General features: G+C 43.3%; 1 protein-coding gene across 1 annotated transcript; it reads left to right on the top strand.

The window, feature by feature from the left end:
• Positions 1-20,531: 20,531 nt before the first annotated feature.
• LOC148509203 (acyl-CoA dehydrogenase family member 11-like) lies at positions 20,532-54,589 on the top strand. Its single transcript, XM_088443541.1, has 15 exons — positions 20,532-20,776; positions 28,689-28,965; positions 34,509-34,741; positions 39,599-39,698; positions 40,405-40,522; positions 40,608-40,750; positions 41,013-41,162; positions 41,868-41,962; positions 44,879-44,978; positions 46,610-46,750; positions 46,834-46,926; positions 47,011-47,118; positions 47,407-47,578; positions 51,207-51,276; positions 51,375-54,589. The coding sequence occupies exons 1-15, from the start codon at positions 20,760-20,762 to the stop codon at positions 51,499-51,501; spliced, it is 1,944 nt and encodes a 647-aa protein (XP_088299667.1). The 5' UTR covers positions 20,532-20,759; the 3' UTR covers positions 51,502-54,589.
• The last annotated feature ends 17,500 nt before the right edge of the window (positions 54,590-72,089 follow it).

Raw genomic sequence — 72,089 nt, 5'->3', positions numbered from 1 at the left:
GCCAGCGCTGGTGGCGATGTGTGTGTTAGCGCAGCCTGAGCCCGCCCGCCTGCCACCCTCCTCCTAGCGCTATTGGACAAGTGCTCAGGGGGAGAGAAGGGGCTCAGCGGTGCAGCACAGGACCGGCGCTGGGAAGCCTAGCGCCGGTCCTGTGTAAATGTGTAGTGTTGATCGCACTCACTGTGGTCGGCACTACACTGGCTAACTAGGGCGGGCCGGTACTTTGGCCGGCGGCGCCCCACAACTCCAAAACCAAACCCCCCACCCCCGCGCGCTGCCGGTCCCACGGCGCCCAGGGCAAGACAACAAGCCACTAAAGCCAGGAGTCAGAAGACTGATCTTCAAATGAAGAGATTTGTTCTGACAATGAAGATGTCAGCATTGGAAGTTTAAATAGAGAGCACACAGCGCCTATTGGTCATACAGGTCATGTAAGCGTAACTCCCGGAATTTGGTGGGCTGATGTAGTCACATGAATGAATTCAAGATGGTGGTGCCATGCTCTACCGCCCGGGTACTACCAGATGGCATTTGCCAGGCCCACAAGGAGATGTAAGATACTATTATGCAGAAGGCAAAGACACCAAAAAAAACTTTTTGGGGCGCTCTTAAGTAAGTATAGAATTAAATTTAAAACAAAGCTTTTAATCATATACCCTTTTAAAAATAAAACAACCTATTAGGTGTACTGATAAGTTTTTATAAACATAGTATTAAATAAGTGTGATAGTCACATAATTAAATGCAAATTTCATGTTTCTGCTAAGGCGAGAATATACAAATCACTTATATTAATAATGAGAGTATAAATAGCCAAAGGGATATGTGCAGACACATGAGTTCCTAGCTCCAACAAATTCATGTGACTAGAATGGTCGGATCCAAAATGAAATAATCTCAATATTGTTACCATATGATCATTCAGCAGTTAGATTAGACCACACAAAATACTGCATAAATTGAGAACTGAATTGTTCAACAATTGGTTATACGAAACACAATAATGAGGAGCTTAAACAGATTTGTCCAGAAAAAATCATCTATGCAGGATAATGAGGTAAGTTATACCCCTTTTACACCGGAGCTAAAACCCGGGTTATTGCAGGGTTAACCCGGGCAGCTCCTTGGTGTAAAAGGGGTGAGGGTTGGATCGCCGGGTCGAGTGACCCAGCAATCCAACCCAGGTAAATAGCAGGGTTTAACATGGGAGTAACCCGTGAAACCCTGCTGTGTGTACGGCACACTCCGGGTCTTGATGACCTGCAGTGCGCCGCAAGCTGGCCGATTGGTCCGGCTTCAGTGGCGCTTGGAGATGACGTCATCTCCAAGCGTCCACTTTCACGCCAGAAAAGCCGGGTCTATGCAGACCGCAGTGTGAGCGGCGCCGACTCAGGAATATCCCGAGTCGGCGCCGGCTAAATTCCGAGTCTGATCCGGATAGGAACCCTGTTCCAACTCCGGGTCAGACCCGGAATTTTGGTGGAAAAGGGGTATTAGTATCCTTCATTATCCCCTACTGATGATTTTTTTTGTGTCACACTATTGGCTGAATGCCCTGATCCACTGATTGGTTGTCAGTCCTACTTATACTAAAAATAGAGGGGCTTCAGGTTAAGGCAACCATGTGATCAAGCCCCAATAGGTTATGTGATTATGATTACATTTCATTATATACTTACTTAAAAGAGTGCCCCAAAAAGTTTTTTTTTGCCTTCTGCATAATAGTATCTGAGTACACATTAAGCAGTATTTTGGACGATATGTTGTGTGAGGCAAATTGGAACAACATATCACATCACATAGTGTGTACGCTCAATCGTGCATTCACATTATTCATCGCATCTTCACATCTGATGGGCTGCATTTCAGATGGGAAGATGTTATGAATGATGTGGTGCGCATTGTGCAGTGTGTATGCTCAACCGGAAGACCACAAGATATATTGGTCCGTTCTTTCCTGACCTCACCTGCACTGCTGTTAATCACAATGATTGCATAGTGTGTATAGGAGAAAAGATTAATGCAATACAATGATATAGCATATCGTCGTTCAGAAGATTGCATAGTGTGTACTCTCTGTCTCATATGTTCTGGGATGAAGGGCTATTGGAACAACCATTGTGTCTTTTGTATGTCGTTCTGATGTGTACCTTAGCTTACTGCAATAATAAAACGTTGGGAGCACCACTAACCAAGTGCCAATTTAAATTACATTTTTGATAGGCCTTTATGTTGGTTTAACATAGGTTTAATATAATTATTCTCTTTACACTACCTTACTAGTCAAACTCAAAAACTTTTATTATAAGCCACTTGGAGATATGCCAGCCAGAGTCTCAAAGAATGCCAGGCGCGACCAGAAGTGACATGGATGGCAATGACATGACACCAGGGGCTGGCTGGCAACTATTAGCCGGGGGGGCAAATGCATGCAGGCGGCCCTGGCAGAGGAGTAGCGTGTAGCCAGGGTGCCCGAAGAACGTGCGTGCGCGAGAGGACCCCCTTACGCAGGCCTCCAGTAGTGCCCCCAGTAGTGATCCCCCCTGTGCAGTGCCTCTTATACAGTGCCCCCAGTAGTGGTCCCCCCTGTGCAATGCCCCTTGTGCCCCCAGTAGTAAGCCCCTTATATAGTGCCCCCAGTAGTGGTACCCCTATGCAGTGCCCCTTATATAGTGCCCCCAGTAGCAGTCCACCCCCCATGCAGTGCCCCCAAAAGTGGTAACCCTTGTGCAGTGCCCCTTAAATAGTGGCACCAGTTGTAGTCTCCCCTATGCAGTACCCCCAGTATTGCCCTTTTTATAGAGCCCCCAGCAGTGGTCCCTCGATGCAGTGCCCCCAGTGGTAGTCCCCACCCCCCTATGTAGTGCCCTTAGTAGTAGTCCCCTCCCCCTTATGTAGTGCCCCTGGTAGTAGTCCCCTCCCCCCTATGCAGTGCCCCTAGTAGTTGTCCCCTCCCCTTGTAGTGCCCCTAGTAGTAGTAGTCCCCCTTGTAATGGCCCAAGTAGTAGTAGTCCCCCCCCTTGTAGTAGTAGTCCCCCCCTTGTAGTGCCCCCAGTAGTAGTTCCCCAGTTGTAGACCCCCCTTGAAGTGCCCCCAGTAACAATCCCCAGTAATGGTCTCCACCTTACAGTGCCGCCAGTAGTGGTCCCCCCTTGTAGTGCCCCCCCCACCCTGTATTCACCCCCAGTAGTGATATCCCCCTTGTAGGGCCCCCAGTAGTGATCTCCCTCTTGTATTGCCCCCAGTAGTAGTCCCTCCCTCTTGTAGTGCCCCCAGTACTGGTTCCCCCTTTGTAGGGCCCCCAGTAGTAGTAGTCCCCCCTGTAGTGCCTCCAGTAGTAGTAGTCCCCCCCTTGCAGTGCCCCCAGTAGTAGTAGTCCCCCACTTGTATTGCCCCCAGTAGTAGTAGTCCCCCACTTGTATTGCCCCCAGTAGTAGTAGTCCCCCACTTGTATTGCCCCCAGTAGTAGTAGTCCCCCACTTGTATTGCCCCCAGTAGTAGTAGTCCCCCACTTGTATTGCCCCCAGTAGTAGTAGTCCCCCCCTTGTAGTGCCCCCAGTATTAGTAGTCCCCCCCTTGTAGTGCCCGCCCCTCCCCCAGTAGACACACGTAATAAAAACAAAAAAAACACTTACCTCAATCCCCGCTCCTGCCGTCGCCATCCGCTCCTCCGTCTGTCCTTCCCGGGCCGGGCTGCTCTGCATTATGGGAGCGACGTCATGATGCCTCTCCCATTGCCCACTGCGGGAGCCGGAAGATGGAGCGGCTCCTGCAGTGGGTGCAGCAGCAGCTAATGAGAGTCTGACAGACTCTCATTGGCTGCTGATCAAAACAAACACACAGCTGTCGGAGCCGGCGGCTGTGTGTTTGTCACTTGTGTAGCGCTGACCGAACTCCGTCTGGTCAGCGCTACACACGCGGTGCAGTCTGTGTCACAGTGACACAGACTGCCCGCGGCCCGAATGACGCTGCGGCCCGGGGGGCACATGGCACCCTGCCCCCCGGCTCAGCCCACCACTGCATGACACTGTGACAATCATTTTACATACATCTCAAAACATATCCAGAATATGCCCATTTCTTGCAAAAAACACTGCAAAAAGAGGGGTCTATTTACTAAGCCTTGGATAGAGATAAAGTAGACGTAAATAAAGTACCAACCAATCAGCTCCTAACTGCCATGTCACAGGCTATGTTTGAAAAATGCCACTTAGGAGCTGGTTGGCTGGGACTTTATCTCCGTTGACTTTATCTCCATCCAATGCTTAGTAAATAGACCCCTGAGAGAGAGAAGAGGAGGAGCAAATGGAAAGTATAGAGCAAGGGTACGGGCGATTGCTTCATGATTGGTATGTCTTGCTTTCAAACAACAAGTGAGTGGCACTTCAGCGTCAGAGCTGACACAGACAGCCTGAGCACGGTCCCGGACATAGCTGGCAGACGCTGCGGGGAGTGAGGAGACAGTGCGCAGCACTACCAGTGCACACTGTCTCAGTCACTGACAGAGGGCCTGATTCAGAGCCGGACGCTATTTGCGGACAGTCGTTCCAAAAAAGGGTCCGGCTATTTAAATTGAGCGCTCGCTCTTTTCGGTTTGTTGACGCCTGTATGTCTGAGCGAGCAAACGAAAAATGTGCTCCCTATTTTGTAAAGACGCCCTTTTGCCGTTCGCATCACACGTCATCTCCGGTATTTATTAGATTAATCGGGAACATCGAAAGGCATCTGAACTGCTCGCAGTGCTTGTGGTAGGATTTACTTCCCGCTATCACCGCGAGCAGTTCAGGCTAAAAGACAACCAAGTGACGTGGTCGATGACGCTCCTTTACTAAATATGCACTCCCATTAAACGCCCTTTTGACCGTTTGGCACGCCTGCGTTCGGCTCTCCACTCCCCCGTTTTCAAGCACCTTCCCCTGTTACCACCCACAAACGGTACATTCTGTCAATCAAATTAGCAGCCCCTCGCTGTTTTGCGAGCGCACGATTTCCGACCGCAATTACTGGTTTGCGCATGCGCCTTACGACCCATACGCATGCGCAGTTGTGCGAACATCGCTCAGAGCGAACGAGCGGCCGCTTACAAGCGGCTCTGAATCAGGCCCAGAGTACACTGTCGGACTTCACCGCTTGTACTTCACACAGGCAGCCATGATCCATATAGGTAAAAAGCACAACGCCATTTATAGGCGGCGTGTGACGCCCTCCAGTGGCCGGCACCCCTAAGTAGTAAGAAGTAATAAGATTTCACTTTTTGGAAAAATAATTTTATGTTATAACATTCAGATATTTTTTGGGAGTATTCCCAGATGCATTTCATATTACATCTTAAATTTATATTTTTATATTTGAATGCCTTTTGGATCTTTCTGTTATGACTTTCATCAGACACATTCTCTTTGTATATGTTGAATTGCCAAGTTTGGTGCCCTGGTATGTGTTATTCTTAAAATGAATGTCCTCCTAAATTCCCATGTTCAGCCTTCCATACACAAAATTTAAGTGGGTGTATTTTGTATTCAAAATTAAATTCCTAAAAAAAGTTTGCAATCTAGGGGCAGGTTTACTAAAACGTATAAAAAAAGGGAAAAGTGGAGGAGTTGCCCAGGAAGGCTGAGAGGGGGAGGGGAGTAGGTTCTACTTATCGGCTAGAGGTGCCTAGCAGGAGCCCGGGTCAGCTACCACGCCCACTGCTCTGCCCACTACCACTGGCCGTGTCTGTATACCAGCACAGCCGCAGTGACACATCAGGCAGTAAGAGAGTGGAGACTGTTGCTACAGCAGTCTCCTCCCACTGCCCACTGCTCTGCCCACTACCACTGGCCGTGTCTGTATACCAGCACAGCCGCAGTAACACAACGGGCAGTAAGAGAGTGGATACTGTTGCTACAGCTGTCTCCTCCCACTGTCCGGTGTGTCACTGAGGCTATGCTGATAAACAGGCGCGGCCTGCGGTAGTGGGCAGAGAGAAGATTTACAGTTGGTGCAATCACACTGATCACAAACCTGGAGCCTGCGCCCTGTAGTTTCTTATATTTTTTGGAGGAGGGGGTGTGGCCAGACCTCTGGGATTTGGCCATGCCCCCCAGTACCTGGGCCCATCAGAACTCTTAATGGCCCTGGAGTTGCCCATAGCGCCCCACAATATTCTGTCATTTTTCTAGTACATTCAACAAATTGTAGCTACAATGCTGTTGCTATAGGCAACACCTCCACCTTCCTTTTCAGAAATGTAAGTAAATCTACCCCTAGTGTGGATTAACAGCAGGTACTCATTTTTCATGACGTGTGCATGTTTATTTGTAAGCCTTTATATAAAAATACTAAAGTAAAAGCAGTTTTAAATAAATGAATATATTTTTCAGATTTTGTAAAGGAGAATGTTTGTGTTTAGGGTGGGTAATGCGGATTGCATTATGTAAATTCCCATTTATCTATTATACAGAGCAGCAGTTTACAGTGTGGGATTGATGACTTATTTGGCTAGATATGCAGATCATTTCATAAGTAATTTTCAATGAAAAGAAACAGTGAGGAAATGGAAAAGTTATCTCAGTACAATGCACAGACATTTAGTGATGGATGACTACTGACTTAGCCATGAGAAACTTGCAAATGAAGATTAAAGGGATTTATTTTGAAGCTAGGGGATTTTGGAAGCTGTTAATAAAATGGTGTGTGCTGGTTAAATTAAATTTAAACAATAAAGCTTTGCATTTTATGCATATTATAGATATGTCCACACCCACACACATCTATTTACATGTGGAATAATAGAAGTAATAAATTGCGAAGAAAGCTTCCGATTAGATAATAGTTGTATTCTGATTGCTAAAGATAGTTATTTGAAGCAACGTTTTAGTGACTAACTTCAGATGTCTAGAAACAAATATGAGTCATTAAACTAGACAATTCTGGAGACAAATTACAGAAGCATCCTCAGTGAACTGAAGTCAACAAACGTAAAATTCCTGGTCTGGTAAATGTTGGATGGTGTGCATTAAACGAACGGTATTACCTTTCAAATAAGTTATGTTCTTTACTGTTTCCATTGTAGGTATGCAATTTTAGACAGCAAGATCTAAACCAACAAAACCACTTGTGAATTCTATTTAATACCATAGGGAAGTTACTACAAAAAGAGTATAAAAAGCAATATACCAACGGGTTAATTCGAACCAGTGCGACATGCAGCAGAGCAGATTTATTTCCATTATGGTATTGAAATCTTGCTTTTTTTTTACTTGCACCTCTGTGAGATGTATGGTAAAACTAGCGAGATTACCATGCCCAGATATCCTGCAATGTATAAGCCCTTGCAGTTAATATGGTTACACTTTAGACGATGTGTATCCAGCCGATCTATTGTGTACGACGGACCCGTGCATACACACTTGCCGATGTCGGCAGCGACGGAGTGACAGCGGTGGGGGGGGTAACGGGGGCCATGCTGCTATATCTTTATTTATTTTGGAGTGCAAACGTGGGGAAATGACCCAGAAGCTTTGGCAGTCCCCCAAAGGCCAAATCTTGAAAAAAAATCAAAAAACCCAAAAATGTTCTTTCATTTTTTGGGGTGAAAAAGTAAAAAGTGGGGGGACAAGCATAAAAACTAGCGAAATAGACATCTTGGGGGTCTGAAAGGATGGGTCAGGTGTTTTGGGGATTGCAGGTGCATGTAGCAGGTGCATTTTTGAAATGTAAAAAAGTTAACTTTAAGTAAGGAGTTCATTCTTCTTTCTCTTGATGCCGAGAAGGCGTTTGATCGCCTTCATTGGCTGTTCCTCTACGAATCACTAAGTCATTTTGGTTTTCTGGGTGCTATTTTGAAGTCTATCAAGGCACTCTACAGTAATCCCACAGCTAGAGTGTTCAGTAATGGCTTTCTTTCACCCCCATTTAACATTAGAAACGGTACAAGACAGGGGTGTCCTCTATCCCCACTTATGTATGTTTTAGCCATTGAACCATTAGCTTCAGCAATTAGAAATTCCCCCTCATTTCCTGGAGTGACAGTTGGTTCAACTTCACATAAATTATGTTTGTTTGCAGACGATATTCTTTTGTTTGTAACTAACCCTGTTGCTTCGTTACCAACCCTCCATGGAATGCTAGACAAATTTAGTGCAGTTTCCCTATACAAACTTAACACTACCAAGACTGAGGCCCTACCTTTTAACATACCTGATCTTGTTTTGTCACGTCTACAAGCTCAATACAGGTATAATTGGAAAACGGATTATCTTTTCTATCTTGGTATTAACATTCCGAACAGACTAGATAACTTCGCTAAGATAAATTTTGATCCAACAATAAAACATATAGCCGAACTGTTACATAATTGGTTGGGCTTCGAGGTTTCCTGGCTGGGTCGCCTTGCAGCATTTAAAATGATAATTTTGCCAAAGTTAATGTATTTATTTCGCACCATTCCCTTTTCGGTCCCGAAACACTTTCTCATTAAGGCTCGTAAACTAATTGTGTCTTATATATGGAAAGGTAAAACACCACGGTTAGCTTACCAGCGTTTGGATGCCCAAACAAATACGTCCTTTATCGAATAATACCCCTAGGGCCATAATAGACTCTCTTAAAAGCTGGGACGACATGATACTTCAATCTAAATTTATCAAACTGTCGGCTAAATCCTTATCTTTAGCCGCTATAGCACGCTTAATCCCGGATCTATCAGTGGCGATTTGGCGTTCATGTGGGATTGAAACCATCGCTGACATTTCGAGTTCTTCCTCTCTAATCCCGTTTTCTCAAATTCAATCCCAATTTCAGTTGCCTCCTGGAGAGCTTTTCTCCTATCTTCGAATTCAGCATTGGGTGGTTAATATAATAAAAGTATGTGGTTCCTTGGAGTTACCTTCGGCTGATATCTTGGCTAAATTAAAAAGAGGTAATTCTAAAGGTACTATTGGTTTTTGGTACTCCATGTGTCTCGAGGCTAGCCCTCCAGTTAAATCTAAGTCCCAAGAGCAATGGGAGTCTGATCTTCAGGAGGCCTATACTCCCCAACAATGGGAATCTATTTTCAATACTGCCCACAAATTGTCCAAACGTTATAACCATTTAGAATTACAGTATAAAATACTCCATAGGCTATATTTCACTCCAGCCAAATTAAACGTAATATGGCCAACGCAATCAAAATACTGTTGGAGATGTAATATGAGTGCTTGTGACATATTTCATATTTTTTTGAGTTGCTCTCATATTCAGGCTTTCTGGAAAGATTTATTTGATTTGATTTCCAAGGTATTGAAAGTGAATATCCAGCCATCCCCTTCTTTGGCGCTACTTCACGTCTATCCTGTAGGTATGCCCAAAACTGACTGTTATTTAGTGGGTCATGTTCTTTTAGCAGCCAAGACAGCAATAGCACAATTATGGAAATCATCTACTCTTCCTTCTATTCATAAAATTATGCATAAGGTACAATTCGCATATTTGATGGAAACTGTAGACGTTGCATACTCCACGTCTGCTGTTTCGCCATTGAGGTTATGGTTTAAATGGCAGGAATTTGTAACTGTTGTTGAAGTTGCAGATCTTCTGCTTAGAGATATGCCTTATGTATGAAAATATTTTGGGTAAAATAGTCTTTACTGGGATTTAGGCATTTTGAATATGATACAATTTATATGTACTGTATATTTTTGTGAACTGTGGTACCTTCTCTTTTTTTTTTTTTTTCTTTTCGGTTTTATATTTATTTTCTCCCCTTGTTCTATTTTATTTTTATGTTACTTATTTTGTCATTTATTTGCAACTATTATAATTGTAAGTAATGTGTTTTTACTTTGTTTTTATTTTATTTTGTTACTACTGTAGAGCAAATAACATGCATGTTTTTTCTTGTTGAAAAATCAATAAAAATGTATTGAAAAAAAAAAAAGTTAACTTTAGAGACATTAAAAAATATGCTAGCACCAATTTTCAAGTACCCCAAATTTGAGAGGACTACTTATTTTTACCAAAAAATACTGCTTTATGTCATTCTTCACCACTTTGCATAGACGCTAATAAGAAGCAATTTAAACTACTTAAGTACCCCAAACACTTTTGTTAGGGATATTAGTACATATCTACATTGATTCCTATGTTAGTGCATCTATTATTGTGGTACAGACTGATTTCCCCACTTCTGACAGTACTTTCCGCCTGTTCCACATTCGCTGCTTTCCATTTTCGCCTGGTTTGGAATTGAATAGGGCGAAAAGCGGGGACGAAAAGGTTTCGCCTCTAAAACAGACGAAGGAGGCGGAAACTCGGACAGGCAAAACCTTTCCGACTTTTCGCCTCTAATTGAATACGGGCATAAATCTTTTATTCTGACTCAGACATCTCTGGCACTCCGGAACAATAAGTACAGACATTCCTCACTTAACGACCTACCTATTTAGCGACCGGACTTACGACCGGCACTGCGACCAGCTAACTGTGGCTTGCACTGATTAAAAAAGAGGAGGCCGTGGCTGTGGTGCGGGACACACAGGAGACATTGCCTCCCATAACAGAAACGACAGACAGGGATGTCCTCGCTTAACGACCGATTCATTTAACGACCGAGTCGTAGGAACGGAACTCGGCTGTTAAGTGAGGAATTTCTGTATTAAAAATATGGGTGCAGGGTGTGCGGTGTGTGCCAACCTGGACCCATTATACAAATATCATATATAGTGCGTACCTGTCTTTAAATTTTTTGTGTACCAGGGAAATGCTTAATAAATGAGAATTAACCATTTTTAAATGCATATTAAACATACACATAAATGCAATGCAATGCAAATCTTCTTTTGCTGTGTTAAAAACTGCATTGTAAACACCAGTCTAGTATCTATAATGATAGTTTATGTGCATTGTCATGTAATAGTAAAATGAGGTAGTGTACCTTTAAGTATCTTGCAGCATAGAAGGACATGTGATCAGGAAGCGGGGAGATATAGGAGAAAGTAAGAGAAAGGAGAACAGCCATGAGGAGATGAGGTCATTATCTACCTGTAATAATGCAAGGATAATAATAATAATAATAATAATATTATTAATTAATATTTGGGGATCCCAAAAAATGGGATCCCCAAACTCAAAAGACAAGTAGCCCTGGGAGGGGTGCTCTCAGCCAATAGCGCTTCCCCATTCATCTCAATGGTAGGTTCTGCTCTGATTGTTATTTTACCAAGATCATTGGATGCCTACTTGGAATGAAGAGGAGGCCATCCAAGGATTTGGTAAGTGTGCCATTCCATGAAATGTACCATACGTGACACTTTTCAACATAGGTTGACTAGTTAAATTATAGCTTTTCTCATAGGCTTTCTTAAATAAATACTTAGGCTCTTAATACAAAGAGTTGAGCTGAATTATCAAGTAGAAGTTTCCTTTATGTCCTGTACGTGACATGGAATGTCACAAGTATGAAATTGGTGGTTTTGGGATGTTTTTTTTCCAATAAAAAATTACTACATGCGCTATGCAAGTACTGAGGTTATTTTAATATTTTCTTTACAGGTGCCAGCGGTGCCATAATGCCAAGGAAGGCTTGCTGGGACTTGTAGTTCATCTGTAATGTATGTAACAAATAATAATGTTACGAATGTTAGTATGATATATACTTTACCATTAACCCCACACCCACCGCACAGGGATGCAGGGAATAGCCCTGGTTTATGGGCCATGATTGGTTGTTCCTCAGGGGGACATGATTTTATTTTTTGGGGTCCCAACTTTCCAAGGAATTCCAGTCCTGAGATGACCAGCTTGGGGCTGGTTGCCATTATGGCAACTGTGTGTCCTCCTGCTATAATGTCAGCCTCCGGCTGGTTCAACGTGTTACTGGTTATAAGAATATAAGGGGAACCCCATGCCATTTTTCCTCCATATTTTCCCAAGCCAGGCTATGCTGAGAGGTCTGGGACTATTTATGGATTTTGTGGGGACCCTACCTATGTTTTTTTTTTTAATGTTAACTCTTTCTAACCATTTAAAACCAAATGAAACCTGCACAGATCATAGTGATATATGCAGTGCTTCTCCTAAACTCACCTGCCACAGGCAGATCTATTGTTTGTCTTTGTTTTACTGTCGGTTTTTGGTCGTTTTTAAAACCAACCATTAATAAATCTGTGGATCCTATTTTGGTCTATGTGAAACTATCAATTGTTGCTCCAATGTTCTAAAGTGTTCTAAAGTCGGGTTTCTGGTTCGTTTTGACTTTAGTAAGAGGTCGGTTTGCAAAACTGATGGTAAATTGCCCAAAAAGCCAAAACCGACCCTTAGTAAATGTATCCCTTAATGTCCCTTCCAGGAGATCTTCTATTTCCAGTTATACTTGGATGTGCCAACATGTGAATTAAAAATAACAAAATGGTAATATAGCATTGAGATTGGCACAGAGCAAATAACATGCTCCTTAATTGCAGCTAAGCTGCTGTCAGTTTCTGAGCTACAAATTGGCCTATTTCTAGAAGCATAGATCACTGAGATAAAAGTCATCGATCCTGACTGCCAGGGTGCTGAACCCTGCTTTCCTCAGAAGGCAATCAGCTTCCGTATAAAGAAACCTGTTTGTGTCATAAGTGGGACCAGCCAGCATATTGTAATGAGAAACCTTATGCATTGTATCTCCAAACTTTGTTAGCAGTTTGCGCAGTCACTGCTGTATAGTGGAAGGACTTCAGAACCATTCCAGACCTTTATTTCCAAGACAATAACATGCAAAACAAACCCAAGCTATGGGAGGACAAGAAAAAATTCCTAAACTCCTGGCACTAGATTAGTCTTCAGTGAGATATTTTTTACCCAAAATAGGTCCTGTGTTTCACTTTGGTGTCATCTTCTCTCTCCTCAGTAAAGCCACAATCATATGTTGACTTTAACAGCCAATTGAGTAGGTAATCTTCAGGGGACATTGTTCGCTGTTTCCCCATTTATGTACATAATCTGTACCTGTGTTCCTAGGCAGACATCTTATTTTATTTCAGTAGGCATCATGAGGATCAGGTAAAAAATACAATAGGTAAAACTCTGCGCTTCAAAATACAGATGCAGCTAAAACCTTTGAGAAGATCACTTTCTCCTTTAAAACATAAGCATCAATAACATATGGTCTAGCACTATCCAATTACGGTATACAGATAATATACAGTATGTGACCATATGTGATCATGAGGACCAGGGACTAGGTGTTTGATACAGGATCCTGACGGTCACAATGCCAATGGTCAGAATCCCGATAATGGCACCCCAACGGTCAAAATCCCACGGATTTTGGTAAGTATTTGAACCCAAATCTTAACCCTTACCCTAACCGTCCCATCCCTTAACATGACCCTAACCCTACCCCTAGTGCCTAACCATAACCCTAATACTTATCATCAGCATCTGTCGGTATTGTGATCGTCGCCATTCTGACAGTCGGGATCCTGACTACATCCCCCATTCTAGAGCCAAGATGTAAATCTCCTTTAGTGTTACATGCCTGTTTTTATTTAATCTCACTTCATCAACAATGTCTGAAGTTCTGCATAAATGTCACCTTAAATGTTTTAAGATCTTCATCTAAGTAATACAAATAGATAATCCAATAAATCAAATAACACATAATATAATACATGTTTTAATTCATCTATTGATCACTATGATCTAACATTAAAATTATTTGTCAGAACAAGCATGTGAACCTCTAGGATTATCAGTGCAGTTTTTGAACACATGCCACAGCTCAATCAAAGGAGATTTCTGAAGACATCAGAAAATAATTGTTGATGCTCAGCACGCTGGAATAGGCTACAAAATGATTTTAAAGACTTGGATAAAATACAACACCCGTGTTACTGTCCCCAGGAGTGGTTGTCCTACACAAATCACTCCAAATGCAAGGCATATACCATTCCAGCAGATCACAATAAAATCCATGGTAATGTCAATGAATTTGCAGGCCTCTTGTGCACTGGCTAATGTCAGCAAACACCAAACAAAAATATGCATGGTAGGATAGCATGGAGTAAGCCACTATTCTCCAAGAAGAACATTGCTGCACATTTAAAGTTTGCTTAAGACCACTTGGATCACCCATAAGACAACTGGAAGAATTTTCTGTGGACAGATACTGTACATATGGTTTCAAAGAGAAATGTTTTGTTTGGAGAAAATTGAACACTGCATCCTAAACTCAACATGATGGCTCAACAGTACGATTTGAGACCATCGCATCAGGACGGCTTGCTATCATTAATGGACCTATGAATTCTGTATTGTAACGGCAAATTCTACAGGACAATGCCAGGGTATCCATTACTGAAATGAAGTTTACCAGAAGGTGGGTCATGCAGTAAAACAATGACCCTAAACACAGAAGTTAGTCTAAAATACATGGTTGAAGCAGAATAGATTTAGCAGTTTGCAATGGCTGAGTAAAAATCCAGACTTTTTAATTTAATAGAAGTTATGTAACTTTTTCTTTATACAAATGTGGGCATTTGTGATATTCGCTCCAGTATTGGATAGTTTCTTTGGCCAAGTTACGTGGGACCTGAACTTCTGGTTATCGCTGGAAAAGGAGTGCCGCGATCTCCTTGGTTACTATTTTCTTTTAGATCTCCAAACTTCCAGTCTCCACAGGAAGTGATGTACAGGGGGATGTAGTACTTGCAAAGTGTCACTGTGTCTTTTGAAGTACAGTATGGTTGTTATAGATAAGGCTCCATATTATTAAGTTCTAATGTCCTTTTCTTTATTGTATGCTCTTAATTCAGAGGATACTCATTTTTCAGATAATGCAGAAATTTTTTAAAAAAAAGGAAAGTGCATTATTGATCTTAAACATATAAAAACACTTAAAAGAGGGTAAGTAGATAAAAAAAACATCAGGATAAAATATCTTAAATAAAATACATGGATAAAATTAAGATTGTATATATGTATCAAAAGTGATAAATCTAAGTACAGGGGATAAAACATGGAGAATAAAGGGATCAATATTAAAGAACACATTTAAGTTCAAAATCTCTGTTAAGACCATAACCATTAAGGTGAAAATCCATTTCATTCCGACTTAGTAATTATAAATGCTATGCAATCCACAGCATTTTATCGGTATACTGATCCCTGCTTCCCCGCAGTTACACAGGGGCCTGGCTCTGTGACAGCTAGTCCACAGCAGGTGATTTGAGAAGCTGGGTATAGTGAGAGGGCGGGGGTATCTCTCATTGGTGCTTCAGTACAAAGTGACCGGCAGGGGAAGGACCTCCAGTCGCACAGACACTTCCAGCACATCTTTGTAGGCCCCTAGAATCGTGGGGCTCTGGGTAGCTGCCCAGGGTGCCCATACATTAATATGGCCCTACATCAACCCTTTGTTTGGTATTTATGCACCACCATGCTCCATAGGGAGGTTGAAATGCATTGGCAGTGCTTGTGACTCCAGTAGAGAAGACACCAGGATGGACTAATGTATTCCCTTGAAGATTTCCGGCATTGGTGTTGTCACCATGGCAACCTCCATTATGAATCACTTGTTTGACTCCTTTATTATATACATTATGGATCTGTATGATGGACTTAATATATGGGATCTATTTAAATGTATTTAGTGTATTTTATTGTGTATAGAGAGGAGGGTATGTTTTACTTCAGGATTTTTTTCTAGGATTGATGAGGTAACTTCCCCTTGTTAACTGATTGGCCGTTCTCCCTTTAAATATTGTGTCTGTTCACACTCAAGGCATGTCTTGATAAAGGTTCATATGGGACCGAAACGCTTTGACCAAACCAGCCAAGAGAGTGAACAATCTTTTTTTGGAACCATTAGGTATAATACATTGATTTTTGTACGGAATGCCTTCTGATATTCAGTGCTGTGACTTTGTATCAGTGTCTTAATAGACCCCTATCTGCTCAAGACCTTGCAGGGTCTTTTTTATAATTTTTTGTGAAATTGTATTTATCCCTTTTGTCTTGGGGACGTTTTATATTTTCCTGGATTACTTGGGTTTATTTTTAATAAAAACTTTTTGGCAGTTATTTACGCCTCAGCAGTCATTTTTTGGATATCCTTCAAACGGAGGTTGGATCTGTAGTGGTGATAAAGTTTCGGGACCTAATAAAGAAACCCAGGTATGCTTCAACACATCTTAGCCTGCTGTGAGTAGGATACGCCATCTATGTCACAATTCCTACTGATAAAAGAAACCTTTATATGTTTGACACCTTCATGACCATCCAGTGAGTGGGGTACACCCATCTTCTTATGGTGCGATGGATATTTAGTTCTTATGTATCACATGGGTGTAAAAGAAAACTTTATATGTGAGAACTAACTGTTGAATTGTGAGTTGGGTAAGCATACATCTTCAAGTAATCCTCTATTTGCTCCTTACACAGGGGTGTGACTGTAGCTTTGATAATTCATAGTGTTTGAAAAGAACGTTTCCTAATACATGCACACATTTTTTATGTTTTATGATAAATCGTCTCCGACTGGTGGACACAAATATAGAAGGAGCTACATGACATATACATCGTTGACCTCCATTATAAGGAATGTATAAATTTCTTTTTTTTATTATAGAACGCCTGAAATATTGAGTCCCACATTATATATTGTTTTAATTGAGGTATATAGACTGCTCCTTCCTGCCCTAAGCTGCTTTATTACAGTTATATTACTATAATTATATTGTGTGAATCCTATAGTGGTTTGGCACCCAAAGAGATACCCACATTTCTTCTTTTCTTACCTTTGATGTGTTGGGTTGGTGACATGACCTAGGGTGTGCTTAGGCTGCCAGTTATACACTTGCTGCACCAAAGGAGTCCATATATTTTTTTTTTATTGTCATCATCTGCTACCCATCCGGGATTGCCTTGGACAGTCCGGACTGTCAGCAATCCTGGACAAGCTGGCTGCTGACTATGCACTGCCTGCTTGGGACTTAGGGAGATGCTCTTGCGAGTGTCGCAGGTGGGAAGGGATGGCCTCTTTGAGTCCTCTGACCAGTCTATCCACTGTTGATTCCTGGACTGCAGGTCACCCTCTGCCTCTGTCACCCTCTCCCCATCACCCTCTGCCTCTCCCAATCACCCTTTGCGTGTCACCCCCCTGCCCATCACCCTCTGTCTACCCCTGTCATCTTCTGTCTCTCCACAATACCCTCTGCCTCTCTCAGTCACCCTTTTCCCATCACCTTTTGCTCATCATCCTCTGCTTCTCCCCGTCACCCTCTGTCTCTAACCATCACCCTCTGCTGGCAGATCATCTGTGGAGCCTCAAAGCAGCACTGCTGACATCAGACACTGGTGAGTTTAAAAAAGGCACAATTATTATTTTATTAAAGGGGGCACATATTATTATTAGGCACTGGGATGCTGCCTGTATTGTTTGGCAGTCAAGTAGCACACTACTCTGAGGTATATTATGAGCTCAGTATGGGGTCTAGAAGGGAGGGAGTCCAAAGCATATATTTGCACCTGGGCCCACCAATCGCAAGTTTCACCCCTGGGGCCCAGTGAACATGAAACAGACAGGTAATGCGTCCTTTGTTCCACCCCTTATCCCTACCCCCCACTGTTTTGCCACATCCCCTATGTGTCTCCCCCCACCCCAAATTTGCAGCAGGGTGCTGTTCCCAGTATACCAAAAATCACTAAGGTTCACTAGGGGGTGTTGAGGAGAATGTGCATGGGGTGCAGAGTTACTAATCAGGGTTTATGCATAATCCTACTATCGCTACGATCAAGCAAGGAAGTCACCTTACACATGGATATGAAACTAACATATGATCCATGCCGTCCGGCAGCAGACTGTCAGTTATTGACAGCCTGCTGCCATTTCTGGGCGGGGAACGGGCGGCGACAGCCTCCGTTTCCCAAAACGTATGCGTGTTGCTGCCGTTGGGGGAGTAGTTAGACCAGGATCTCTGTCAGCTGAGAAACCCAGTAATTTTGCAATCTGTAGCCCATAGGCTACAGCAGCGCAATGCCATGTTTAGGTGTTAGCTCTGGGGGCCAAGCTGCTTGGTAAATCTGACAGCATCACATCCCCTATGGGAGTTGTGGCTGCAGTCGGAAATGGAAGGACAGCAGCAGATATTGGAGATTTCTGCTGCTGTCCCCTCCATAACACATCTGGGGGATACTAATTATTTGCGGTTATCCTCCGAAAACAGGTGTTTTCGGGGAATATGCCGCAAATAGTTAATGAAAAATGGGCTCCTTATTAACTAGGCAGAGATGGAAACTGAAAACATACAGTAGCATCCCCAGAGTTTAATGCATTCGGTGCTCTAATCATTTATCTAAATATTCTGTTACAAAAAAGTTTACTTTCTTGTGTATGTTAAGGCACACATACTGTAGCTCCAACTCCAAAATGGTCAGGAGTACATCAGAAATGTGTAGACTTACGCCTAAAATTTAGAATAGAGTTGTGACCTATGTTAATAGTAAATATGCTAAAAAAAAGTTTTCTCTGTACTCAATTTACGCTTGCCTTTCCCTGTTCCACCTCTTCAGGAATAGTTGGCTGCAAGTCCATAATATTCTGATATCTACATACAAACACATGTAGTGTCTGGTATGCATGCGCAATTTTGAAACGTATATTTAGTACACACATATGGATAACTCTAACTCTTGATGAGGCCATAAACAATCTTCTTAATTCTAGAATATTCCATCCAAATCTAGACATTCCCAATACCTATCAGCATACACCATCCCATTTTCAGCAGATAACTATGATTCGTGAACTTCAAACAATGATCGGGCCTACATGTAAGTGGGTGGGACTTCCTCAAAAAATAGGTTAGTCTTAGGCACTAGGGGGGAGGTTAGGGTTAGGCACCCCTAAAGGCGGGTTGGGGGGGGTGGGAGAGGGGGGTTTAGAGTACTTACCTCAGCTTGTCGGGATTTCGGTCTCTCCTTGTCGGGATTTCAGCTGCCGATAATACAATCCCATTCCCTAGCAATATATAATTCCAAGGGGGAGAGAGAAATCAAGCAATTCAATTATCTAATTTCTATCTATCCTTATGTTACTAGGATAATTTGTGACATTGTTAACAATACAAGCTACATTTCTATGACTGAATTTGAGACCCTAAAGCATTTATATTTGCATGATAGAAATTAGATAATTGAACATAATTGCTTGATTTCTCTCTCCCGCTTAGAATTATATATTACTAGGGTGGAATACACATGGATACATGAACAAAGCACACTTACTGGAAATAATACATTAAAACACACAACGGGACTTTTGTTTTAAAACATACTTTATTTTTATGTTATGTCAACACTATATATATATATATTTTCATGTTTAGGAAGTGGAACAATGTGTTTCTTTTAATTATTTTGCTGTTGCTAATATACACAGTTTTAAAATCTACTTAGTGCGTCACAAGTCACAACCAAGGACAACTCTGCTCTATACTTTCAAAATCCCAAGCAAGCATGACGAAAAAACGGCGTACATCAGGGGACATAACTGCTGCCTACATGTAATGTACATAACATGGTACTTCCATATCTTTGCGGCCCCTAGTTACGCTACTTGCGTATCTTCACTATTCAGTGAAGATACGCAAGTAGCGCAAACTTCAGAAAATACTATTCGGACCCATGCAGGCTCGCTGCGCTCACCTCGCTGCGGGCACGGTGGCTCGCTTCGCTCACCACATGGATTTATTCCCCCTCCATGCCCACTTGGATGGTAGGGAATGACGTTGGACACTGGTTTATAAGCATGTGTCCAACGTCATTCCCTACCATCCAAGTGGGCATGGAGGGGGAATAAATCCATGTGGCGAGTGAAGCGAGCCACTGTGCCTGCAGCGTGGCGAGCCCACAAGTGTCCGAATTGTATTTCCTGAAGTTTACGCTACTTCTGTTTCTTTAACACACATCCAGCACGGGGCCGCAAAGATACGGAAGTACCCATAACATATATCTATCTATACTTGCCATATCATCCCTTTTATTCGGGACACATGAAGTACACAGATTCTGAGGCAGTGGCTGACTTCAAGTCTCCATCTCACCTGATTGTAATGTGCCATAGAACCTATGTAATTCACGTGTCCCAAGCTATGGCAAGTCTATCTATCTACTTCCAATGTGTCCACACGCTCACATAAAAGTCCGTAATACTGGAGTAGTACTACCCTCCAACATGACCTCTTCCATTAGGTACAAAATGATCTGTTCCTGGACTTCCCACCTAATGTATGACTGCAGACACCTGTGTTGAACTAGGTAATCGATGAGACAGGTGTTTCACCACAGGCGGCTGCCATCATAAATTAAGACGGCAGTCCAGGAGCAGAGTATATTGTACCTAATAGAACGGGTCATGTTGGAGGGTCTGATTTTAGCCATAATCTGTAAAGTTCAATGGATCGTTTGTAGATTGGCTTTTCATTCAAAATTGCTACTTTTCTACAAGAGTAACAAGACTGGTGAGAGCGCCTCCTTATATATATACAGTGTGTCCAGTGTCTCTTCTGAATGGGACACTTCTCCTTCCAGACGCCAGCCAATCACCGCACGGCACGCAGCCTACCCCCAGCTTCTCCGGCGGTGACGCTGTACACGGAAACTCCTCTCCTTCCTGGGAAGGATCATACCCCATGGCGTCAGACGGGGAAGTATATTGTGATCACAAACTGCCGGCCCCGCCCTAGGCGCTGCTCACGTGACCCGTTCCCTGACCGCAACAGCCAGTGCCAGGAATTACGTGAAGACCGCCAATGTCACGTACCAGAGGGTAATGCATCTGTTTGGGTGCATGACAGGGCAACAATACAGTATGGGGGTGGGGGGGACACAGACCTCTGTCTACACTATAATAGATTTAGGTAGATTGCAAAATGTTGAAAATCTTATAAGTAACAAAAGAAATTTAGATTATAGCATAACAAGTATTTGTCTCTATTATTTAAAAATGAAAAGTACAGGTGTAAAATGAATAAGAAATGATTGTGGTAATCTCATGCATGCTTGATGAATAGCTTGTATAGGTGGCAAATGTTTAGCATTCTGCATACTAAAATACAAACATCTATATCATTGCTGCTTCACACCATATAGACATGCTCACAGGGCGATAAAACACACTCAAACAAAAGGTTATTTAAGCATATTAAAAAAATACATTTAAGGGTCTATCTTGGTGGCTTTGGGATTCAATCCTGATGAAGGTTATGCAGTAATTGTCCACCCCTAATATAGTGGATAAGAAGTGTGGCCAGAACTTGTCTCTGTGAGGGGTATTCAATATGAAACGTAAACTTCGCTGTCGAAGTTTACGTTTCATATCTGAGCTTTTACCTGCGTTAAAGTATCGGGCGCGCGCCCGCTTATCCCCGTATTCAATATGAAACTAACGAAAACGGGAGCCTGCGAAGTGGGATTTGCGTAAAGTTACAAAATTTTCCTTAAAAAAATTGTAGGACCCCCCTAAAGTTGTAAAAACATGGGGGATCACTATGGGTACCCCCGTTTTAGCCTTTAAATGAAAGTCGGGGATTTAAATAGCCGCAGCAGGTGTTTTTTCCCGACATTGAAGAAGTGTTACAGAAGAGCACTTAGGTTATTTTTTTTATTTTTTTAAGTGGTCCCATCAAATTTGGGGTACATGAAAATGGGTGCTAGCATATTTTGATGTCCCTAAAGTTTTTTAAAATTCTGCAATTGTGCACCTGCCGCTATAAATCTATTCTAGAATCTAGAAAACACCTGCCGCATACTTGCAGAATAGCCCTGAACCTATTTCCCTATTGTTAACAATTTTTTCCCATTTTTTTTTTTCACTCCAATTTTTAAATTAATTTTTTGGGGTGTCCCTATTTTTTTTAAAACTTTTTGACACAGTTCTTTTTTAAATGTCATTCCCAGGGGTGCAGGCTATTTTTTTTAAGCCTGCACCCCTAAACCCCAATTCTGCACTTTTTTTCGACACCTATTCAATGGTGAAAAGTTATCCCCGTTTTTTATCAAAGACTTTTCGAACCTGCAAAAAGTCTTTGAAATTGAATATGGTGTAAAACTAAAACCTGCGATAATGACGTCATAGGTGCGATATTAACGCAAAAACAGTTTACGCTCCCATATTGAATACCCCTGTGTGTATGCCTTCCTCTACACTTTGGAAGCTGGCCGTCATTGGTCAGATTGCCCAACTGCACTTGCTGGAAGGTGATCTTTTTCAGCAGCCACCAGTCACAGAACACTCTGCCCATCCCTCTACACCATAGGTTCTCAAACTCTGTCCTCAGGACCCCACACAGTGCATGTTTTCCAGTTCTCTTCATAGAATCAAAAGTGAAATAATTATAACCACTTGTGAATCTTTAAAATGTATCAGTGAGTAATGAGTACACCTGTGCACCTGCTGGGTGACCTGCAAAACGTGAACTGTGTGGGGTCCTGAGGACCGAGTTTGAGAACCACTGTTCTACACACAGGGGTCCCCTTCCCTTTAGACTTCTCTTCTCCCCCAATCACAGTGAAGGGTGATCCATTGAATCGCAAACCCGCTGCTGCAGGAAGACAATCTCCTGCAGCCCGATCTCAGGTCAACTGCGGCTGGCCATAGTCACAGGATGTGATCTGCATTCCTAATAGGATCACCTACCAGCCTGGACTGACTGCAGCCCTGTCTCCCACCAGTCTCTCCCCTCCTTCTCCCAGGATGCAGAGATGGGAGATCCACAGGGCCGCCCACCCCCTACTGCTGGCTTCTCTTGCAGGACTTCACAAGTGTGAGATTACCTTTTAGGATAACAGTTAAAAAGAAAGAAGCCTTTACTGTGGGGTCATTTCATGTCAAGTGGACCATTTTTGAGGATTGTCCCCCATCTGCTGATTTTGCACTACGAAGTTGGTGATCGTTGCACCTACCCCCACTTTGAGGGCCATAGTTTTACTACTTTTGCATATTGTGAATGTTCCCAAGTTAAGCTGGGGATCCACTATACAATTTTCTGTCAGATATCTGTCCAATCTGGCTGGTTGGAATGAAAACCTGGTAATGTATGGGAGCAAATGACAATCGTCCATTTGCTCACAAACACTGGAAAATAGCCAAAAATGGTTGTTCTGACAAATTGGTTAAAACACACAAGTTTAACCGATTTAAACAATTTTTTTGTCCTTTTTTCAGTGTTTAAAACCATATGATCGGCTGTCATTTGCTTCCATACATTACCAGGTTTTCATTCCAACCAGCCAGATTGGACAGATATCTGACAGAAAATTGTATAGTATATGCCAACCTTCATGTAAAATTTTATCAAATAGTCAGGTAGGGACCCCTGGTACAATATTTATAATAATATGGAGTAACCCTGTGTTATATAAAAATATACAATATATGTAAATAATAGCTATTGAAACCCAATTCAGTATAATTCTATTTGTAAATAAAGTTATACCAATTCAGCTTTAAATAGCCATTATTTACATAACTTGATTAAAAAAGCAACCAATTTTGGGTAGATTTTTGAAAATAAAAATAAATAGTCCGCTAAAGTGCTACTTCATAAGATTTTGTGTTATTACTGTAGAGCCTTGCTCCAGTATTCAATGGAAACCCTAGTGCTGGTGGTGTAACCAGGTTTTCACTGTACTACAGCTTTGGGCGTAATAGTAGTTTGTCATAATGCTGTGCGTTAGAGCTGCAATCGGTAGTGACTTGTTCTGATTTTCTTATATGGAGAGGGGGCTCAAGTAAGGGTTCACTGCTAGGTAATGGAAGCAAAAGCTGGCATTGTCTGGTGATGGGGGCACAGGCTAACAAATATGTGGATATAAAATATATTGAGATAATTGTATTCTGGACATTGTAAGGTGTTATGCTGTTTTAGCTGACAATATATTCCCACCTCAAATGTTTGCTAGTTTCACTCTTGCTATCTTATTCATTTTGGCCCTGGTTCCTAAAGACCCCTACTCATTACACAATATTTCTAACGATTTGGCCGATTCTAACATATCGGAATGACAAATCGTTAAAAATGTGTAGTGTGTATCGTGTAGTGCGCACTCCTGTGGGGTCGTCGGCCTCATTGCTTCATCTTTTGTACATGCAGTAAGATCAGGCAATGCGGCTGATGATTCCATGCAGGGGGATGAGGGGGCAGCAAATTGGGCGGTCAGGGACCGGATCGCCTAGCGTGTATAGCCCGTCCGATATGTCGATGCTGGGATCGTCGGCGACATCGCAGGGTACACAGTCATTTAGTGTGTACCCAGCTTAGCTTTTGCAGAAATTTGTCCATATAGTCAGCACCTGGCCGAGGCATGTTATATAAAAAATAGGCATAATTCTGTACAAACATAGCCTAGTATTTGAAGTGAGAAAACCATTACAATACATAAATTAATGAAGGTAGTCTAGACGTAAAACTCCACCTAATGGCCCCCATACATGATGCGATATGCACCTTGAGATGCGTAGATTCGACGGCCAACATATCGGGTGGTCCCCTACACACTGAGCGATCAGGAGGCCGACCGCCCGATATTCTGGCACCCCCTCCCCCACCTGCATAACCCTGTATGGGATCATACATTGCTTCCCCAGATCAAGTGAACATGCAGTAAGATCTGGAGGTGCGATGTGCGATCCCATGGGAGCGTGCACTGGCCAATATCCCCTAAAGCTCCGGCCATCGCGCTCCACTGGACCACCAGGGACAAATTGGTGTGGGAAACCAGCGTCCCAGGGGTTAATAATCGGCTAGGAGAGACAGCTTCCCTGTTTAAGCGGCTCCTCCCCTCAGCTCAGCACTCCTTTCCATTGCGGTCTGGCTTCCCTGGGCTGCTCTCCTCCTCTGGATAAGACAGGACCAGTATATTGCTCCCTGTTAGTATTAATACAGAGTCGTGGTTGCTTTGTACCCAGTGCTATATTGTGCGTCATTTACCCTGCAGACATGTCTGACAAGGGTAATGAACACATTACTGTACCTATGTCGCAATCTTGCAGATTATGTACTACAGTTTTCAGTGAGGAGGATGTGATTTGGGATGGGTTATGTATGAGGTGTTATAACCCGCCATGTGCCTTGAACCCCCCGACATCAGTACAGAAGCCCCCTTGGGCAATTTTTTCTCAGATGCTGGCCTCCATTGTGGACTGCCTGGCGGTCCCAGCTGTTGTTCCTCCTATGGGGGCACCACAGCAGCCCGTCCCTCCCTCACAGGGACTACCACTGATTATGCAGACCCCTCCTGTACCACAGCAGGTGGTCATTCCCACATTGGGATTACTACAGGGTGGACCTCCACCATGGGTGGATGTTTTCTCTACCTCAGTACAGAGTCTGACTACGACCAGTCTCTGGGGATGGGGCGCAATGACCGGTCCACACTCCTTTCAAGGCCGGTGGACAACGGTCGAGGTATCCCTGTCCATCAACATATTGGAACTTTGGGCTGTGTACAGGGCCCTCATGATGGCAAAGCACATTCTTCACGGAAAGCCCATGCAGGTTCAGTCTGACAACGCCTTCACAGTGGCTTACATCAACCATCAAGGAGGCACTTGAAGTTGAGCAGCAATGACAGAAGTGTCACGCATCCTGACATGGGCAGAATCTTATCTCCCAGCCATTTTGGCAGTGTTCATTCCGGGAATTCTCATTGGGAGGCGGACTTCCTCAGCCGTCACGACGTGCATCCAGGGGAATGGTCTTTTCGCCAAGAGGTGTTTCAACTCCTAGTGGACGAATGGGGTCTCCCAGAGGTGGACCTCATGGCCTCCCGACACAGTCACAAGTTACCAGTGTATGGGTCCAGAACAAGAGATGCCGAAGTAAGCCTGGTGGATGCTCTGTCAGTAAAATGGACCTTCCGGTTTGCGTACCTATTTCCTCCAGTCTCCCTGCTTCCTCGAGTTCTTCGGAAGTTCAAGTGGAGTCACTGCCCTGCTGGTGGCTCCAGGTTTGCCCAAACATCATTGGTACTCAGATCTTCGGAGTCTCTCCATCGACACTCCGTTTCTGCTGCCTCAATGTCCAGACCTGTTGTCTCAGGGTCCTTGCCTTTACCCGGACCGTCTGTCTTTGACGGCGTGGCTCTTGAGACATCCCTCCTATGGTCCAAGGGATTCTCTAGCTCGGTCATCGACGCGATGCTTAGAGTGCGTGGTGTAGAGAGTGTGGCGTACATATTTCCAGTGGTATCATACAAGAGATTACGACCCTCAGGTGTTTTGAATTTTCAGAATACTGACATTCCTTCAAGATGGATTGGACCTCGGCCTACGCCAGACTTCGTTGAAAGTGCATGTCTCAGTGTGGTTACAACGTACAATTGCTCCGCTTCCGAATATCCACACCTTCCTCCAACGGTGTCCTCCGGATTCAACCTCCCTTTGTCCCACCAGTGGCTCCTTTGGAGTTTGGCAGTAGTTCTTCGGACCCTCCAGGGTCCTCCATTTGAACCACTAGATTAAGTGGAACTTAAGTTGTTGACAGCTAAGACTCTCTTTCTTCTGACTGTTGCATCTGCCAGAAGGGTGTCAGAATTGGGAGCGCTCTCCTGTCGTCCTCCTTTTCTGATATATCACCAGGACAGGGCGGTGCTTCGTACTCGGCTGGAGTTCCTTCCTAAGGTTGTTTCTAGTTTCCATATTAATCAGAAAATTATAGTACCGGTCTTTCTATCACCAGACCTCTCGGCAGGTCAGGTCTCATTGGATGTGGTCCATACCCTCAAGATTTATGTGGACCGTACCAGGGCCCTGATTCAGACCCGCTCGCGGCCGCTGGGTTTGTGGGTGTTTTTTATGTTATTTTTATTTTTTTCACTGGCCACTCGCAAAGCTGTGGGAGACCACCCACAGCTTGTGCGAGCGGCCAGGAGACCATCACGATAATCGCGACCATCGGCCTTGCGACGAGACCCTACAGTAGGATCTAGGCTGCCGCAAGGTCGAGTGGACTTCCTGCTCTAATAGAGCAGGAAGTCCACTACTGACATCAGTAGTGATGTCAGTTAGACCTCCCAACAAATGCCAGGCGTTCCTAAGGGAACGCCTGCGGTTGTCCAGCCACCCCCCCAACCCGCCCACAAAATGGGGAAAGCTGTCACTCACCAGCGACAGCCGTCCTGTCTTGTTGCGAGCCCCGTAGCAACTGAACTTCAGTCGCTCAGCGGGGCTCGGGCACGCGCATGCCGGACACGTCGAATCCGCAGTCCAGAAACATCGGCTCTGAATCAGGGCCCAGTTCTCTTCGGAAATTAGACTCTTTGTTTGTGCTCTGTGGATTTCACAAGAAGGGATGGCCAGCCAATAAACAAACATTGGCTAGATGGCTTCGTATGACTATCTCAGAAGCTTACGCGCAGGCAGGCCTGCCTGTTTCGACTTCTGTTAAGGCTCATTCTATTCGGTCTGTGGTTCCTTCTTGGGCAGCTCGCCGTGGCGCCGCGGCTGTGCAGCTTTGTAAGGTGGCCACGTGGTCTTCTGTCCAGACCTTTCTATGCATTTGATACCTTTGCCTCTCAGAGTGCTTCCTTTGGGCGCCGGAATCTCGCTCTCAGTGCAGGAGCGTCCTCACCCTTAAAAGGAATGCTTTGGGACATCCCCAAGGTCTCCCTGTGGAGCCTATGGACTCTGAAGAAGAAAATGAGAGTTATGGTAAGAACTTACCTTTGTTAACTCTCTTTCTTCGAAGTCCATAGGGTCCACAGGGCACCCGCCCAGATGCACCTGGCTTCATATGGGCTATGTTGCTGGTCACTGGTTTTCCGTTTCCTTCTCTGTGAGATTGTGATTCTTGAGTGTACCAATCATTCTTCTCTCTTATCCTCCTTCGGGCTTTGGCTCATTACCAACTGAGGTACCTCTGTTCTATTTTTTTTACATTTATAAGCTTGTGGTTTGTTTAAACACACAAAGCTGATCACAGGCACTAGCTCCCGCCTCTGCTCTGTTTGTCAGATCAGAGCAGGAATTGGTGTAATGGGGGAAAGCCATAATAACGCCATCTCCAGGTGGCCTCATCACAGGGCTTCCCCAGTATTTTTTTTACAATTGAACTTTGGTAAATTTGAAACAGATCACATTTCCCATTACAAGTATGGGAAATGCGATCTGTATACTAAAAATATGCAAATTTAAGGGCTTGGAGTATTTTTTTCACGAAATCTGCTCAAAAGCTCTTTAATACATTTATGAGATACTAAAATATTGTGAAAAGGATGTGAAAACATCTGTTTTAACATTATTTCAGTAAAAATAGTATTGAGAAATAGGACCCTTAAAGAGATGTTATTACATGTATTTTATTTAAGGCATGGAAGTCTATAAGGAGGACTATTCAGACTATTCCCACCATCCCTTATGTGCCTCGGAAAGTCATGAGCAAGACATCATCCTTTCTACTCACAGTAAATGTGACTCAACCACAATGACTTGCTGTACCATTTTGTATCTTGGTCTATATTCATGTCTAGTAATTGCATTACCAGGAGGTGGAAAGTTGTTATTAGACCATTTATACTGATGGTCTTGGAATGCAGTGCAGATGATACAAGCCTTCCCATCTGCATCAATGTAACTTTCAATCTAGTATTAAAAGTGCAATCTTGAATACATTTACAAAAATATATTTGTTGCTGGTGTCAGTGTACAGATTAATATTCACTAGTATTTTTTTGCATTGCAGGGTGAAATTAACCAGCCACCTCATGGCTCACTGGTCAAGCCGCAGTTTGCTTCCCCGTAGACAGTACCAGCCTGTGTGTTACATGTGTAGTACAAGTGCTGCGTCTCTCAAAACCAACCATGAAGACAGCCAACCTCATGCAGTACTGGAGGAGATGAGGATGCCCTTCTCCCATGCTTTTATCGGAAATTTCTTCCAAGAAAAGCCCATATTGGGGAACCAGTTCTTGGAGGATGCCCTTCTCCAGAGTTACCTGAAAAGACATCTTCCTCCCCTGGTGGGCAGTAGATGTGTACCTGAACACTCTATAGTAGTACAGGTTGAGTCTCCCATATCCAAAATGCTTGGGACCAGGGGTAATTTGGATAGTGGAATATTCTGTATTTTGGAATAATTGCATACCATAATGAGATATCTTGGGAATGGGACCCAAATCTAAACACAAAATGCATTTATGTTTTATATACACCTTATACACACAGCCTGCAGGTCATTTTATACAATATTTCTAATAATTTTGTGCCTTAAACAAAGTTTGTGTACATTGAACCATCAAAAAGCAAAAGGTTTCACTATCTCAGTCATGCTAAAAAAAATTCAGTCTTTCGGAATATTTGGATATGGGAGACTCAACCTGTTCACAGAAGAACACTGTGCTGTTGTATATATTTGTTCATTATTGCTAAATGCTTATACAAATATGTAGATATAAATACGTATTTCTAAAACTGGTATTTTTATATCTAAATTGCCCTTGCTCATAGCACAGAGCAAGATTCTGCTTACGCGGAAAGATTCTGCATACACAGCCTGATTCTGAGTGACAGACGCAAGTGCATCAAGCAGTTTTTAGCAAACAGCGCATTTGCTGCACCATGCACCAGGGGCTGGCTGGCAACTTTTAGCCTGGGGGGCAAATGCATGCAGGCGGCCCTGGCAGAGGAGTAGCGTGTAGCCAGGGTGCCAGAAAGAACGTGCGTGCTACGGCATCCCCCCCCCCCTCAAGTGTTCTAGGGAGGAGGCAGGTCCATATGGGATTAATGTAAGGTAAAAATAAAGATATGGGGTAGCCCCCTGTCGTAGTGCCCATATGCAGTGCCACAGGAGAGGACACCCTTATGCAGGCCTCGAGTAGTGCCCCCAGTAGTGATCCCTCCTATGCAGTGCCCCTTGTGCCCCCAGTAGTAAGCCCCTTATATAGTGCCAGTAGTGGTAACCCTTATGTAGTGCCCCTTAAATAGTGGCCCCAGTTGTAGTCTTTCCCCTATGCAGTACCCCCACTATTGCCCTTTATATAGAGCCCCCAGCAGTGGTCCCTCGATGCAGTGCCCCCAGTGGTAGTCCCCTCCCCCCTATGTAGTGCCCCTAGTAGTAGTCCCCTCCCCCCTATGCAATGCCCCTAGTAGTAGTCCCCTCCCCTTGTAGTGCCCCTAGTAGTAGTCCCCTCCCCTTGTAGTGCCCCTAGTAGTAGTTCCCCCCTTGTAGTGCCCCCAGTAGTAGTTCCCCCCTTGTAGTGCCCCCAGTAGTAGTAGTCCCGCCCTTGTAGTGCCCCCAGTAGTAGTAGCCCCGCCCTCGTAGTGCCCCCAGTAGTAGTAGTCCCCCCCCCCTTGTAGCACCCCCAGTAGTAGTAGTCCCCCCCTTGTAGTGCCCCCAGTAGTGGTCTCCTCCTTATAGTGCCAGACCCCCCGCAGTAGACACACATAATATAAAATAAAAAAACACCTGACACCCGCTCCTGGTCCCGCCGCCGAGATCAGCTCCTCCGTCCGCCGCTTTGCATTATGGGAGTGACGCGTCACTCCCATTACCCACTGCGGGAGCCGGAAGATGTCTGGCTCTGGCAGTGGGAGCAGCAGCCGATGAGAGTCTGTCTGACTCTCATCAGCTGCTAAAGCAAACACACAGCTGCCGGCGCCGGCGGCTGTGTGTTTGTGCTGTGTAGCGCTGACCGAACTCCGTCCGGTCAGCGCTACACACGCAGTGCAGTCTGTGTCACAGTGACACAGACGGCCCGCATGACGCTGCGGCCCGGGGGGCACATGGCACCCTGCTTCCCGGCCCAGCCCGCCACTGCCATGCACCTTAACTGAGACTCCGCGCACGGCTCGTTCTCTGTCTGTGAAATGGACATTTCTAGAAGTCAACTGGAATGCCACCATGCGAGTGCAGGTGTAACCCCCCCTTTACCCTCTATAAAGGGTCACCAGGTTACTAACCCTACTTTTCTACATCAGTGCCTCCACCCAAGTATTAATAGTCATTATGGGCCTACTTGGGAAGACCCACTTAAAAGTTCTAACTAACGTCTATGTTTTTTATTAGGGAGCTATGCAACCCATATACTATGACACAGGATATTACAGTGTAAAAATGAAGTAAACCTGTTCTTCTTTCCCAGAGATTCTTCAAGTGTTCTAGAATCCATTAGGCAAATAATACACTTTACATATAATTCCAAAGTTTTTATATTAGCACTTTTTTTTTTTTTTTTAAACATGGCAACATTACACATTTCAGGTACACGTCAGACAATAGCATGCATCGGTTGTACATATATATGCATTTACATTTTAATTGAACAAAAGAACAATACTATACACCGATGACAACAATGAATATACATATTAAACCTTAGTGTCCATGTCAATTGCTGAAAGTCCTGTTGTATCTCCTTGGTTAGGTAAGTAGATTCTTCATCTACCTTTAGTATTATCCTCTCCACTAAACTTAACTTTCCAAAGTCCATAAATATAAAGATGCTTTCCTGAGGAATATGATCAGTTATACTGTAAATCCTCTATGTATAATGATGACTGTGGTTCTGCCGAAGGCTCGGATCTGTTCACTTCTTAGCACTTTTAGTTTATCCTTTCCCTGCCAGCTGTATGACACTTTACAGCTTAAGATGTAGCTTTTACAGCACCTATGTCTAAGTCCCTATTTAACTGCATGTCTTGCAAAAGTGTCTATGTCAGTACCAGTCTTTATGTAACATTGGCTACTTTATAGTCTATTAGTTATAGATGAAGATCCCTCGTCCATAGTACTGCATTGGCAGTATGGTTTATAACTACACCCTGAGTTTTATCAATTAACTGTAACCAAGTTATATTTATTTATTTATTACCAGTCAGTTATATAGCGCACACATTTTCCGCAACACTTTACAGAGAATATTTGGCCATTCACATCAGTCCCTGCCCCAGTGGAGCTTACACTCTATATTCCCTATCACATGCGCACACACCTGCGCACTAGGGTTAATTTGTGTTGGGAGCCAGTTAACCTACCAGTATATTTTTTGGAGTGTGGGAGGAAACCCACGCAAGCACAGGGAGAATATACAAACTCTGCACAGGTAGGGCCTTGGTGGGAATCGAACCCATGACCTCAGTGGCATGAGGCAGTAATGCTAATCATTACACCGTCTGTGCTGCTTCATATAGATATATACATATGTTCCTCCCAAACGGTTGGTACGTAGACTCAGTACCTGGTATGGTGTTATTAAGAGTTTTACTTTAACAGTGCTCACCACTGTACTGACGCTGTGATATCAGGCAGAGTAACCACCGCGCAGCAGCATCCGCCTCCTGCCAGCTGTGCAGTGTCTCCCAATCACTCCCTGCTCTGTGATTGACACTGCCTCAGGGCGATAGCTAGTATCATGGTCGCCTATGAGAAACTGACCTGGCCTCCAAACCTCACAAAGGCTTCACGTTTCCGATCACCGTTCGCCGCTGACAGCTAACTTAGGAGCCGACCGCCTTAGGGACTCCACTGCCGCTACTGCCGTCAACAACCTCACTACCGCTTCCACCTCTCTGGCAGGGTGAGTAACTCGGCTCCCTATCAGCTTCACAGCTCCTGCTGTGACAAGCTCCCTCTCCGGCTCCACCACCCTGCGCATGGCACCCCGCCCATAGCTCAGCTGCCACACAGAACATGGGGTGGGCACTCAAGGAAGTGATCTCCAGACTAACTGTCCAGACAGCTCTTATATCCCTCTCTCAAAACCGAAACCTCTTTCCCTGACAGGAACCAAATCACTCCTACTTTTATCACTCTGCCCCTTCCTCCACAGTACATGTGTATCCCACACACTGGGGCACAATTTTACCACAAAAGGGTATTTAATACATATTATACATAAAAGTTATATAAATGTTCATTCATTTATACACAAGACATCTCAACAAACAAAATAGTTACATAAAATATCAAATTTTACCTCAGGAATGTGCAGAACATGAAATATGTACAGTACATATAAAGTACCTGTCATCCTCAGGATTTGTCAAATATATATGTTTATTAGAACTGTAGTTACTCCAGTCCCTAACCAGGGCAACACAGGCAAGACATCCGTTTCATGGCAGTGCCATGGGCGTGTAGCCAGACTTCCATGCCATACTGAGGCATGTGTAACAAAGGGACACCTGTTTCTGACAAATATTTTGCATTCAGCGGGTGTGTGCTGATATTAATGATGACAGCTGTGGATGCAAACAGCGAGCAGTGCGACTTTGTGTCCAACTCGGCATCAGGCTGTCAGTGTTTACAGAGCGACTTTACTACAAATAACACCTGTTTCCCCAAGCTATGTGACTGGGGATGTAGTCAGGATTCCGACGATCAGAGTGACGACGGTCACAATACCGACAGATTCCAACGGCGAGTATTAGGGTTAGGCACTAGGGTGAGGGTTATGGTTAGGCTGCGGGGTGGTTTAAGATTAGAATACTTACCAAATCCTTCGAGATTTTGACTATCAGCATTGTGACTTTCGGGATCCTGTACCCAACCCATCCCATCCCTAACACCCATACCACCCAACTGTTCCAGTGTCCCGCGGTGGGGGGAAGTTGGGGAGAGCACAAACCGCTGCTCATAGCAGAGGAGCGGGTGTGCAGGAGGAGTTCTCTTGTGTATGGGCTGCCCAGCATCTCGGAGAGTTCTGGGCAAGCACCCAAAGTGACGAAAACGGGGGAAGCCGCGATGCTCCGCCCCATTTTATGTAGATTACGCCCTTTTTTTACTAAAGCCACGCCCCCTTTTTGGAGGCGCGCGACCTGTCCCTCCTTAACAAGTTTAAATGTTGGGAGGTATGAACACCTGTGTGTGTGCCGTCCCTGTATGCATCCTGTTCTGCTCAGCAGTGATAGATTTACCAGGAAAGAGCTCTATATTTTGTGTATGAATGTTAAGCGTGAGCTACCTGTGTATGTTACGCACAGAATCACTAAACCAAAAATACTGTACAAGTTGGCTTACATGAAATTACTTACAAATAACAGTCACAAAAATTATATGCCCAAATGCAAATGTAATTTAAGTAACGTGAACAGGTGGACACAACTTTATATAATATGCATTAAGTAGTATCAACTAGAGTTGTCAATAGACAATCATCCACTCAGAAGCAGCTAGATAGGGCTGCAAATGGTCATCACTATTATGGCTTGCCGTTGCACTAGTCCTCGAGTGCGCCTCCTCAAAATCATATCATCCACTTTAATTGTGTCGAAAGTTGCTTCTATTGGATATTTTAGATATAGATTTGTGAATGTTATTACTAAGGTGTTGGTTGGTTACTGCATATCTTTATCGCATGTCTCGCCAACATTCAATGTTTGTCCATTAGAAATGGTAGACATTGACATATTATCTGACAGCTATGTGGTCATACCACTGCCTTTGAAGGGATTGCATATAAAAGTAGAAGATCATTCTTTATATGTGCTCAGTAATATGACTTAGCTGCTCTTCAGACATGCAGAGGAGAGGAGACTGTTCACTTTAAGTGTGTATCTTGTGCAGGTGTTCCAAGAAGTTAGTCAGGATCTTGAACGTTTCGGACAACGTCTAGTGGAGGAGATTGACCACCTTGGACGGCAGTGTGAACTAAACCCCCCACAGCTGCAGCAGTATGACTCCTGGGGCCGGAGGGTTGATAACATCCTTACCTGTTCAGCCTGGAAGAGAATGAAGGAACTCTCTGCAGAAGAAGGCTTTATAGCAGAAGCTTATGAGAGAAAATACTCCAGCTGGAGGTAAATATACCAATACCCTACTAAGTGGCACATGTTATTTACTATTCTAAATGTTAATCTTGATCATCATGTTAGTGATGGTTTTGTCTCTGTATTTCTGAAATGGAATGCAGCAATATTAGCTGTTTCCTACATGCACCATAAAGCTCAGTGATGGGCTACATGTGCCCCTTTGAGCCGTTACTTGCAGCCCCTAACTCCTTCCTTCGTCATGATAGTTGTCTCTCTCCTGGATTAAATGTATACATTTATATCAGGTTGCCTATCATTGGTATAACTACTATGACCATGATCCTACCCAGTGGGTCGGCATGTGTATAATAAAGTGTTGACACGATCAGCTGTGGAGTTTGAAAAAGCAACTTTCCAATAAGGCAACATCTTACAAACTGTACATTATAAGCCAGATTGACAGATTTATCGACAATGGTCAGAAAATGTAGCGAAATACAGTTTAATGATTTTGACTATGCCAGTGATTGCATTAATGCATTTACAGGCATCCAAGATGCCTTTCAAAACACACATTAGTCTCATGCATATTTTTACACATGAGACAATTCGCTAAATAAAGATAAATCTATACAAAATGCGGTTTACCACCGCTCTATACGGATAATGCATGGGACAACATACAACCAAGATATACTGCAGGGACTGATCTGTTCTCCCATCCTGACATAACTCAGAACAGATGGTGAGTGGAACAGAGAACCGAGAGCCAGTTCCTGCACTGGCTTCACATATAAATTACAGTCTTATGGAGGACACCTAGCCGATAGCGAGTACAGCAAATTTAACAACATCAAACGACCTCTCTAAGGGGTCTATTTACTAAGCAGTGTTAGGAGACAGTGAAAAGTGATAAGGTGCCAGCCAATCAGCTCCTGTCTTCTCACAGGCTGTGTTTGAAAAATGACAGTTGGGAGCTGATTGGCTGGCACCTTATCACAAACTTATCACTTTTCACTCTGTCTCCTAACACTGCTTAGTAAATAGATCCCTAAAACTTCCATCCACAAATTTTTCCCACTTGACTGTAGCTCTCCTCTCTCAATGGTGGTTGGTGGCCGTTAGCAGGACTGAGACCTCATCGCTTATGGAGAGAGACAATAAGAAGCACCAAGATTTCATACATTGAAAATTAAAGTTTAAATAGTGATGTAGCAGCAGAGGGCTTTGAGTTAATATATGTTTGTTTTTTTAAATATAGAGCATGTCATTATTGATAATTCAACTTAATGATAAAATTAAATATGATGTTCAAAACTCACCATATAAGCAGGAGAGCATTCTTATAAGTTATGACAAGTTTTGCACATCATATTCCAATTTACCATTAAGTTGAATTACCAATAATGATATACTCCTCTTTAAAAATTTCACTCTGCCAAAAAACATGTAGCATGGCCACTGTGGCTTAGGCTATACTATATATTTTTGCAAAACTGTCCATTTATAGAATATATTGCATAGTTACTTTCGGTATATTTACTAAAGTGAGAGTTTTTAGAATTGGAGATGTTGCCCATAGCAACCAATCAGATTCAACTTAACATTTATAACTAGCACCTTCTAGAAGATAATTGTTAGAATCTGATTGGTTGCTATGGGCACCATCTCCAATTCTAAAAACTCTCACTTTAGTAAATAGAGCCCCTAGTGTCCTACTGAACAAATAGCAACATAACATTTCCCTAAATATTATATATCATGCAACAAGCTGGCCAACATACGCATTATACCAAACTTGGCTTTCTTTATATACATCATCCATTGCTCATCACACATGCACACAGCATGCCTGTCCCTTGTCAGTCTGCTCTCCCTGATTCAGTTGGGATGAATTGAAGATCGTACATGCTGATTTTGACTCTCAGACACCATGTTATAAGACTCACTGCTGTTGTCTAGGTCACGCATTACTGTGTTAGTTACTATCTGACCAGGATTTCTTGATAACATTGCTTCTCTGACCATGGTAATAGCAAACTGTATTATAACTGTGGTATTAGGAGTTCAAAAGTTCAGGGATCAACCCTAACAATACCTGAGTGATGCATGGGGAAGGTGCTGTGTTCTAGCAGGTCATAGAAAGAGTTTACAGCACAAAATAAAGTCTACTCCGTTGACCAGGCCGCATATTTTAGAAGTAGTGGTGACTTGGCCTGTGCCCAGTCCTGGTATTAGCTGTTCACATTAAATTCCCATTTAATGTTCTGTGTCACATTTTTTGTTGTCATAACATACATCTTATCACACATAAAAAAAAAATCCTTATCTTGTGATCATAGAACATGACAGAATAATCAGTTTCCGATCATAAAACCGACAGAACAGTAACTGAATATATTTCATAGAAAAACATGCAGAACATTTACGGAATAAGATTGTATAAAGATAAACATAATAGTCACAAATTCATACATTTTAGATATCTTTGATAGAGTGAAAGAAAAGAGCATAGCATTAGTGTCAGTTTTATGCTACAAGCGGCCTGATTTGTAAAGATTGTTCTCCACCTGCGTTTGCATATACTGTATGTGCACACAGATGCCAGTCTTTGAACTGTCTCCAGAAGTGTACTCTGCACCTAGTTTGCAGGTCCGGCTAGATAGAAGCATTGTAAAGTTGTCACTCCAAAGTCTAGTCTACTATTAGCACCAGCCTCATTTATTGTGACTTTTCAAATTGTCTCCTGAAATACTGCTTGTTCCATCTTAATTTATGTCTTTAATTAATCATGTCATTAAGAGAAGACCAGCATTGAAGATATGGGTCACTGGTGTACATTGACAAGTTTTATTAGCTACATTGAGAATGTTCTCTCCTGTAAACAGCGGAAGGTGCAAAAGGTGATGCACGGAACAACACATTGCGCTGTTCTACGCTGCATCGTGCAGTGAGTACAGACCATTTGATGTATCGTTACACTGCATTGTTCAGTCGGCTGGGTACTCCACCATATAGTGTTTACTCAGTTTTACTTTTGTCAGCCAGTCTAAAGCTGGGTACACACTAGACAATATGTCATCTGATCTCGCGGATTGGGTCGACATATCGGGCACATCATCTTCTGTGTGCCCTCTATTCGCACCCCCCGCAGACCGAAATCGGGATCGTTCCGTTGTCTGTGCATGCACGGACATCAGAGCAAACCACTGGCAAGGTCAATGGTGCCGGTGAATGACTCGGGTGGTCGGTCACGGATCGTGCAGTGTTTACTGCCCTCCCGATATATCGTTCATCGGGCAGCAAGTACCCAGCACACTTAGGTTGGCTCCTCTAAGAGGACTGCTGCCGGTTTTAAAAACAAATAAATAACACTCCTAGGGCACTAAACAGTACATAATACAGTATATTTTTACATACACAAGAAGCTAGATAACATTTATTATTTATTATTATTACCAGTTATTTATATAGCGCACACATATTCCGCAGCGCTTTTACAGAGAATATTTGGCCATTCACATCAGTCCCTGCCCCAGTGGAGCTTACAATCTATATTCCCTATCACATGCACACACACATACACACTAGGGGTAATTTTGTTAGGAGCCAATTAACCTACCAGTATATTTTTGGAGTGTGGGAGGAAACCGGAGTACCCGGAGGAAACCCACGCAAGCACAGGGAGAATATACAAACTCCACACAGTTAGGGCCGTAGTGGGTATCGAACCAACGACCTCAGTGCTGTGAGGCAGTAATGCTACCATTACACCGTCTGTGCTGCCCTATTTACCATAGATAATTTATATAAATAAGGATTATACATGGGAGAGTTATCCAATTCAAGCCTCACCAAAGTCTTGTCTGGATTTACACAGTTTGCAGTCACATTGCTTTTTACATCCATTAAAAGAGAACTAAGCAGTATTTGATGCAGAATTCCTGAAATCATGGATGAGGTGTGTTCCATGCTTCAGAAAACGCATCCACTAACTGAGCAGAAGAAGAGAAATAAACTGTTACTTTATGAGTTTAAATATCATATCATTTCTAATGTGCGCTGGGGAAATGTCCAAATCAGAGCCCTCTGCCACCTCACCTTCCTTCTGGGAGGACAGATCAGAATCTGATAACTCCTGCATCTGGGGAAGCGCAGGTAGCTGTTGCATCTTTTATCTAGAAGAGGCGGTGGCAGTCATAACCCTCTCCAAGGAAAAATAGAGTTGCAGGTGACCCTGCACAGATCGTGTCATCGCATAAGTCCCACTCAGGTCATCAAGTGCCTATAAAGTGGAGGCCAAATGGGGCGGGCTAGAGACTCCATGGGAAGCTTCCCATGGGTTCCATGACTCCCCTGATGAGAGCAGAAGGGAAGATTCCTACCTCGACACCCAGTTATGCTTAGCGAAATGTGAGACCTCAGTTATAGCCTGGACCTTAGGTCTGGCCACTGCTGACACCACCATCACCAGGTGTGAATGCTCTTCCTCTGCCTAACATGCTGTGCACAGGGCCTGCACCTTGACCAAACTGAAGTGCCCGGGCAGCCTCTGGAGTATAGTGGGGGAGGGAACAAAAAGCTTTTTCCAGTTAATTTAAAGTGCCCGCGACTCCCTGCGTTGGGGGACACTGCAAACATCATGGTGTTTCCGGTGTCGTCAATGGCTGCCTTAGAAATACTAATTAATAAGCTGATATAGTGAAGCCTTTATTATTGGACCTTCTCATTTAAGATTAATAGACTTTGTATTGGTAGTCAGTTAGTCTATTCTTGTATCAGTATTATTGCAATCAGTAAGGTGTGCATTTCATTTGAGAATCTGCAAATATCTTCACATTCAGATGCCTCATGATGAACTTTGGGATATTATAACATTTCAACCATTCTCTGTTTATTCCATAGTCGCCTTGTTCAGGTCATTAAGAACTATCTTTTTTCACCATCCTCTGGCCTGTTCAGTTGCCCTCTAGCTATGACTGATGGTGCAGCCAAGGTCATTGAGGTAAGCAAAACATGACTGCACATGGTATTTCTAGATGATGCTTTACTTTCAGTTTCTGTTGTTTAAAAATATATAGCATATGTATGATCACTGATTTAATGCTTACTTCCATTTGCATGAATCAAATGTGATGTAGCCATTATTAGCACTTTCTAATTACTATGGGGGAAATTAAATTGAATGTGATGTTGAATAGCGGCGTGAATGATTGCCCGGAGCTATTCAATTGTCCTCATTGCACCTGGCACTTAAGTCGGGAGATGCAGTTTACCGCGCCTAATGTCAGGTGTTCTGCCGGATTTCTGCTCACACCTCGGGAGGATGTGAGCAGAAATCCTCTAGTCGGGGGTGTACAGTGCGGCCATTTGAATAGCTCTGGGCATTCATTCCCGACGCTATTCAACATCGCGTTCAATTGAATTCTCCCCCATAGTAGCTAATGCTAAATGTCACCAGGTATCCTGAGGAGAGATGAGTCCTATAATACACGAGTCGAGTAACCAGATAATAATTTTATTTAGCCACAAATGTGTGTGACCAAGTCAAAAGAGATCCATCGGTTTCATTTTTGAGTCGATTGACCAGATGGCTGCTTGTATCATTGCAAGCGGACAACGTGTAGCGCATACTGTTACAGGAGTTTAGAACAGATTCAATTAAGTAACCAATGAAGATCCAAATTTGTTTTAGCACTTTCCATTGACAGGCACATGGTACCCCAGCTGCTGTTCAGGGTGCTTTCAGACACCTCACATCCCGAGACCCGAGCAGTTTTTGGACATCTGGACAGTGGATGACAGAACGTAGAGGAGGATCAGATGTGGGTAGGTGACAAACTATTTACTGCCTTATTAATAGAGGTGTAAATTAAGACATAAACATAAGTTTCTACTTTGTTTTCACTGCAAGCACATGGCACGGAGACTGTGGCTCAAGCCCAAGCAGATGGTACTTACAAGCTATATGGATACAAGTGGTTTACATCAGCCACAGACTCTGATATGAGTCTGACTCTAGGCAGAGTGGTTGATGCACAAGGACACACAGTGCAGGTACGTTTGGAAGATGTGTTACGCTGAAGCTAGTCTAGCAGTCTTGACTAATATCTGTCTTCCCGTTTACTATTCACAGGATATCCTTTAAAAAGGCATAAATTAGTTTTATTGCTTATTTATGTAATGACTAATTCTACACTATGTTGCTCTAAACCCCTGTAAAGATGTATTAAATAGCATGCTGTAATATATCATGGAATGCTGAAATGAGCAGCTCTCCAGCCATTGAGATGTTATTCAGTCTTCGTGCTCTTTGCAGGGCACTAAAGGGTTGTCGCTCTTCTACTTGGAAGTCCGTGATGCTGAAGGGCGGCTGAATGGAATTGAGGTTCAGAGGCTTAAAGATAAATTGGGCACTCGGCAGGTGCCAACAGCAGAACTGTTGCTGGATGGGGTTAAAGCTCTGCAGGTAACTGTGCTTGATTTAATATGGCACATATTTTCTGTACAAGGACTAGTAAAGGCATTGTGTAGCATAACCATATACATCCAGAATAAATTTACTGTCAGTTGAAATGTGAATATATGTAGGATGTCTACATTTTACAGGTCATAATTACATGTGAGAAAAGGATGTTTTTATATTACAAATTTTCTCAATGGTTTTGTCAGGAGCCACACTGTGATTGGACCATTAACTTTGTTTGGACCGTACAAGGAAATCGGAGCACCCACAGGAAACCCATGTAAATAAGGGAAGATATAAAAGATTAGATAGCACCATGGCTGGAGTCAGACACTAGGCCCCAGCACTGAAACAGCAGTATTAACCACTATGCCAAAACATTGTGTGATTAGGGAGTGATTATATAAACAGGCAGATTCCAGATCCTACTGACCTCATTCTGGTTTGCTCTTCCTGAAAATTGCTACTTCCATGTTCTTCCAGTCTGTGGTAGAGTAACTAAATCTTCATAATATAGTGATCTTAATATTATGAATAACAATACTTAAATTAGGCACTTTACATGCTTATTTTGTGCTATGTGGTCTTTGTAATAGATAGATAGAACAGACATACATACATACAGGGTGTACTGGTATACATTGTACGGTGAACAGGAATATGGCGCACACAAGTGTATTTCTTAAAACTTATTTTTTGTAACTTAAGATTTCGCCTGAAGGTCGCGGTGTTGCTTCAATCGCCAGCATGTTAACAATTACTCGCATTCACAATACCATCGCTGCAGCAGCTGGCATGAGAAGGTAATGTCATTATTTATTTTTCTGTCTATCGTCCAATAGATTTCAGTTAAAGCAAAAAGACAAAGTATTCCTGTGTTGGGGCACTGACAGACTAAACCTGTTCCATATTGTATCTAATAGTGACCCTTAGAAATGATAAAACATAACTTTTATTAAATCAGAGGAAATAAAACCACAAATATTTTTGTATTTTTATATTATAATAAAATTCATGTGAAGAAATAAAACTTCTGTGTTATCCACAATTATTTCTCCACACCTTTAATCCTTGTGCTTTCAATCCAATCTTATTTATCACACTATAATATATTTGAATGTACTCTTTAGGTGGTAGTTATTACTTAAGGTCCTTGTTAATTTAATACATAAGCTCCAATATATTCTGTATCTCCGAATGCTATTCACTATGTGATTATGCTGTTAATCCACTAACATTTAATGGTTAGGTGTCATATATTGCTCCCCCGTCAGGAGCCTGTTTATTTTTCAATATGAGACGTAATAATCATAATACATCTGTTTCTCATATACACCTAATGTTTAAGATAAGGGATATGTCATTTAAATATATTTTATATAACACGTTGTGCAGGCCTGCATCTACCCCATATATTCATACACACAAAAAGGTTATGACATGGAAATAGTGGTGGAGCAAAAAATGGATAGATCCAGAGCATTGTCTAATACAAAAAAGGATGAAGGCATTTTGGGAGAAAAAAGAAAAATTCTGTTTGTGACTCTATTCAATAGCCAATTTAGACAATTTGAGAAAGTTATTAAAAAACACTGGGGTGTACTCACCCATGACCCCTTATTACGGGGGCATATAGATGTTCACCCCAAGTTTGTGTACCCTAAAGCACGAAACCTTAAAGATCGTTTAGTAAGGAGTGCCATCAATACCCCAGAAATAGGAGGGAATATACTAACTAAAGGGTTTTTTCGTTGTGGCTGCTGTAGTTTATGTAAATTATGTAAAAGTAAGGAGACTAAATTTACTCAGTTTAAGTCCAGACGAACAGGCAGAATCTTTGAGATTGATCAGTTTATCACCTGCGGCAGTAAATACTGCATATATTTATTGGAATGCTTTTGTGGTTACCAATATGTTGGAAAAACCACTCGAATGTTGAAGGAGCGACTTGCAGAACATGCAAGGAACATTAAAAAGGGCCTTATGACACAATGTTTCTGCACATTTCAAACTAGCACATCAATGTGATATTAGCCATCTTTATTATATCCCCCGTATGTACCCGATAATGATCGACATCTTTAAGATGGACGTCTAAATTTGGAATAGGAACTAAGTTAAAATTTGGACCAACACAAAATGGCCACCGGAGAAAGACACTAGAGGCTTGAGGCTCCGATTGGCGTTTTCATTTCCGGAAGTTATTAGATGACCACTTCCGACTAGCGGCAGAACAGGAACCACTGGAAATGTGGAGACCCCGTGTTTTGCTGGAAGGGGCCTTGTTGGAGATGCAGCACCCAGAACATCCGGTCATACACGTGGATGATTTTCCTGCTGGATGACACTATTATGATTTCATATTGCGGTCAGCTAAGAAATAAGGACTGGAATTTCCCATGAACTTTCTATATGCATTGTAGAATAAGTTGTTTTATGTTAATGCATGTTTGTTAGCATAGGGACTAAGGTTTAGAGTATGTTATTGTGTATTATGACCAGCTTATGTGAGGATGTGATAAGGATAAGAGTGATGGAGCTAATCCAGGTTTTCTGGATACTATTTGCCGACTCCTCTCTATGCTTAATTACATGATGTATAGGACAGGTATACAAGTCAGCATATGGATGATCCCTGTACACCCTGAGGAAGGACCCCATTGGTCCGAAACGCGTTGATGGTAAGGGATTCTCCATCTGTATGGATACATGTTTTTCCAACTGACAGGATTTTTCTGACTCCTACTCAGTCCTGGTGAGAGGGATAGGAGATACCTGCATGACCATATTTGCTTGGAGGACCCTATTATTTGTATATTTTGTACTTCTTTTTAACATTTTTTGGTAATTTTTGGATGTATTTTTGTGGAATTAAATATCAGTTTTATGGAAAAAAAAAAATCATTAATAATCTGAATTCTATGGGACACTATCCGTACCATACGTGGAATACTACGTTCTAAATACATCATGATTACCGGAAACCTTGCATGGTATCTATGGCTAGCCATCTGGAATATGGGAGCTTGTTAAGCTGATCAGACTGGGATACATAAAGATACCTTTTGAGGAACATATTTAGTTAATTTCTCTGAGGGGGACATTTGTGTATAATACCCATACCGCTTGCAGTAAGGAGGAGTAACTAAAGATACCTTTTGATGAACGTATCTCACCTGTATTAGGTGAGTTAAGTACAGATCAACTGGTTCTATTGAACATCATCCACAGTATATTGGGTTAACCCATAGACCTTGTTTTTTTATTTTTTATTTCCGAGAGGGGGAAACTCTATTATATCTTGGATTAGAATACAAGGACAGCGCCCACTGGACCATTTATATTTTTATCTGTATGTGTTGAGGGGTAGTGTTCCTAAGTGTGGAATAGGGCTGCAGTCTGGGACCACAGCCTGTCATGGTATAACTTTCTTTTTATCATTAATAAAAGTTATGTTTTATAATTTCTAAGGGTCACTATTATTATACAATATGGAACGGGTTTAGTCTGAGTGACCCAACACAGGAATACTTTGTCTTTTTGCTTTAACTGTGATTGTTCTTATTCCTGGGTGCACCTCCCTTATAGCAACTATATATTGAAGTCAAATTCTAATATTGGGGAAAGACATTATTTAAATAAGGGTGTGTGCGGATACCTTTTTCTTGAAAACTATCATCCATTAGATAACCGATTTCTAATTTTCACCTTCAATCCAGAATAATAAGTTTGGCAAGGGAATATGCATCCAAACGAGTTGTATTTGGCGAGCTGATAAAGGACCACCCCCTGCATATGCAGACCTTGGCACGAATGGAGGTGAGTGCTCTTTCTTGTTTTTAGTCAAACTTTACAATATTAGTGATACTGACAAAGAGTTTCTGAGCTAGGTCATTACCATTACCTCTTTCACTGCTTGGAGGGTTGTGCCGATGTTTTGTCCGATGTGAAAAATTATGTAGCTATATGAGTGCAACACTTCAACTGCAATTGCATCTTTTTTTGTCTATTTCAAAAACAGTGTAATTTATCTTAGTAAAAACTGCACAAAAAGCCACAACATTTTTATTAACTGGCCAACTGAAAACTACAATGCAAATTTTGTGACCATCTATTCATACAAAAAGTGCCTTGGCATCTGAAGGTTGATCACTAAAATGTGGCCAGAAAGTAGCAGCAAATATAATTTTAAGCACAAATCATTGTCTGTACAACCTTAAATATAGCATACAGATAATTCCAGAGCTCAGACATAACAGCCATCATCATCAACACACACACTTGCACCCAGCCTATGGGACTCACAAATGCATGAGAGTCAAAATCAAGCTCATCACAAAGAGTTAAGTCGGTGAGCGAATGAATTTGCATGATATGTTTTTGTAAACGTGTGGACTGCGGTAAACCCAATGTGATTTGCCACTACTAAAACCACCACACATTTGCTTTAACCAGTCACAGATTAATAAATAATGCAGATTGTGTTTTAAAATTGCATAATAAACCACTTTGATACAGCTCTCACCACACACACTTACTGTAGGGGCCAATGCAGATGTGGACAACAAAGACTATAACAATATGCACAGTATATCCTGTATGATACTTTTAACAAAGAAAATACAAAACACACATCCTTCCAATAAGGTGTAGATGACAACTGTAATGTTCTCTTAGTAACTGTAACATCCAGGCAAAGCCTGTATCAGCATATGCTGGGGAAGTCAAACAAATGGGAGGGATCTACTGAGCAAGGGCGCCCATATTTGTTTACATTGCCCCCCTAATAATGAATACTCCTTTCCCTATAAGCTATAAACCAGATCTTCTTCCTGACTGGCAACATGTGTGGGGCTAATGAATGTTTCCAGTATTTAGGTACCAGGCCCCTGGCCGTCTGAGTGATGTAAGATGCGAGCCTATCCTTATTATATTGAGCCACGGAATGGGCATCTTCCAGGAGCTTTTCCACTTCTAACTTGTAGGGTGCTATCCCCGGCCAGGACCAGCAAATATGAAGGAAATCCCCTCTATGAGAGAAATCTCTCCAGCACAGAGAAGAGGAAACTGGGAAGATTATTTATCTAGTGACATGTTTTATTTCAATAAAATTGTATCTAAAGAAGAAAAATTGGTCAACAGTTATGATTCACTGGTGTCATAACTTTTATCCATTGATAATTAAAATATTAGTTGCATTAACTAATATTCTAATAATGAAGTAAAGTTATGTAATATATTTCTCTCTCAAGTGCGTAATTACTTTTTTTTTTCCTAAAAATTGCCTAGGAAATATTATATGGATTCTACCAGTAACATATCTTGTTAGGATTTCTGTACAGTAACGAAAACATATATTGCCTCCAAATATTGCTGCAGATCTCCTGGGGGTGATAGACAACCTTTATATACCTTTACTGTGAGTATTTTGTTGTACATGATTCTCTTAGGTAGAGGCACGCGGAGCTTTTCTTCTCTTAATGGAGGTTTCACGCTTGTTGGGGTTGGAAGAAACTAATATGGCAACAGAGCAGGACCAGCACTTACTCCGACTACTTACGCCCATTGCCAAGCTTTACACTGGGAAGCAGGTACACTAAGCCATATAGATCGTCCCATTCTGCTCAATGATCTGGGAAATACATTTTCTCATTTAGCTCTATTTACACTGTAGGCTGTTGCGGTTTTATCAGAAGGGCTGGAATGCTTCGGAGGGCAGGGTTACATGGAGGACACAGGTTTGCCAGCTATGCTCAGAGATGCACAGGTAAGAGCTGACTATAGAGACAGTGTATAAATAGGGACCGGGAGTATAGTGTGCTTTAACCATATTGTATTACTGTTGTCCTAGGTACTCACAATCTGGGAAGGAACAACCAACATCTTATCTCTAGATGTCCTACGTTCAGTCACCAAGAGCCAGGGACAGGTTTTGAGTGCATTCTTCTCTGTCACTCAGGTAAACAGTCACATTTCAGCTCGTAAGTGATAAATCAAGTTCACCAACTCTCACAGCTGGTGGCAGCCCATGTAGTTGTTAAAAGGCCTTCCACTTTGTGTACAATGAACAGTCTGTCACTGACTTATCATTTACGGTCATAAACAAAAAGGAGTGTTGTGAGCTAGTCACATTGTTATAGTGCCTTGTATTAATTATGCCTATTACTTATAATTATGTCTCGACTTCACTGTCAAAGAATACTGATTACATATTGGTGTTCTAAGGAGTAGCTTTATTTATTTACAGGAAAAGCTGGAAGCCTCCTCTAACGTTCCTAGCTTGTCTCGGCCTATTTCGCGTTTATTGCAAGCTCTACAGCAGCTAAGAGCCTTCACACAGCAGGCTGGAGAGAGAGGAAGCAGCTTCATGGCACTGGCTGCAAGAGACTTCTCTTACAGCCTGGCTAAAATCTACATAGGTAACTATAAAGACAACTGATTTAGCCAGGCATGTAGTAATGCATGGTATCATCTGATTATGTACAAATTGTAGCTCTGAAACATACTAATTCAGTCATATCACAGCATCTAGTTAGCAACACAGAAGTCGGAAATGATTTTCTGCAATTACGTTTGTTCTAAAACCAATGCAGAGATAGACAACAAAATTCACAACGTACGAGGTGTGTGCAATAAGTATCCGGATGCACAAAAAGTATTATATTTACAAAGTGAACAATACATTTTTTCAAAGTATTCACCAGAGGAGTCTATGCAAAGTTGCATGTGCTCAAACCATTCGGTGAAGCAGCTGGACCAGTCCGAAGCAGGTAAGTCTTCTACATGCTGGATGAAGGTCTCCACTGCAGCTTCCAGTGACTCAAAACGTATACCATGCATCTTGTGCTTGATTTGTGGGAACACAAAGAAGTTCTAGGTGGCCAGGACTAGACTGTACGGTGGATGAACAAGCTCCTGGATGCATTCATGGGCCAGGAAATCCTCCACTGTCCTGGACTTGTGGGCAGGTGAATTGTCATGATGGAGAAAGGCACCACGAGTGCGAGTTCTTGGACTGCCCCTGGAAATAGCTTCCAGCATTTCGCGGCAGGCATTGGTTGGCGTACCAGTCCCCAGTGACAGTGCACTGTTGCATGAGTGATACAGTAGCTGCATGACCAGTCCTGGCCACAGAAACAGTCACCATCTGCTTGGCCACGCTGCGCCCACGTCGGAACTTCTGTGGTGGCGCACCTCCAACTGGGGTCCACTGGGCCGATTGTTGTTTGGACTCGAGGCTGAAACTGTAGATCCAAAATTCATTGCCACTGATGATTTCCCAGCCAGAGTTGAAGCAACCACCATCAAGCTTGGCCAGCATGTTGCCACATCAAGTCATCCTAGCCTCCTTCTGCCTGTGAGTCAGCTGATGGGGCACCCAGCGCTCAGAAACTGCTCAGGCCAAGCTTTTCGTGGAGTATCAAGTGGATGGATCCCGATGAGATGCCCATCTCCTTCTCTAACTGGGCCACAGTCACCATGGTGTCCACCTCAACTATGGCCTGCACGGCAGCAACATTATCCTCGGTAATGGCAGTCACAGCTCAGCTGCAGCGCTCCTAGTCTTCCGGTAACCATCTCCAGCTCCGAAATTCTGCGAATTCCACTCAAACACAGTGGTTCGGCACGGGGTTTCCTCGCCAAAAGCAGGTCGGTCAAAACTCTCTTGCTGTCGCAGACCACTCTTGTAGTTGTAAAAGATCATGGCTCTCCAGTGGCCTCTGTTGAGCTACATAATGAGTTTGTGAAGGAAGTGAACAAGCTGACTTCGGTGTGCAGTACTTATATACGATTCTGTGCCCTGAAATTTCACAAGAACTTTAGTCAGAGATTACATTTCACAACCAGTCAGATTGTGTCTACTCTACCTATGCACTGCACATCCAGAGACTTATTGCCCACCCCTCGTACAATAACTATTTACAGTAGTACCACATTATGGTATCCGGTCTAAATATCTACGGTAAAAAGGTAGACAATTTCTTGACAGACACAAGATGTTAGACAGGCAATAGGTCAACAGGGACAAAAAGGTCTACATGCAAATGGTCGATACTTTTTTTTTTTTTTTTTTTATAGGGTTAGGCACTTACCGGGGGGTTAGGGTTAGGCACTAAAAGGGACGGTCAGGGTCAGGCACCTACCCCGATGGTTAGGCACCAAGGGGAGGGTTAGGGTGAAGATTAGGGTTAGAAAACAACCCCAAAAAAACATGTTGACCATTTTCATGTCTACCTTTTGTACATGTCGACCTGTTGTCCCTGGGTAGAGGTGACAGGCAGTAATGACAGGGAAAAGCAGTGGGTGAGAGGGAGGGGTGACAGGGAGATGCAGTGGGTGCCCGACACATTATACCACACTGTAGTGCCCACACAGTGCACTCACCAGCAGCACCCACAGGCAGCCAGCAGAGCAGCAGTCACAGCCTTACAATGAGTCACACCCATGAGGCTGCGCTGCTGCTGGATCAGAGGAGCATGTGATGGGCTCTTCCAATCAGAGCTCAGCACATGCTCATCTGACCCCACTACAGAGACTACTGGGATTTATTACCCAGTAGTGCACTGCAGTGCTGAGCCTGACTGCACTTTGCTCCGGTCCCCTGCGTGTAGCTGCCGGCAGGGTCAGTCACAGCCTTGATGACTGCCCGGCAAGCAGCTGCACTGTACCTGCCATACAGGCAGTGTGGACCCCTATATTGCAGCGGGCCCCGGTGTAGTACATCGGCTGCACCACCGGTAGTTCCGCCCCTGGATATAATAATATGTACTGTATTTCTAAACAAGTAGATAAATGGTGCGTCACTCACTCAATAAATAGACATACACAAACGATAATTCAACGTTTGTGTTCTTGACACTATCATCAGGATACATGGTATCCTGATGATCATGTCAAGAACACTGAAACGTTGAATTATCGTTTGTGTATGTCTATTTATTGAGCTGAGTTCCGCACCGTTTAGCTACTATCACCATTGTTTGTGAGGGCATCGGCCAGAGCTACACCACTACTACTTGGGTGTGCTGGACCTTTTCATGGACTATTTCTAAATAAGGTTATATTTTTTGTTAAATGATCAGTAAAATCTGGGACCAGTCATTCTCCACATTCAATGTTTTAGTGCTTGTGCTATGGAACTATGGCCCTCATTCAGAGCCGTACGCTCTGAGCAGAGCGCACGCTCTGAATGAGGGCCGCCCTCCATAATTCTGGAGCGTCCTCCTGGACGCTCGTATAGCTGTGGGTCACCACCCACAGCCTATACGAGCGTGCAGTTTGATGGTCGTGACCATCGCGACCATCGAAACTGCGAGCCGGAGCCTGCGGTTGAGGTTTTCAACCGCAAGGCCCGGAGTAATTTTGGCTCTATCAGAGCCAAAATCACTCCCACTGACATCACTAGTGATGTCAGTGGGCCGGCTTCTGACGGTAGGCGTTCCCTTGGGAACGCCCCTGTCAGGGAGGCACGCCCACCAAAGGGGGCGTGCTGTCAATCAACATCGACAGCACGCCCCCTTTGATCAGACACAACGTGCGAAGGACTTTCCTTCGCTCGTCGCGTCTGGCGCATGCGCACGACGGAGCTCCCGCCGTCGTGCGCATGCGCAGTGCACAACATCGACCCACTTGCGAGCGGACAGCCGCTTGCGAGTGGGTCTGAATCAGGCCCTATGTCCTTATTTCACATGATCTAAAATCTTAATTGAGCCAAATTAAATGAAATATCAGCCAAAAGATAGTGCGTGTCCCTAGTGGCCACATCATGGAACAGTATTTGCTAGGCTTATTAATATTTCACCAACACAAACATTACCTATTGTCAAAAAAATGAAGGTGCTTTGCCTGCAATTAATACCTTAATGTAAACCAATCATTACCGTTTGTGTGTCTAATCACTTTTGCTGTATTTTTCTTTAGTTTCCGGACCCTGCCTCCATGTGTTGAGTAAAGCTCTATACCCCAGATGTGTGCAATAGTATTTTAAATCATATATATTTGCAGCTGTGCTTCCAGATGTCTCACATTAATGATATGTCCTTTTAGGTTCTCTCTTAGTGGACCATGCTGCATGGGCAGGGGCAACAGATGCAACATCGGCATATTGTGCTCAACGGTAATTATGTAGAACTCATCAACTCTTAAAGCAGATCTAGAAGCAGTAGAGAAATGTGATCAGAAGTAATTGTAATCTGTGTCTTTGGTCTCTTCCAGATGGAGTGAACAGGAGCTGTGTCCTGTGAGTAAGGCTGAAGCTTCTGGGTGCTATGATTCACATGCAGCATCCATGGACAAACAGCTAGTGTATGAAAAAAGTCCCCTGTTATTGGGGAAACTATAGGACATTTTAATTCCATTCAGTTTATATGGAATACCTGATTAATTTTTAGACAATATACGCATTGATCTATATGATAACTAGTGTGCTATACCAATTAATCTAGTTATAAACAGATTAATTTTATTTTCTAGAAGCATCTAATTTGATAATTTTCATAACTTTAATATTGTTATAGCCACCATTAATTTAACGCTGCATACATAATTAAGAAGATTGGGAAAAAGAGACAGGCCCATTTTTTTTCTAAAATGTCATTATTAATGACATTATAAAAACTTGAACTGGTTGTGAAAGGTGACACCCATATTAGATTTAGATGTATTAGATCGATCGATCTATCCCTGAAAGAGTTTAGGAACCTGTGCTATAAAGTGGTATTCCTGTCCTGAAAGAACAAAAATAGGCTACTTGGGGGGAGATGTATCAATCCTTCAATAGAGGACAGGTGGAAAAGTTACTGATCCGCTGCTACCTATCATTTTATAGAATGCACTTGATAAATTATAGCTACGAGCTGATTGGTTGCTTTAGGCAACTTCTCCACTTGTCCTTTTTAGAAGATTTGATAAATTTCCCACTTAAAAGCTACATGGTTTTGTATTATGGGTGCATCATACCTCCTTGTTAATAATGTGCTGTGCCGGTGAGCACACAGTGCAGGAATTACATAAACTAATATTAGTGCAAATGTGCTGATAAGACTGATTGATACAAAATATTAATCCAAAACTATAAATAACATAAAAAAGGATTACTTATATCCCTTTCACACCAAAATGCTAGGTCCGACCTGTGTCACAAGTGGCTTAGACCCCTTTCACACTGCACCTTGGACTCAGGTTATTCCCAGGTACGACCTTGTTCACACTTTATCCGCGTCAACCCTGCAACACTTGTGTGTGTCATTACAAATGGACATTTTTCAGGCTCAGAAAGATGAGGTCATAAAAAGTGGGTGGTGACTACTTCACAGCCACCAATCAACTCATTTTAGATCAAATGACCCAGGTTGCCCTTTCACATAGCACCATTACCTGGGTCAGTGCCGGGTTCGACCCTGGTAGCTACCAGGGTTGGATTCCCAGGTAACACAAACCAAGTTGACCCTTTCACAACAAACCTGGACCTTGATTGCCCCAGCAATAACCCAGGTTAAAAGTTTGGTGTGAAAGGGGTAGTAGCTACTTTAAGAAATGTTTTGGTACCAGGTTAGATTTTCTGGGGTTGAGAAATAATTAAAAGTTTAATTCAATTAATTCAGCAGACTGCACTTAAAACAGCAAATACTGGACAGTGAAATATTTACAGTGAATATTAAAAAAAATTCAATCCTTTTTATTTATTTATTTTTTTTACATCAGAGCGTCGAAAGGATTTATTAAGAAAGTCTTACCAGCAATCAACACAGGATACTCTGTAATGCCATAAAACCAGTGCTCGAAGTGTGCCGGTATACAACGATATGGTACACCAGCACTTCAAGCACCAAGCCCTGCTGTGTCGCTCGCCAGCAGACGTCCATGGATGTAAAGACAAATATGGCACTGTCTGCGAGCCAGTTGGAACTCGCAGACCGGCCGCCAATCAGGAGCCACTGTAGCAGCAGCAGCTCCTGATTGGCTCGCGAGCAAGCACCAGATTTGAAATGACAGCGACGTGGTGCATTACTATGTGGCATAATGAGTAAGGGGCATTTATATCGGGTGGCATCATTTGTACTACAAATTTTGTAGAGGGCATAACTGTGTGGCATCATTTGTAAAGGGCATTACTGTGTGGCATAATGTGTAAGGGGCATTACTGTGTGTACATTTTCCTGTACCTAAAAATGCTGGAAAGACTTTAATTTGATGAAAAACACTTGCTTGCTTTCATTATTCATCCGTTAATAAAAATTGCAAAACACAGATATTTAATACTTTTTAAGAACCTCCAGTAACTTTCCTCATGGCCACTAACAAACTTCTATATGGTCCTGCTGTCGCAGTTGACAATTTTTGGGGGTCAGGGGGGTTTCTCTACTTTTTCATGCTCTTCTCCCAGTTCGGTTTTTGTACAAAATTTACACACCATCACTGCGAGTAGCGCAAATTGACATTTCTAATTGGATTGCTCGTTTCTCGGGTGTGTGCATGTGTGAAGTGTGCAAGTTTCATGAAATAAACTTGCATTTGCAAACTCGCAATTGGATCGAGCCCTTAAAATGATGGCAATTGTAAATCTGCGAGTGCAATGATTTTAAAATTGATGATCTCCAAACGTATAGAGCTCTAGCACAGTTGCAAAAAATAATGGCTATATATGAAGTGTCCAAATGTACATATTTGCTGGAGACTAACAGCTGTCAATGCAATGCAGGTGCCTCTACCAGGTATTTAAACAAAGGGGAGGAAGCATACATATGTAATCATATGTAATATATGTATATGTAATCATTTATAATCTGTGTTAATTTTGTAAAATAAAAAGTAAGTCGTTTGACATTGCTGAGTATTTTGAGTTGATCAGTGGTAAAAATTCCCCCCAAAAATTAATTTTGGTAAAATAAATGAAATATCAAAAAATGCCAAAGGGGGTGAATACATTTTATAACGGCTGTATACTGGAAGCTCACGCAGATGCGCCAGGCTACCTGACATGTCATCTGGACTCATGCCTGTGTGTTGTCTTGTCTGCTACCATAGAGATTTCTGATTAACCACAACTGTTGTATTTGAGTGCTGTAATGCATGATCCTCAAGTGATAACATACAGTCATTGGGGTATATATTTCCAGTAATGAGCATAAGACAAGTACACAGTGACACAGAACCAGACTTGTCATGAGTTGGGCGAGAAATGATTGTCATATAAGGGCTTTATAAAGAGAACACACCTCCAAGCGGACTTCCATTTTCCTCATCCACAGCAGGTTGAATGATATTGTTTATAATTTGAATAATGCTACATTTATACTGCATATTATATTTGTATGATATATTGTGCCTTACGTCTCTGCTTGGTCAGAGAACCTTTACTTCATGTAATCTGTTCATTGTCCCTTATTTGCAACAAGCATTCTAAGAAATAAATGATGTGACTAAAGCTACCACAAGAACTATGATTTACATTTACATGGATAGTTGCAGATAAATAGAGCAAATACACTGTGTGTTTATGGCTACATGCGTACTCACACACAAATGATTAATGAGGGAACACCAAAGCTGACCAAAACACAGGATCAATATCCATTTTTGCCTCACATGTAGCTGGACAAATTAGATGACATCCAGCTCCTTAATATTGAATAGGCTAGGATGGGGAACAGGAGTGTCAGCTGGGAGAGAAGGGAGGAGAAAGCTGTGTATCACACTAGGAGACAGGGTATGTAGTCAGGAAGCCAGCGGTCGAAATGCCGACCGCCGACTGTCAAATCCCAGCATGGGATTAATGATAGGCGTTGAAATCCCCACGCCTATCCTTATCCACCCGCCGAAATCCTAACGCCCGGCATACCGAATGAAGATAAGCCGGGTGGCAGAAACGGACAGCCGCGGTTTAGGTTAAGCACTCCCGGGGGGGACTTAGGGTCAGGCTAGGGGAATGGGGGGTTAGGGTTAGGCACCCCACCGGGAGGGTTAGGTTTACGGTGCGGCGAGGGGGGGGTTAAGGTTAGGCACTAGGGGGGGTGGGGAGGTTAGGGTTAGACACCCCTAAAGGGGGTTATGGGGGGGGAGGGTTAGGTGTAGTTAAATTACTTACCCTGTCGGGATCTTCTGTTGCCGATCTTCCGAAGTCGGGATTTGAACCTCCGGACTTGGGTCCGGCGGGATTACATACCGATCCCGGAGACAGGTATTGGGAATAGGGCAAATGAAACAGAAGAGAAGTAAAAAGAAGCGGGGGAAACTTGTAATACAATTTAGTGCTAAAGGGTGGGATCTCTATGCTAGTCTGTTGTGTACTAGGAACTTTCTTACCTCTGGTCAGGTAGAAATTCTTTAAGTTTAACAATGATCTGTTACATTTAAATGAGATTACTCTAAAATGAGGTTCTCTTTGTATAGCCACACCAGCTATGGATGGGAGTATCAGGAACATAGCACTGGCAGCCCCTTACCTATGTGGCCGTGGTCTGTAAATGTGCACATGCGTGGGATTGCGATCCTGCGTATGCTCACAAATTAACAAGCCGGCCGACTTCTAGAGACTGCATTGGTTGCTTAGAAGCTTGGTAGGGCTGCCGTGACATGCACTGAATACACTGCCTCATAATGTCGACAGTTGTTAAGATATCGTCAGGCAACATGTCGACATTCTCAGAAAATCGACGTGAAGCGTCGACATTGTTAGAATGTCTACATCAGGGTTAGGCTGCAGGATGGGAGGAGTACGGTTAGGTAGGGACAGGGTAGGTATACTCATTGGAACAGCCACTGTCAGCTGTCTGTGCCGGAAGTCACAGCCACATGACCGCCAAGACCCAGAAGACGGCGTTGCAGCCGGCCGGAGTGATATGTAGACATTCTAACATGTCGACATTTCATCAGTGTCTACATGATGAATATTGACATTATGATCATGTTGACATTCTCATGTACCATTATGAGTCTTTAAATTGTGTTTCCACTATTGACATACTGGAGGACCTTGTGTGTAAAAATTTAAAGAACTTTGGCCATTAGGATGCTTTCATTTAACGGTCTAAACCACTCTCCCACGCTTTGTGTATCTGGGCACAGAGATGTAAAAGTTCTCACGGAGTAATATGCCAAGGGAGGGAAAAGAATATTTTGCTTCTTGAGCCTCTATACACTATACAAAGGGGTTGTAACGTTTTCCAAGAATGAGTTTGTTGCCAATGTCCACAGGGAGTGTCTAATCTGAAAATATGGTCACAATCCCCGATCTTCGGTGATCGACAGGATACAGCATGTTCAATTTTAATCAAATTATTTAATTTGTTTGAATAATGGCCCCTCCTATGTTCATCAAAAAGAAACAGAAGAGAATCCATGCTACTGGATGCTAGATAAGTAAACCCGCAAACAACTGATCATATCTCAGATGTCAAGCACCACCTCCTTGGTATTCTTATGATGGTGACATAAGGGTGGCACAGCTTCTGGTTAAAAAGGAACCCAGACACCATGTTGGGACTTTAAGGAAACGGAAATTGCATATGGACAAAATGTTTTGTCGTTTTACTACTTTGCGCGTCTAATCTTGCAGACACTTTCTTGGATGCATGCTCATTTTTTTTCCAAGAAATACATAAAGCAAGTGGCTTTGTTATACAGGATTTTTTTCTTCTGTCTGGCTGGACATATTACCATGTAGCACACAGGACCCTACTCGTGAAGCATCACTTTCACTGTAAAGTACCTCAGTCATACATCTTTATGGGGATCTAAGTCCGGCGGTTCAAATCCCGACACCGGAAGACTAGAAGTGAAGATCCTGATGAGATAAGTAAATTAACTAACCCTCCTTTAGGGGTGCTTAACCCTAACCTCCCCCCTGTAAGTGCCTAAACCTAACCCCCCCTCCCCACAGCCTAACCCTTACAGGGGGGGCCCTGACCTCCCCCCGGGATACCTAAGCCTAACCCCCCCCTTCCCGTAGCCTAACCCTCCTGGGGGGGTGCCTAACCCTAAGTCCTCCCCCCCTTTGCCCGGCTTACTTTCGTTTGGTATGCCGGGCGTTGGGCTCCCGGCATAGGGATAATGATAGGCGTCGGGATTTTGACACCTATCATTAGACCCCTGCAGGGATTTGACAGTCCGGAAGCCGGCAGTCGGCATTTTAACAGTCTGCTTCCTGACTACATACAGCTGGAAAGGTATTACTGGGATAATATTAGCCAATCCACATGGAGTATTAATCAAGCTAAGTTCCTCAGTGTTCTAAAGCATACACACACTATTTATTAACTGTTTCACAAACACCAATTACCTTACTGGCTGACCATGGTTATACAAGAAATGTTTATACGGTATATCTATATTTGTTCTCCACTAATCTTATAGAATGATGTATACATATATTTAGATCCTTAAGGTGTCCATAGTTACTTTAACTTGATAATACCCATTACGTTTATTTAAAGTTTTTATTTTATGTATTTTAATTGTTCTTGTGATGTTTAGGCTATATGATGCAATTAATAAATATATATAAAAAGTCAAAAATCCACTGCACTCGCCACTCTCAGATTTGGGGTGCAAACCTGCACTCGCCATTTCCAGGCCTGGGGTGCAAAGTGGCCTGTGACCACATTGCTTAAATAAATAAAAACAGAAAACTCAGTACTCACCATTTTTAAATCACTTACAATAATACATAAATAATGGGGGTTTGGTTCATGGATTGATCAATGCATTTAAGACTGCAGCCCACATCACGGGACCCCATTTCTCTGCAGGTCATACACTATCCATCATACTTATGGAAACCTGGTAGCTGCTATCACAGAGTTTAAACTGAAAACATGTTAACTGGTTTAAAGCTCACCTGACAACTAACTTATGGCTTTTCAAGGCAAGGTAGTCACCAAACAGACGTATGACGGATAGTGTAGGACCTGCAGAGAAATGGGGTCCCGTGGTGTGGGCTGCAGGCTTAAATACATTGATCAATCCATGAACCAAACCCCCATTATTTATGTATTATTATGAGTGATTTCAAAATGGTGAGTGCTGAGTTTTCTGTATGTATATATGTAGCAGAAGATTGCAGCGCCAGTTGGGTGCAAGTCCCTCTATGTAATAATTTCTCAAAATGTGTGTCTTTTATCTCACACTTGTGTATCCTTTTGAAACAATAATGTGAAACAGTTATCGTGCACCCCCCAACCATGTGAGTGTCAGCTCAACCAGCAAAATAATGTAGCAGTGGTGATCTGTTACATATACAAAATATAAAAAATGCAAGAACTGGCATAGAGCGCCTCACGTGCTTATATAACTTAATATGAAATACATGTGATTATAAACCTTAAAATATAAAGTGATCTGTACAACTAAAGTGCTTAATGCAGGGATAGCAATATTAAATGACCATAATCTTAAAATACATGTGACCTATTATAACCTTTAGGATGAAAGCGATCTGTACAACTAAAGTCCTAATGCAGAGATCCTTCAAAAATCAATAGCTGTATTAAATGACAATAATATTTCATAAAAATGCAACAGTGCATAAATAACTTAAGGTGCAAATTGATGAAAGTGCAAAGAGCTCATTTAAAATTACATAAATTAATTTTGATCAGACACAACAATAATATCCTCCCACATGAAGGATAAAAGACATAAAAACCATGAACAATATATATATTGTTCATGGTTCTTATGTATATATAGTAGCTATAAATTTATCAGAATAAATAGAGATAAAAATGTGTAGCTTATCTGATAAAAAAATGGCAAGTTCATGAATGGAAAGAGAATAGGAGCCTCCAACGCGTTTCGTCCATGTCCTGGACTTCAAGGGATATATATATAGTCCAAATGTTCCGGCACTCCACTTAAAGAATCCAGGCAATAAGCCCAAACTTGCTCCGGTGCCCTCCCCGGGGGACAGCACCCCCAATAGATACAGGAGATGTGACAGGCGGCACTCGGGAGTCAGATAAATATAAATACCCCCAACAGAGGGATTTTATTGTGAGTCAGTCAACGTTTCGGGGTTCGACACCCTTCCTCAGGACAACAACTTAAAAACAGCGCTCAAAAAGTAAAACTTAAATACATTTTTTAAACACACCCCCGTCCCTCCATGTATGTGTTCTGGTTCAAGTTCTGAGACAGGTTATCAGCTGCACTACAGAGCTCAGCATTGCCATTGTCTTTCCGTTGTTATCCTGCTCTATTACTGCTATTCCATTCTACGCTACACCATTTGGTTTACTTCTTTTTTTTTTCTTCTACAGTTGTCAACTGCACCGTTACAGTCTATCCTTACCGGAACCCCATTACGCCGCAGGGCTCAACCACACTCCGGACCTTCATCACGTCACAGGGCTCAACCCTGCTCTGGACCTTCCTCACATCGCAGGGCTCAACCCTGCTCTGGACCTTCCTCACATCGCAGGGCTCAACCCTGCACTGGACCTTCATCACATCGCAGGGCTCAACCCTGCTCCAGACCTTCATCCTGCCGCAGGGCTCAATCGTGCTCCAGATCTTTCTACTGAAGGGCTCAACCCAGTTCCGGATCTCCACCACGTCTCATGGCTCAACCATGTTTCGGATCCTCATCACGTCTCAGGGCTCAACCCTGTTCCGGACCCTCATCATGCAGGGCTCAACCCTGCTCTGGATCTTCATTACGTCTCAGCGCTTAACCTCATTACGGATCTTGTTACATCTCAGGGCTCAACCCTGCTCTGGACCTCCTTCGCGATAGAGGGCTCAACCCTGTTATTGACGTCCATTCTATCCTGAGGCCCTAGCCTCGTGTCGGACTCGGGGTTTCACCCCACACCAGTTCAGTGTGTACTTCGAACTTTGCTTCTCACAGGGGCATACCCCTGCACCTGTTAGTGCATGTCATGAACTTTGTGTTATTGAGATTTAATGTGGAACTTTGCCATACAGTTTTTGTTCTTGAATAAATTCTATTTACTTTTATTTCATGCTAGTGATATTTCAAAAGGTCATTCCTAAAACCACCTCAGTTCATACTACCTAGTAAGCCTGACTCTTCCCAAGAGTCTCAAGTGTCTGTAGCCGTGACAGTTTGCAGAGACCTAAATATGAACCCGGATCTGGAACAGGCTACTGGGGTACAGGTGCTCCAGGGTTTGACTGCCCATCTGGAAGTACAGGAAAATACACAAGTTCAAGTTTTGCAATGTTTACAGGATCTTTCTACACGTTTGGATAAATTTAAGATACCCTCTACGAATGCATCAGTGGTTTCTGCTTCTCATTTAAGTCTACCAACTCCAACGTCTACCGACTCAGTAATCCAAAAGCCTGCAGAGGATTTCTCAACCAATGTGAGATTCATTTTGAGATATTACCGCAAATTTTTCCACCAGTTGTATTAAAGTAGCTTATATAATGTCATTATTGTCTGGTACTGCTCTTGAATGGGCCTCTCCTTTATGGGAGAGAAATGATGCTTTAATGTCTAATTACCAAGCTTTTGTTTCTACTTTTAAGAGCATATTTGACGAACCTGGAAGATCAGTGGCCGCATCTGTGGACATTTTGCGATTGAAACAGGAAACATCTCTAGTTGGTCAGTATGTGGTTCGTTTTCAAACTATAGTGGCAGAACTTAAGTGGAATAATGAAGCATTAAGAGCAGCCTATTGGAATGGTCTTTCTGAGAAACTTAAAGATGCGTTAGTGACTCGGGATCTTCCTGAGAATTTGGATGAGTTGATTTAATTGACTATTAAAATTTATTTGCGGATGCGAGAACGAGGGGTTCAGAGGAGTCGTACTGAGCATACTAAAATTTCTCTTCCCCAGTCTCGTTCCTTTCATGGTACAACTGATGAACCTATGCAAATTAATAAATCTAAGTTATCTGAAGTAGAGAAGCAACGTAGGAGGCATTTGAATTTGTGTTTGTACTGTGTGTCCTCTGAACATTTTTTGGCAATAAGGTCGGGAAACGGTCATCCCTAGTTGATGGAGGGGAAGTCAAACTAGGGGTTCTCTTAAAGATTGTTGATTGTTTAATCTCTGTTGGTATTCCTGATTTTGGTTCTTCGTGTCAAGTGTTTTCTGCCTTGGTAGATTCTGGAGCAGCTGGCAACTTTATTTCGTCTTCATTGGTTCAAGAGTTGCAGATTCCTGTTGTCAGATTATCCCGTTCTCTTTCCCTCTCTGCAGTGAATGGGACTAGAATTTCTAATGGATATGTTACGCATCAAACAAAGTCTATGAAGCTGAGGGTTGGAGCTTTGCATTAAGAAAGTTTAGAGTTGGTGGTTTTACCTACTTCTATGTATGATATAGTTCTTGGTTTACCATGGTTAACTCTTCATAACACTCATATTGATTGGACTTGTTCTCAAATCCTTTCTTGGAGTTCTAAATGCAAACTAAATTGTTTGATTCCTGTTGTTCGATTGGCTGAAGTAAAAGTAGATGTTCCACCTTCTCTCCCACAGCCTTATGAGTTTGCTGATGTCTTTTCTGAACAGGCGGCAGACGTATTTCCACCGGATCGTCCCTGGGATTGTCCTATTGAACTTATTCCTGGTAAAGTGCCAACCAAAGGTCGAGTATACCCTCTCTCTGTCCCTGAAACTCAAGCCATGTTGAAGTATGTGCAAGACAACCTGCAGAAGGGGTTCAACAGGCCTTCCTCGTCTCCCGCTGGAGCGGGATTCTTTTTTGTAAAGTAAAAAGATGGTGGACTTCGTCCATGTATCGAGTTTCGAGGTCTAAATAAGATCACGGTAAAAAAATAAATATCCTATGCCTCTTATTACAGAGCTGTTCGACAGTGTTAAGCGGTCTCGACTGTTTACTAAACTTGACTTAAGGGGAGCTTATAATTTGGTCAGAATTAAAGAAAGAGATGAGTGGAAAACTGCGTTTAATACCCGAGATGGTCATTATGAAAAGCTTGATATGCCTTTTGGCTTATGTAATGCTCCCGCAGTGTTCCAGGAGTTTGTGAACAAAATTTTCCGAGATATACTTTATCAGTTTATTTTTTATTTTGATGACATTTTAATTTTTTCCAGGAATCTTCCTGATCATCGTATTCGTGTCAAAGAGGTACTAAGTCGTCTTCGGGCTAATAAGCTTTAAGGTAAGATCTCTAAGTGTGTTTTTACACACTTATTGAAAATGTAACATGTGCGGCACTCAGAGGCTTCAATAATGAGTGCCGCACATGTTACATTTTCTAGTTACAGCGTGTCCACACTAGACACATTTATGCTGGCAACAGGGTGAAGTAGACATTGATAATTATTGAGTGCCGGCTATCTGGATTGTATATGCATACACACACACACACACACATTATAGATTCCATCTCCTCATTTAAGCATATAATCATGTTTTTATATTTTTTCTTTGCTTGCATCACTACTATGCAACATGCTAACCTGCATTTTAAGACTTTTGGCCTCTTCTGTGGGTTGACTATTATATTATAGAATACACAAACAAAAGGCGCTAACCTTCTAGGTAATTGTGGCTCACAATAAAAATAGCAAAAGTCAATTGACAGCAGCCCCTATACAGGTTGGGGAATGTATATAATATATATATATATATATATATATAAGGGGTGAGCGGGTTCGGATTTCTGAAATCCGAGCCCCCCCGATCCGAGGCCGATCAGAGTCAGGCTCGACTTTTCCCGCCTGACTCGGATCTGAAATCGAGGCAAAACGTCATCATCCCGCCTTCCGGGTCTAGCGGGTTTTGGATCCTATATAAGGTACCCGCGTCGGCGCCATTTTCTCACTCGGCTGTGGACAGTGAAGAGGGAGGATGGGAGTTAGGGCTGGCTGGGCTGTGTAGTGTAGTGCAGAGTAGTGTTGTGCTGTACTGAGCTGTGCTACTGTTGTCCATAGGGCTGTGTCCACTACTTCAAAGTCCATAGGGGCTGGCTGGACTGTGTTGTGCAGTCAGTTGTCCATAGGGGCCACTCCAAAGTCCTGTGCAGTGTCCCAGTCCTAAAGGGGTGCTGTAGTGTTGTCCAGGGGGTGCTCTGTCCGTCAGGGGTGCTCCCCCCAAGTGCTAAAAAAAAATATTTTTTTTCTGTGTTTGTGAATTGTGTGCGCAGTAGCTGCACGTGCATCAACAAAGTAGTGCCAAGCGTGCGCCTGTGTCATAAGTAAAGGGCCGGCTGGCTTGACCGTTAAAGGGTGCTGTAACCCCCAAAGTACACTCCAAACCAAATAAAAAAATATTTTCTGTGTTTGTGAATTGTGTGCGCAGTAGCCGCACGTGCATCAACAAAGTGGTGCCAAGCGTGCGCCTGTGTCATAAGTAAAGAGCCGGCTGGCTCATTTCTTAAAGGGTGGTGTAACCCACAAAGTGCACTACTCTCCAGCAAAAATCAAAAAATTATTTTCTGTGTTTGTGTGCGCCTTAGCCGCACGTATATATCAATATAACATAAATGGAGGACCAAACTTTCTCCGATAAAAATAAAATAGGGAAAGATCAAGAACCACTTCCTCCTAGTGCTGTTGCTGCTGCTGGGAGTTGTTCATCATCCCAGAGAGGAAGTAGGAACACCACTACTTTTACTAAACAATTGACCCTCCAACAGTCCCTAGCGATGAGGATGAAGTACGACAGCAGTCATCCTGAAGCAAAACGTATAACTGAGGCCTTGACTGCTATGTTGGTGTTAGACGTGCGTCCGATATCCGCCATTAGTGCAGTGGGATTTAGACAATTGATGGAGGTAGTGTGTCCCCGGTTCCAAATCCCATCTAGATTCCACCTGCATCCTCAAAGCAGCAGAGACAAGCGTGCGTCTGGTGGTGTAACCCTCAAAGTGCGCTCCACAAACAATATAAAAATTTTTTTTTTTTTCTGTCTTTGTGAAATGTGTGGGCTGTAGCTGCACCTGCATCCTTAAAGCAGCAGCGACAAGCGTGCGTCTGTCTGTTAAAGGATTACATCGGTGACAGCATCCAAGTAGGCATGTCAGACAGTCCGTACCTGTACTGGCAGGAAAGAGAGGCAATTTGGAGGCCCCTGTACAAACTGGCTCTATTTTACCTGAGTTGCCCCCCCTCCAGTGTGTACTCCGAAAGAGTGTTTAGTGCAGCCGGGAACCTTGTCAGCGAAAGGCGTAGGAGGTTGCTTCCACAAAATGTGGAGAAGATGATGTTCATAAAATGAATTATCAACTCTTCCAGGGAGACCAGCCTCCAGAACGTACAGAGGGACCTGTGGTGGTGGATTCCAGCGGGGACGAATTAATACTCTGTGAGGATGAGGATGTACACAACACTGAAGAGGGTGAGGAATCGGAGGATGAGGAGGATGAGGACGACATCTTGCCTCCGTAGAGCCAGTTTGTGATTAATTGCCAGCTTGTTTTGTGGGGGCCCAAACGAACCAATCATTTCAGCCACAGTCGTGTGGCAGACCCTGGCGCTGAAATGTTTGGTTTGTTAAAAGTGTGCATGTCCTGTTTATACAACATAAGGGTGGGTGGGAGGGCCCAAGGACAATTCCATCTTGCACCTCTTTTTTTTCTTTGCATTATGTACTGTTTGGGGCCTAGTTTTTCAAACTGCCATCCTGTCTGCCACTGCAGTGTCACTCCTAGATGGACCACGTGTTTGTGCCGCCCACTCGTATCTCTTAGCATAGTCATCCAGCTACCTCGGTGCAACCTTTTGGATATAAAAACACTATTGTGAGGTGTTCAGAATAGACTGGAAATGAGTGGAAATTAAGGTTATTGAGGTTAATAATAGCATAGGAGCAGAAAAACCCACAAATTCTGTGATTTTAGCTGTTTTAAAAAAAATACAGATCCAAAACACAAAACCCAGAACCCAAAACACGGAAGGGTGGTTTTGGCAAAACCAATCCAGATCCAAAACACGAAGAAAGATCCAGATCCAAAACACGAAAAGTGGCCGGTGCACACCCCTAATATAAATTATATATATATATATATATATATATATATATATATATATATTCTCAAATAAGAATACTAATAAGTATGAACAAAAATAAACAAATAGATAAAAAATTAAATATAAAAGAACAGAAAACACCCAACAGGAAACAGACTGAATAATTATGGACCCAGCAAAATAGACTAACTCATCTGTGCAATCCAGAAAACATAACCTGTTGAGGTTACTTCAGGATTGGACTTGAAACCCCCTCATGTATATTGATCCAGAATATTGAAAATATTCCACATAATATTAACCCTAGGCACATTTTACGGAAAAATGTATCATAGAAATTACCACTCCCTGGACTTCCTTAACAGGCTTCCAGCATGTTCTCTGGTTCAGCTCCATCACTGACCCGGCCAGTCTGGCTTACGTGTATGTAATGCAGCCTCCAGATTGTGCCTTCATCATATGACTTTGTCAGGGAACCCGGCACTCTTGTATGGAGGGATTTCTGCAATCTTCCATGCCAAGACAAAAGCAAGAAATGCAGCAGAATCCAATATGCTGCGGAAAGGGAATCCCCTGCCTTCTCCACTCAGTCTGCAGAACTTACAAGCTGCACAAGACACACTGGCAGACAAGGTATTCCCTTGTCCTGATATACCAGTTCCTTATTGGGACAGGTATAGGCAATAAGGAATGCTATGAGTCCAGAGCACTGATAATAAAAATCAGATGCACTGCCTCACACAGTCAGTCTTGGAAGCAGAACATAAATTAGGAGATGTGTTCTAAGATGAAGCAACTTTATAAACATCATCAACTAAATTACAGCACTTACATCACCAAATCTGGAATAAACTGGATGATCTAGAAAACTGATCGCGCCACAGCAATCTCAGGATAGTGGCATTATCAGAATCTGTTAAGGGATCATGACTTTCTGATTTTGTACATAGCATCTTGCCATCTTTGCTACGGATTCAAAATATTTGTACCGATGTGGTGATCGAAAGATTCTATTGCGTTGGTCCGCAGAGAAGTTATCCTGGAGCTCGCCCACGAGTAGTTTTCTTCAGATGCCTTAATTACTTACATAGAGCAGCATTTTGGATAGCGTCTCGCAAACAGGACAACCTGCAGTGGAATGAGAATAACATTTTCATCTTCCAAGATTGTTCTGCAGAACTCACTAAGGCTAAAAAAGCTAGATTGATCTGCAGTGGCCACAAATTTGCTCTATTATACTGTGCAAGATTGCAGATTTATGATGGTTCCCCATATGTGGACTTCACCATACCAGCTGATGCTGAAGCATATCTGCAGAAGGAAGACGTTGCATCTACCCACGGAGATGATTCTGAGATGACTTAAGACTATACCCGGTTTAGTTGGTTTGGCCATTATTTATACTCACGAGATGCACATTTTTTGACCTTTGACTGTATATTGGTCAAATTTCCTGACTGCATTCTCTCTGTGTGTGTTTGGAAACCATTACACCGAATTATAAAATAAAAAAATAAAAAAAGAGATGATTTATGTGCTTATCTGTTAAATCCTTTTCTTCGATTCTATAATCGGGTATAGGTTGGTGGAAAGGAATCTGGGCACCACACAGTTAACTTTGTCAGGCACAGCCCAGGCTCCTCCTTCCCCCTATATCCCAGCCACAGGCCACCTCAGTTAAGGTAACAAGCCTAAGACAAGCAAGGAGAAGAAGGAAGACCGGCACGCACTCAGGTCCAAGCTCACAAGATAAGTGACAAAGAGATCCAAAAACAGAGCAAGCTCCACAAACCAGGTCCATCAGGGTGGAAGCCCTGTTTCCCCTACGGAATTGAAGAAAAGGATTTAACAGGTAAGCACATAAATCTCCTTTTCTTCTTCCTCCATAGCGGACACGGGATGTAGTCGGTATCCCGCCGTGCGGGATGCAGACGGTCTAAATACTGGAGTCGAAATCCCAACAGGATGGGATCCCGGCACCAGTATCCTGACTGCCGGCATCCCAGAGGTAAGTATCGGGGTGTGAGGGTGAGGTTAGGGTGCAAGGTTAGGCACTAGGGGGAAGGCTAGGGGTTAGGCACCGGGGAGGGAGGGTTAGGATTATGGTATGGGGAGGTTGGGGTTAGGAAAACACTTACCGTTGTTCTTTATGGATTTACTTGGATTCTGCCTGTCAGGATGCCGGGATTTCATACCCAACCCGGTACACAGGCTTTATGCTGTGATGTCCCAAAGCTAATCCCCTAAGGAGAGGATGCTCCTGGGCTGCGCTAAGAACCCTTCGACCGAAAAGCAGCATCAGGTGTGGTGAAGGTAGCAAAGGAATATCATTTCAGGAATATATTGGCAAAATACCACATGGCTGCCCTACACAGCTGCTCACCACGTCGTACTGCCCACGAAGTTCCCACCGATCGGGTTGATTGAGCCCTCACCACGGATGGTACAGGAAGATCCACCACAGCATAAGCGTGGTGAATAGTCAAACATATCCATCTGGCCAGGGTCTTAGATGCTGGCCAGCCCCATTTGCAAAAGTCATACAGGACAAAGAGCGCATCTGTTCTACGCAGGTCCTTTGTCCTATCTACATAAATCCGGGGGGCCCGCACAACATCCAGAGAGGCTTCCTCCGGAGAAGAACCCGGAACCTGGAAAGCGGGAACCACAATCTCTTGATTGATGTGAAACATGGAAACAACCTTAGGAAGGTATTCTAGTCGCGTTCAAAGGACAGCTATGTCCTTGTGAAAGATCAGATACGGAGAACCACAGGTTAAAGCGCGCTCAAGTTCAACACCCGTCGGGCAGAAGCTATGTCCAGGAGGAAGACAGTCTTCCAGGTAAGCCAAGAAATGTCCACAGTATTCAAGGGCTCAAAAGGCAAAGCCTGCAGGGCCCTAAGAACCAGAAACAAATTCCAAAGGAGCCACCGGCAGTACAAACTTGGGTTGTACATGGAGGATCCCTTGCAGGAAAGTCCGAACATCAGGCAACAGCGCAATCTGTTTCTGAAAGAGGACCGGAAGAGCTGAAACATGCACTTTCAGTGAGGCAAGGCGAAGGCCCAAATTCAGCCCTGCCTGCAAAAAAGAAAGAATTCGAGAAAGTTAAAATGACCTTGGGTTAAGATTTCTAGTTGAACTACAGTCAAAGCAAGTCCTCCAAACTCTACGGTAAACTCTAGCTGAAGAGGGCTTACGGACATTAAACATAGTGTTAGTGAGTGACTTGGAGAATTCTTTAGCTCTTAAGACGGATGTCTCAAGAGCCGCCCCGTCAAAACGAGACGGGCCAGATCCGGATGCAAGCAAGGACCCAGAGACACAAAATCTGGCCGCAGTACAAGATGCAGCGGAAGGTTTACCGAGAGGCTCTGAACGTCTGCGTACCACGCACTTCATGGCCAATTAGGAGCCACTAGGATAACCCGGCCTCCCTCCAACTTCAATTTGCAGAAGACCAGAGGTATCAGACAGATTGGAGGGAAGATGTACAGGAGCGAGAAGGTCCACTGGACTGCCAAAGCATCCACCAGAAAGGCCTTTGGATCTCTGGTGTGAAAGCAATACCTCAGAACCTAGTGATTGTGCCAGGATGCCATCATGTTGATGTCTGGCAAACCCCAGCGAAGAACCAGGAGTTGAAAGACATATGCCCGAATGAACGTCCTAACGGCTTAGGAAGTCCGCTTCCCAATTTTGCACCCCAGGAATGTAAACTGCCGGCAGCGACGGAAGATGCCTCTCCACCCACCAGAGATTACAATTTACTTCCCTCATGGCACCTCGACTGAGTGCTTCCCTGATGATTTATGTAGGGGAAAGTCATTGCATTGTCGAACTGTTCCTGTACTGGGCGACCACGCAGGTATGGCAAGGCCCGACAAAGTGCTCTGAAAACTACTGGGAGTTCCATAACTTTGATCGGCAACTGACTCTTCAAATCAGACTGTAGACCCTGAGAGGTCTGCTGACAGGAAACTGCCCCACACCCCCGAAGACTTGCATTGGTGGTGAGGAGGACCCAGTCATGAACCCAAAAGGAACGTTCCCTGACCAGATTGGACTCCTGGAGCCACCATAACCGGGAATGACTAACCTCCTGTGAAAGAATAATCATCTGGGACTTGAGCTGAAGATTAAATTTGTTTCACCGGGCTAGAATCTCCAATTGTAGAAGCCAGGAATTAAACTGGGTATGTTGAAGGTGGAGACTAGAGAGCCCAGCACCTGCATGCAAGAATGAATTAACACCCAACAGTGCTGCAAGAACAACTGAATCCTGAACTGCAAGTTCTGAACCTTGTCTGCCAGGAGGAACACCCGCTGAATCTTGGAGTTCAGCAAGGCCCCCAAGTGCACCATCTCTTGAGAGGGAGTAAGAGAAGATTTCTTCCAATTGATGACCCAACCATGAGCCTGGAGAAGATCCATAGTGACTCAGATGTCCTCCCTGAGAATCAGGAGAAGCAAGTCGTCCAGATATGGAAAAATGAATTCCCCTGCTCCGAAAATGAGCTGCCATGACTTTCGTGAACACACGGGGAGCCGTGAAAAGTCCAAATGGCAAAGAACAAATCTGGAAATGATGCTCCTGGATCTCAAACCTGAGGAATCGCTGATGACTGAGATGGATGGGAACATGTAAATAAGCATCCTGGATGTCCAGGGAAGCCATGAAGTCCCCTGGATCCATGACTAGAATAATGGAGAGGAGTGATTCCATTCGTAACTTGGGAATCCTCAAGTACCTGTTGAGAGACTGCAAGTTGAGAATTGGTCGTAATGACCCATTCGGCTTCTGGACCAAAAACATTTTGGCATGAAACTAAGAGCCCCGCTGAGACACGGAATCCGGAACAAATTATTTAGGAGGCCAGAAAAGAGTGAATGGATTCCCTTAAAGCTCCTGCTTTCTCCCAATCCCCAGGCCCTCTTACCCAGGCGTCCTCCGTGGTCACCTTCCAAACTTTGGAAAAACAAAAAAGAAGCCGGCCTCCCATCCTGGGAACCCCCAGGGGGTGGCCTGCCCAGTCATGCAGGCGGCTTGTCAGCTGGATTAGCAGTGGGCCGTCTGGAGGCCCAGGGCTGCTTACCTGCTGGTTTAGAACCTTTGGCAAGGAACTCTGGAACCTAGAGACTGACAACCCCATGGCCTTACCCTACGGATGAAAGGCCCGAAAATTAGATTGCGACAAAGGAGCTGCCCCAGAAGGCAGAAAAGCTGTCCTAGATGCCGCCACTGTAGCCACTATTTGTCCAATTCTGGACCAAAGAGAACATCTCTAGAAAAGGGGAGAACCTCAAGAGCCTTCTTAGACTCAGAATCTGCTGGCAAGGAATGAAGCCAGGGGACCCTCCTGGCAGACACTGAAGAGGCCAACACCTTGGACGTTAATGTACCAGTGTCTATGGCAGTCTCCCCAATATTAGAAGCCACCTGCCAGACATGCTCTACGAGAGACAAAAGATCATTCCTGTGGGCACCAAACATAAGGCCAACCTCCAGGGCATCAACCCAGCTACTGATAGCCTTAGCTAAGAAGCAAGGGCTGGGCAAGCTACTGCGCCCGCATTGGAGTAAATAGACTTGAGATAATTCTCTAACTTCCTATCTGTCGTATCCTTAAGTGATTCTGACTTAGGAAGAGCAGTATTCTTAACCAAGCGGGTAAAATGCACATCAACCGGGGGAGGAGATTCCCATCTAGTGCGATCGGCACCCGGCAGAGGTAAAAAGAAGTAATATGCTCGGAAACTGGAAAGCGCTTATTAGGGTGAGACCAAACTTCCGCCAAAAGATCCTCAAGCTGCACTGATGAAGGAAATTTCGACACTGCCGTCCTTTGCCGTTTAAATATTGCAGCATTGGATACAGGTGCTGTTTCCACATCCTTGATTAGTAAAACAGGTTGAACTGCCTTAATCAAGGAAACCACATCCACCTGAGGCTGGGAATTCTCTGGGATAGACGAAGATTCCCGATAACCACCGATAGATGATCTTCCAGATTAGAAGGAACATAGGAGTCAGATTCAATGTCAGACAAAGGTGTAAACCTGTCCCTCTTAGTAGGCCTATGCTTAATAGTGCATATCCAGCATCTGTTTGAAGGACTCATGGCCTGATTCACTATGGATCGATATTCTGCTTATACACACGCACCACAGTTGCTAACATCCGCGGTGCTATTTAAATGTTTGCATTCACATTGCGATCGCATCCTAAACATGTCGCCCACTTCCCCTTACTCACATCCGTATACTAGGGGAACATAGCGAAACCATCGGTAACATCAGACCCATATGCACACTTGCACAAGCCCTGACCTTACTCAGAAATTGCTACTAGCCACGCACACTATTATTGCGCTTATAGCCACAAAGTGGCTAATTTAAGCACGTCCTTGCAATGGGGTTGAAACGCACTTGCATACTTGTGTTCGCACAACCACCCATTCCCCCCTGCCCACAAACAGCACTTCCTGTCAATCACTGTGCTCTGGGTATGTGTAGCCTCAGCAATCTGTTCCCATCGCAATTGCTAGTTCATGCATGCGCACTGCAATGCATACACAGAGCACAAACATCAACCGGTTGCGTGCGTATTAGCATCTGCGCTCCTTGCTGAATCAGGCCCTCAAACACCTGTGCTAATCCCTGAACTGACTGCGTAAGTACTGCATCCAAGGAGGTTCCATAGCAGCAGGCAACAACTGGGATGGCATCACATTAGAACCGTGGGCCTGCCACCGCAGGCACTACCACAGGAGCGGAGAGTCTATACACTACTTGTAGTATTACCTGTGACAGTGAGGGAATCCAAGCAGGTTCCTGGCTAGCAGTCACAGCTGAGAGGGCCTCCTGCTGTGAGGTAGTAAAACAGCGAACACAGAAACCATCATGCTCCGGTACCTGTGTGGAAACCACAGAAGCACCCACCTCCTTGGGAGCGTTACCCTTGGAAGACCTAACTCAGAATCCCAGGAGAACCCCACTCACCAAAGCAAG

The sequence above is a fragment of the Taudactylus pleione genome, unplaced genomic scaffold (assembly GCF_031769625.1).
Source record: "Taudactylus pleione unplaced genomic scaffold, aTauple2 ptg000330l, whole genome shotgun sequence".
In the NCBI taxonomy this organism is placed as follows: domain Eukaryota; kingdom Metazoa; phylum Chordata; class Amphibia; order Anura; family Myobatrachidae; genus Taudactylus; species Taudactylus pleione.
Note: the sequence above shows the minus strand (reverse complement) of the source record. Positions and strands in the feature narration are given on the sequence as shown.

Coding starts and splice junctions, on each gene's coding strand:
- LOC148509203 (XM_088443541.1), top strand. Junction 39,699..40,404: donor GTGCAGCCAAGGTCATTGAG/GTAAGCAAAACA, acceptor TTCCATTGACAG/GCACATGGTACCCCAGCTGC. Junction 47,119..47,406: donor CATTCTTCTCTGTCACTCAG/GTAAACAGTCAC, acceptor ATTTATTTACAG/GAAAAGCTGGAAGCCTCCTC.